Raw genomic sequence first — 56,423 nt, 5'->3', positions numbered from 1 at the left:
AAGCAGTGGATAAAGCCATGCGTATGCTTGGTACACACCAAGATCATTGTTATTTAAGAAGGATCAATACAGATATCAGTTGTAACAAAAATAAATGGGCTAAGTCTGTTGTAACCAAATTGTTCTGTAGTAAGTACTCGGGACAGCCTCGGGACAGAGTATTAACAACAAATACAGAGTAAAATTATAAAGCGATACATTGCATCAAATATATTATCCAGTCGGTTGAAGTGTGCTGTGTTTCTCTGTTATGGGGGTCAACTTCTACAGTAGCTCCACTGCTTCTTGCTGCAAGGTTGTGATGTTGTCTGAGTGAGTCTATAGAGCTGCTTCCATCTCTGATATATTAGAAGTGTGTTTTGTCCACTGGGCGATTTGTGAGACTGGAAAATATATATATTTCAAGTCCGAATTTGTAAATGATCTATGGTAATAAATGCATTTGAAGGTTATGTTTAAGATGAGAGAACTTGATGCTAGGGGGAAGCTAATTTAGTTGTTTGCTAAAACAATAAGTGATACAGGAAAATGTGCATATTATTATCCTGTGTATTGATTGAAAAGCTAAAAGCCACAGCATGGTTCCTTTGAATTTAAACTAAGGGGGATGTGGTGTTATCATATACCTTATATAAAGGGTGTAATGTGAACAGTCTGGCATTTGACCTATTGAGGATGTCCTAAAGCAAAGAGTTCCGGGGGACAGACATGACTAGTTAGCTGTAGGACTACTATGAGAGACGAGCAGGAGTTTTCAATGTCAATTAAAGAATGTACTAAGGAAAAGGAGGCAAACACTTCACATCTTACCACTACATGGCTCAACAGGAAGTCCCACATTTAACACATATTTAACATCCAGTTTGGATATATTTGAACTCAGATATATACATTAATGACAGTAATAAGCTAATTAATCAGATCAACAGGATCTTATGTATTAAAACGTATCTATTTAGTTTTATTTATTTTTGTGTGTCACTTGGGGGGATTTCTAGCTTTTTCTAGACATTATGTTTTAACTAACTCTTCCTAGAGAATGAATTGGATCAACTTCTAATTGTAAATGGTAAATGGTAAATGGATTTGTATTTATATAGCGCTTTTCTAGTCTTTATGACCACTCAAAGCGCTTTACATTACAGTTTCACATTCACCCATTCACACACACATTCATACATTGCATCTACTTGCAGCACTTTCGTTATTCTATGGGGGGCCATTCGGGGTTCAGCATCTTGCCCAAGGACACTACTGCATGCAGATGGTTCAGACTGGGGATCGAACAGCCGACCTTCAGGTTGGAGGACGACCACTCTACCCCTCAGCCACAATTTATGACTGAATTGTGTCAGTCATATCTAAAGACCTTTGTTAATAAAAGTTATGAGAAGCATGAGTTTTGATGAACAGCATGGGTACATCCTCCCTGGTTGCAGGTTTAATGTTGCATTGTATTGTCAGTGGTTGTGTTGTTTTGTAATCAAGTATTTACATTTTCAAAACTTCTCAAACCATTTATTTATTACTGTTCTTTTAATGTTAGATTTTATTGCAGCATGCAGTTCTTCTTCAACCAGCATACCACTCAGAGCAATGAACATACAGTAGATCCACAGGTTGGAGAAGATAAGATGATTATAGACAAGGAGATGGGTAAGAGGATTGTATTAATCTATGCTGTGATTGGCTAATACAAGTGAGGAACTGACCGTATCTGAATGGTGCTACTGTCCCCTCGTTGAAGCTGCTACACATCCTCTGAGCCAGAGTTTTATATATGATACACATTGGTCCTTTATAGAAATCACATAATTGACAAACAATATGAGTATTTGACCTTTAATGTTAAATCCTCAGGCTAAAAGGTATTTTTCTTTTTTAACTGCAAGTTCTGATTCTAGCTCTTCTTGGTCTCTCAGTGAATTTGTGAGATTTTACAAGTTGAAGTGTTATTTTATGATAAAGAGCCTCTAAATCTAGTATCTTGTTCATACATTCACCTCATGTTTGCTTCATATTTGCTTTATGTTTTTAATATACATACAGTTTAATTTGACATTTCTATACTCCCAAAAATAAATTCCTCTATCACTTTGGGAAATTAAGACCTGTGTGTGAAATAGCCCTTCACAATTGAGATTGTTTGTTACTGGGCTGCTCACTAAGAGTAGGTGCAGGTCCCTGTTTTGATCAAGGGTAATAGATTCTCACTTTTGGCTTCCGGAATCTCAGATTAGATACAGCTAACAGAATGCATTGAGATGATTGTGGTTGAGTTATTCTTAGCATATTGCAGTATTTGCAGATACTATATCTTGTAGTCACAAGTTTATGTCTTACATTTATGTGGAACATTGAAATAGTAAAATATGTATTTCAAGCCATGTTAGCAGCATTATCCTGGTAATGACAATAATGGCCAGTCAGTTAATTTATCTACACTCAAATTTTTCTATAATTCTATACAAATATCTCAGTTTTTAGATTGTTTGCCATAAAATTTTGTACAGAGAAAGAATCTTGCTGATTTGATTGATCATTGTCTCTAGAAGTACCAGACTTGCTGTGCAAGGAGGAGGAGAAGTTGACAGATGAGGGATCTACTAAAGAGGTGAAAAAGAGGAGAGCCCCATAACACATTACACAGTTTGTCACAGTTCATAAAGAACCCTCATCACACAACAGAAGCGTTAAACTGAGATGTTAAACTGAGCAAAGTTTACATGTGAACATAGAATACATATGGCCCATATCTCTTAGGGTTCAATCCTGCTGGTGGAAATAAATACTGTATAATATACAGATGGCATGCTGTGGATTCCAGTGTACACATCTACTACCATCTCTTCATATTTCTTCTATTTTGAAATAATATATCTAATTAAGCTTACCCATTCACACACATGTTCATACATTTTAGCCTAAGGATGCTTGGAGGATGGGGAGTAATAGGAATTAGCCACCGACACTGCTTGGGGGATGACCGCTCTACCCCCTCAGCCACAACCGCCCCAATTATTAATATCATGCAAACCACCTGGTGTTGCTGAATAGATCGAATATAGGACAATAATATTAACACAAAGAGCTCTTTCCAGACATTACACTTCCAATACTAATAATAAGAGGAAGAATAAGAGGAAGAAGATACCCTTAACGTTCAGTCCAAGCCACCAGTTAATCAATAGGCTAACCGTGTTTGTCAGCTGCCAAAGTGAAGGAACAGCTGCATCCTCGAGCACGCAGACTATTTCCTGCTGCGTGATGACTACAAAAGGTCTATGCAGAACCTTTCATCCTGACATGGAGTAACACGCTGTCGCCTATGTTCCACCAAAGAGCTGCAACGATCGACTCTGCTCAGAGTGTAGGCGCTGCTGCTTTGTTTCTAGTACACATGTAACGATCATTGTATGTGTGTATGTATGTGTGTATGTATGTGTGTGTGCGTGCGTGTCGTCTTTTTCTTACCCTCAGGTGTCGGCCGGCTCGGTCGCAGCGGACAGCTCCCCGGTGCTGAAATGTACCCTGCTACCGTTGTCCCCGTGGGGAGGCTCTCAACCACGGCGGTGATTGGTCTGTTAGCATAATCACCCTGACCAGCCATTGGCTGTCCCAGGGTTCCGTGACACCGTGTTTCCTCTTTTTGTCATACTATCTATAGAGATCGGTCTGATAGGGAGAGTTTGACGGATAAAATAATTACTCAATTTTTACACTGCTCTGTTACATTCAATCTTTTTTATCTGTAAACACTCTGAATTGTCTTGTTGAAATATGATGTACAAATAATCTTGCCTTGCGTCATAGATCAGAAAACCTAATTTTATATATTTAATTCTAAACAATATTTGTAGTAAAGTTGGTAGCCTTTTCTTTTTGCTTGGTGCCGAGTAAGTTATAAACATTTTATTGATAGGTCATATGTAGTAATGGAGACATTATTCTAGAAAACTAGAATTACAGCGTGGTTTATGCCTCACCCGACAACCATTACAGTTTCCAAGTACATATTTCTACATACTTTCACTCCCAGATTAATATAAGGTCAATGTGATGTGTTTGAGCCTATGTGACAACTGAAAAAAACTTGAAATATCACTTATTTTTTTTAGGCCACCGTGACATTGAGCACCAGAATATAATCAGTGCTTCCAAGTGAATTGTGTGAGATGTAATTAAATTCCATATAATAAATAACATTCACAGGAAAGTGAGGCTAATGTGACCTGGACCTTTCAACCTCACACACCAACATCTAATCCATCCATCTTGAGTCCAAGTGAACAGTTTTACTAAATTAGAAGACCTAGAGCTGGTCTTAAGATGTCTCCTCCAGGTGAATTTAATTGTCAAATGTAATTTTGTGTTCAAGACAACATAGCGTCTTGTGAACTTGATTTTCACCTTCACAACTAAAATTGAATCAGTTCATTGTAAGGCTAAGTGAATGTTTGTCCCAAATTTAAAGACAAATCCTCACGCTAATCTTTAAGAGATAGTTTACCAAAAAACACTTTTGGAGTCTGGGGTAAACAGTGTTGCAGCCAAATCCCATACAATGGAAGTATCTGGTGACTAACTCTTCAGATATACTGTAAACACGTAAATATTTAAGTGCGACTTTATTTTGCCAAATGAATAAAGAGGTTACCATGAGCAGTAAATTAAATTAGTTATTGTTCACTGCAAGTTTGCAGATTTTCTACAAGGACCTCAAATAAAGGCGAAGATCAAAACTCAGAAAGCCCCCGATACCGAGGGTTTATAATCCATTGTCGGTGCCACTTATCCTGAGGGGGTCATGTGGGATATCTGGAGCATAGCTAACATTGTGAGAGGTGGGTGACATCCTGGAACAGTCGCCAAATGTGTCAGACAACCTATTTAGACCACCTATAAGCCTGAGCTGCGAGAGTGGGCTGTGGAATGAAAACAGGTAAAACATTCAATAGTGTAAAGTGGAAAGCGCATAACCAAACCTACATCTCATTAACCAAACTCAAATGGTGGAATTAGGATTACCTGGGAAATATGTTACTGGTACTGTTTTTTTGAATTGTTACATTGGTTTACAGGTATAACAGGCTCAATTCTAAAACATCATTCATTTTCACTTAGTTATTATATCATGTGTTAAAGCCTGCATAACAGATCTACACTAGTTTAACAGGATGGAATAATATCCACACAGAATCCATTATAATCCTAAACCAGAGGTCCCCAATGGCCTTGATGGATTAAAAAGCAGCTTTTAAATATTCAAACCAGCAAATGACTGTCCACAACCATATATCAATATACAAAATTTTATTACAAAAGAAAAGAAAAATCATTCTACACGAAACTCTTCCATGTTCCACATTAAAATGGCTGCAAACACTTGTTCTAACTACAGATAAATCTGGAAAGTAAAATGACTGATGAAACCGCACCACTTAACAGAATATAAAGCAGTGTTTCCAGAAAGAACTTTAAAACTTGAGATTTGCTGCTGCCAACTGTCAGTGCATTATATTATCAAAGTCACCTGGTTCAGGTAGCAATGAAGATCCAATACATTACAAAGCCTTGTTCAGTGGAGGAGCATTGTGGGGCTACGTGACAATATAATAACTAAATCCCTGAATAAGAAAAAAAAAAAATATACAGGTCTGGTATCCTACCGAGGCCGACCAACAGGGACAGCAGGCTATAATCATATGCACAAAACATACTTATGCTGAAAAAACATATTGTAGACTTCACATGCATTAACAAATTGTTTAGTCCTCATCGTCATCGTCATCATCGTCCTCATCATCGTCCTCATCATCGTCATCGTCAGCTGGTGCCGTTTTCTTGGCAATGGGCCTACCTGGGCCACTCTTCTTACCAGCATCACTCTTTCCGGACCCACTTTTGGCTTTGTAGGCAGCAACATCCTAAACAAAATCACAAAAGAATGTTCAATCAACTGCATTGCAATAGAAATGTGGATATATAATGTGCTAATCCAGAACATATAATTAGGGAGTGCTTTTAATTTTCAAGTTATAGGCACCATGAAAAATACCATAGATACCTTCTCATATTTTTCCTTCAGTTTAGCAGCCTTTGCTTCATGTGGAACCTTGTCTTTGGAAGTCTGTGTACCCCACAACTCTCCAAGTTTCTTGGCAATGTCACCAATGGTGATACCAGGGTTCTCCTCCTTGATTCTGGCACGGTGATCAGCACAGAACACGAAGAAAGCAGAGCTGCAAAGAAAAATTTGATTTAATGTCAAAACACCAGAATACAGTCAGTTATATGAAACTGTGTGTAACTAAATGGTCAGGCAGTGTGAAGACTTACGGGGGCCTCTTTGGGGCATTGGGGTCCTTCTTCTTCTTGCCCTTTTTTGCACCCTTCGGTGGAACATATGTAGTCATCTCACGGTCATATCGGACCTTGTCATTCTTAGCCATGTCCTCGAACTTCACCTTCTCCTTGGCTGACACGGTCTTAAAAATATATATATTTTTATAAAATCAGTACCATGTCACAAACTACATTATGAACTCTTGACAATAAGGAGGTGCATGTGGCATGATGTTATGTACTGCAACCGGCCTTTCCACTTCAAATAGGCAGGGAAGCGGCAAATAAAAAAAACTTTATTATTTGCTTTATTTACCATTAAAATAATTACTAAATTGGAATAAACTTTCAAAATTGTTATCCAGCTTACCTTCCATCTCTCAGAGCATTTCTTTGAGAACTCTGCAAAGCCTACACCGACCCCTGGGTGTTTCCTCTTGTGCTCTTCACGGCAGGTCGCAACAAAGAAAGCATAGGAGGAGGTTTTTCCTCTGGGCTTATTTGGGTCCTTTGCCATGGCGGCGTTCAATCTACAAACAGAGAAATATGACATTGTCAAAAACTAGTAACCATCGGAGTAGATTAAGGCAAAATGTCAAACATACACGGCTTATTTTTCTTAAAATTAAAACGGCCGTGTCTTTATATTAATTAACTTTCCATATAAAGAACATCACCCGAGGTAAAGGTTCACAAGCGTCGTTGCACAAGCATTACGGCAGCAGAAATGGGGTAAACAGGCACTCAGGGGTATTTTAGTCTCTAATCGGATTTCAGTCTCTCTGCATAAATAGCACGAGACTCCATTTTGTATCTTCCCGCCCAAACCTAAATACACGAAAAACTTCCCCATTAAAGTATTAGGTAATTATAATGTGACATAACCAATATACTATTCAAGGCTACTGACAAACAGACCAACCAAAGCAGCCACAACCGATTCGAATTTTAAACGGGAGGCCCTTCCGTACGGTGCGGCGCTAAGCTAGCAAACATAATGGCGTCGTCACTGCACGCTGTATACTTATCGCAACATCATTAAACTAGACCGACTCAAGAGGCTTAACTTTGCCGACTATGGCTTGATATGACCCCATATACGCATCTTTCATCTCGGTGACATTTTCGGTCACTATGTTATATATAACATAAACGGCTTAGAAAGAAATATGTCCTCTTACACTAACTTAACATACGGTAATCATTCGGCGTATACATAACATATATTCACTGTAGAAACCCCGATTACTTTAAACGGTACCGTTTGCATATTAGAGATGTAAAATAGTGGACCTTACCTGTTTGCAGTAAGACAAATTGTTGACGAGTGGGTGACGAGGAAAGAGCAACTGTTTTTCACTGACTGTGAGGCTGAACTAACTTAAGCAGAACTACTTCCACAACTCCGCCCTGCCTTCAGCGGATTGGTTAGATCGGGATATTTAAATTTGAAACGTAGTACATAACTGAAATACGCTGCTGTGATTGGCTCTGTTACGTGACATGAAGACATCATGTTTGTATGTGTTATCTGTACCCTGATTGGCTGACCTGGGCTTTTAAACTTTCGGCGCGAAATTCCCTTTGTTCGGTCGGAGTCACTGGTGTTTGGAGGACAGAGGGAGAGGGAGAGGGAGGGGGAGAGGGAGAAGGAGAAGGAGAAGGAGCCTTCGGATAGTCTATAGTTCAGAAACATTCATAACTGACTGAAATGACCCGGAAATATTTCATTCTCCGCCATAATAAGAGTTGATCGAATTTTCAAAAGTATAGAGAAAGGAGCGTTAATGCTTTCTACCATATCTCCTTTAGCATAGGGAACATCGCACCACCCTTTGTGAAAGAAAAGGGAAAATGCCGCCCAACAATACATTTTAAGCTTCACAACCTTGTAGTTGCACCTGGAAACACACATGTAAATATTATAAACATAACAGCTATTGTGTTCTCATGACATGATTCAGAAGCGATGTAAATCAGCATTTGTCTGAACTCCAGATTTCTTCCCCGTCACATCTGTCCAGTCAACAATAACCATATTGAGCGAATATGTTCAGCTCAAAATATCATCGTAACTAAACCCGAAAACTAATGTCATTTACACCCCCCACATCGAATTTACACAAATACCACTTTCTCCACATAGTGAAGGTTTTCTATTCGAATATTCCTCAAATTATTACATTGTTTTAATTTTCAGTCCCGTTTTTTTCATTTTCATTCAACTGTTTGTTATATCCTGTGAGTAGGTAATGATTAAATGTTCCCTCTGTATATAATGAAAACATCTTCATGCGTCATTGAGTTTTAAACCGGAAATTACTACTGTGAGCGCACACCCAACACCTCAGCTCCGTGGTTCTCCTCAAAGGGAGACAGACAGAACATAAACGGTTGAATGCTTTTATTTTGAAACGGATAGGCTACAGGAAGTGTTGCAAATATTCATGTTTAAATAGTGGTGAACGTAAATGTACACTGTCCGTTCGTTCGTGTGTCGCAAGGGGAACGGTATTCAACTCTCAACGAATATTCCTGCTCAGTAGCTATGGTAATTTAAGCTTCAGCGCTTGCCTGCTCCGTACCAGGATCACGGTCAAGCTATTTTTAGCTGTGTCCCAAGGACTGTTAGACGGCTGGAAACAATTGTTCGAAAGACAGTTCCGCCCACAGTTTTTGGAGACACAATGTTGTTGTAGACTCTACGACAATATTACAATTACATAACAGATGCAGAAGATATTCATGACCGATGTGTAAGAAGGTCTTATTTTATTGCAAAACTGTATCTGATGATATTCATTCATTAATATGTTTTTTTAATCTACCAACTACAGTGTTGCATGAAGATGGTGCCATTATGACTATCTGCAGCTAAATAAATAGAGGAAGAAACATTTAACACCAAATAAAACATGTTTTACTGCATCTTTGAAATAGGTTTAACTTTACATTTTACTGCACTGAATCAATTCAGTAATGAAGTAAGTAGGCTTATTTTTACATTATCACAAACTTAATCAGCTACTCTTTAACCTGTTTGTCTTTCGTAGGAAGTCATTTCAATATCAAACACCAAAATACTGTCTATATGAAGCAACTACACAGAGAAACAGTGAACATATTTGAACGAACACAAATAAATGAGAAATAAAATGAAACCCCTGAAGGTTGCGTATATGCTAAACAGTAGGGGTGGATAGAAAAATCCTCTGTTTTAGCAGATTTGTTATAAATATATCTATATATCTATATTTCTAGTCATGTTGACCACTCAAAAGGCTTTACAGTACACTTTTTGCCACTCTCTATGAGAAGGGGCAATTTTTGGGGTTCAGTATCTTGCCCAAAGACACTTTGGCATGCAGAATGGGGAAGACTGGGATCTGCACAGGCCTTCTAGTTAGAGGGCGACTGCTCTATCCCCACAGCAGCCCCTCAAATCCATTTTTTAGAATGCAACCATGCATAAAGTAGATGGGCTCTTTTTCTCAGGTCAGGTAGCAAATGCATGTCAAAGAAAAACTAGAACAAAACATTCTTTTGTTTGGGCAAATGGCTTGTTGCAAATGTACTCCCTATCAAGTCAAGCAACTTATTCAATGCAACTAACTGGGCAGGTTTGGGCACCCTACTGAGTCAGTTCTTATTTACAACCCTCCCATTCAGCCAGTGGTTCTCAAACTTTTTCTCTCATGCCCCACTTTGGAGCTCGAATATTTTTCATGCCCCACCAGCTCCCCTGCCCCAACAAAATTATGACAAAATGGGCCAAGTTTAACATGTGTATTTACATAACATACACATGAACAATAAATCCACATTACTTTCTGGAATTTCTGATGTACATATAAAATCCCTTTTTCAAACAACTTTTTGTGACATTTGTCACTTTTTCAAAAAATAGTGACATAACTTTGCTTAAATTTAACTTAATTGAAGTACTTTAAGTGACATTTATCACGACATTCCTCCATCAGTCTGTACTTTTTCAATAATAGAGAAAAATTGAATTCAATAATAATCACTTTGTTACTAAGATGATAAAGCTCAACCAGAACGAACACACGCATGTGCCTGGGGTGTAATGTTTCTAAGTGTCTTCTTAATTTGTAGGGTCTCATAGAGTTTTCAGACATAAAATACACACTGGTCTCTCCTCGTGTTCTACCGCATTGACTGTGAACCCAAGAGCAAGAAAGGCTTCATTGTAGTTTCTTTTCAACTGGGTTTTTGAACACTGTCTCTTGTTTGTCCCTGACCGGCTGCCTCAAGCGAACGAGCCCTGATCTTCTGTGTGTGTCTCTGAGCGAGTTAGTGGGGGCGGGGCGGAGCCCAGGGGCCTGAGTGTATGCGCGACATGCACAACACTGTATAGGGAGCCAGTGCAGAGGGGCTGAAGCCGCAGGTTGACGACCCCTGTCTAAGGTGAAAGAGCGATTTGTTTACTGCTCTGCCGTTAAAGAGATGCGGACGTCCAAACATTAGTTCGGCTATAATATTAGTTCCGCCTCACATTGCCCCCTCCCGGTCGCGCGCCAAACCTGTTATGCCTCCACGCCACACAGTTTGAGAATCACTACATTAAGCCGTTAGATCTTGCAAATGTTGCAAATGCACGATGCTTCAATCAATCAATAAATCAAATTTTATTTGTATAGCCCATATCCACAAATCACAATTTGTCTCATGGGGCTTTACCATGGTGTGACATCTTCTGTCCTTAACCCTCAACAAGAGTAAGGAAAAACGATTTATAACTTTCTTTATAATTTCCCCCACATTTTCTCAATATGTCAATTTTTCATCCAACCATACTCCTAAAAATGTAAAGACCTTAAACAAAAAAAAAATCATTTAAACAGGGTAAAAAGAACGTAGAAAACTCAGAGAGTGCCACTATAGTCCACAGTCAATTTGTCCACTGCTGCCAATTAGGATCCATCATCAGCTGCCACCTCGGTCGTGGTCCACCACCATTATCAGCCTCCAACACGATAAAGGATCCACCATTACGATCAGCCAGCATGATCAGCCGGCTCTGGATCTGCGGACGATAAGGCAAAGGGACTCAAAGAAATCAAAGAAATCAAATACAATGATGAAATGACCTTGGATTTGGTAAAATAGTTCAGTCAAAGGCGCTTGTGAACAAAACAGCTTTTGCATCTCGATGTATAAACTTTAATGGTTGGGGCATTTCTACAACCAGGCATATGACCCCATATGCTGCATGACTACATACTGTTTCCACTTGCCCTGCAAACCCCTAGCAGACCACTCCCCTGAGATCTCACAGGTCTCACAGGTTTATTTTGTACCATCATGTCTGTTATGTATTCATGGTATATATAGAAATAAGCAATGGCCTAAAACTTTAAAATCATATACGTGGCTTACTGGCAGCCAGTGTAAAGATTAACTACATTTGGGCGGTCAGAAATCTTGCAGCTGAAATCTGATATAGGTTTAAGATCTATTGCGGTAGTAATTTTTAATAAAGATCGAAGCATGAATCAGTTTTTCCATGTTTTGTTTTGTCATGAGGCTAAATTGTATAGCATTGTAATATTATATGAAGCAAGTTCTGGTTTTTAAATAGACAGAAATTAAGTGCATGGTTGGAAGTTAATGTCAACTATTTTCTGCTTAAACAACAGTTAAACTATAGTGAGGCTGTACAAGTTTATGTACACACACAATTGTTTCATTCAATCCCCAAAAAATATGTGAAGGTTTGTGTTGAATGTTCTCTCTTTTCTCTCTTGCCACCACACTCCTCACCATGTAGGTCAACAAGACAAGGTCCTGTGAAGATACAACATCTTTGAAAAGACAGAAGTAAGAACCTAACTCTTGAGATCAGTTACTGAACAACAAAGAAGAAGAAGAAACTGAATTAAAAGGACATGTGCATGCCTGTGCAAGGGTGTGGTAGATCTGTAGGAGAGGGGTCATAGCTGGAATGTTGCAATTGTGGAGGGGAACACCGCTCAGCTTAATGTAAGTGCAAGGTTAGTAAGAAAGCAGCAGAGGTACAGCGAGTCAAGGTTGCCCAGGGAATCAGCTATGCAGATAGCCTGACGTTGTCATTCTCACAATTCTAGTCAGAATGTGAATCTGATACCGCTCCAATGGGCTGTGATTATGGGGCGTGTTTCAACTGAACTAGAAAAAAGAATGCCTCTTGTCTCAATTGGATAGACCTACAACCAATAAGAGCAACGTAGTATGTGACGTATGTTAAGCGACGCATTGTGAGTTATTTACTAACGCCGGGTTCACACCGGACGCTGAAGCGAAGCCAAAGCGACGCTTAATCGCAGTGCCAAGCCTTAAATAATAGCTGGCTCCCATCCACTCCCATGTTAAACCTTTGTGCGGGTCACACCGGAGGCTGAAGCCCCGCGTTGCGCCAAGGCTGCCTAGCGCCGTGCAGCGATCGTTTCGGCGTCGAGTCTATTTTTTGCTCTTGACGCGAGCGTATCGTGCCAGGAAACACACTGAAAAATGATTTTAAACGATATTGATGACATATTTTATATTATATAAATGATCAAATATGCATCCCATACTTTGAATTCCCCTTCTGTTGTCCTGGAGTTTTAATTTTACCAATGACTTTATTAAATGTTCCCCTCTGCCCATCCACTACAGCCACACAATCAGTGATAAAGATAAAAAGAGACAGGGGGGGCTACGTATTCTCCAAATAGGCTTGAGTGGAGAATAAGTAATTTACCCTCGACACCCGACATTTAACAGAGCAAACAGCGGAGAAGTTTCTTCAACATGGATGACATTAAATTAATGATTGAAGTGGAGAAGTACAGTGAGTTGTATGATCCTCGGAACATGTTGTATAAAGACAATACCAAAAAAGACAAATGTTGGGACGCTGTTGCTTAATGTTGGACTTGTCGCACTTTGATGACGTGGTTGATTACGTTACTGTTGATCATCTGTCCATCATCGGATAAAGCCCGCCCTGACAATCTGATTGGTCCAAACAGTTTCTGTTCTGGCATAATTTCTCCCCAACGGAGCGACTCCAGACCGAACTTCCCGACCTCAAATGTTGTGGGCGGGGCTAAATTCGTCTGGCATCCAGGCTACTATGCAGATGCAGTAAAGAAAGGTTTCAGGAGACACACAGGTATCGAGACAAACAGTTAGAACAGACAAAGAGACAGGAAAATGTAACAGATGCGATCAGTTGAAGGGGAAATCTGATAGCGAATAAGAATGATTGTTTGCTCTTTATGGCTGAGACATTGAAATGCTTAGCACAGACGAAAAAGCCACAGTATTGCTCATGTATCAGTATCCACCACAAAACTATTGGCAATGTGAACGTGATTGAACGTTACGTTCACTCACATTCACATCGTGAATCATCATCGTATTAGGCCATTATGAAATACCAGGAGGGAGCGAATGCGTGTTTGTGTTCGCTCCCAGACAGCGGACATACACACAGGACCCGGGGCTCCTTCCCTCCGCCCCCGCCCCTGCTCACTCGCTCAGAGAGACACACACACATAATGACATTAGAGCTTGTTCACGTGAAGCAGTAGCCGGTGAACAGGGTTACTTACCGACTACTTCTTAACAGTGGAAACAGTGAAAACACAGAATTTCTCTGGTCACAGCAGCCCAGTGGTCAGCGCTCGTCAACTAAAAAATGCGTCGAATCCTATTACCCGACGGTTGATTGCTGTGCGTGGCTGAGGGAAAAAACAGCGGAGATGACAGCACACGGAAACTGATTTAGTCATGATTGAATACAAACTGGCCTTTTTTTTTATGTGTACTCTTTTTAAGCTATAAACTGCAGCTATATGTTGTTGTTTTTTTCAGAGGGCTACTTCTTATTTTATACGTTTCCCACAAATAGGACTGCATAGTTCTGTGTTTCATTTATTTCAAAGTAGGCCTTTGCCAGTGTATTTTCTTCTTCTCTACAAAAGAGTTTGGTGTTTTGTGTTACAAAAATAGCAATAAATGTCAACTGTTTTGTTTATGTCGTTCTATAATTTCATAAATGCAACAAACTATAGTATATTTACAGTATAACTTATTTGGGGGGAAGGGGGCAAAATGGCTCTTTGATAGTAAAGGTACCCTACCCATGTTGGTCATGTAGGTGTGGAGGGAAATGAGCAGGTGGATATTCAGGCCATACAAACACTTAGAATTAAGCAAGTTGAACTACAAATTCAGTTAAGCAAAACTGGAGCAAAGACATTCATTATAGGACATATGCACAATCAACATATCAGGAGTACTGGGACATTAATGAAACAGGAAGGTGGGCTGGTGACGAAGGGAGGAAAGCATCATCACTTTTCATACAGGTCCCAACCAAACATTGCATGGAATTAATTGACAAGCCCCCCAACTGGTAGATGCCATGACAGAAACCTACTATCTACTATTTCATTTCATATCAGGAAATATGATACCAAGAGAAATCAAATTTTTTGGTCACTAAGGAAGGCAAAACTCCATGATTCAAAACAGAAAGCAACATTTACTGTGACATTATTAAGAGACACAGATTTTGCTAAGGATGCAGTTTATTTTCCTGCATAATTTCTTGTTCCAAACAGTCCAGTTGGTGGTGGTGGATAAGCCTTGTTTTTGGACTGAGGTACGCGAAGCGGAGATTGGACTTGAGAGCCGAGCGCCGAGGCTGCATGTGGAGTGTTTGGTTCAATTCAACAGTTTTTCAGAGCACAACAAAACAATTGCCTTGCATCGGCTTGCCAAGGCATTGTAGGAAGGGCTTGGTTAGATTCTAAATGCAAGGATTCTTGCAGATGGGAAACTACTTGTGTTTTGCAAGCCTGCTACTCAGTTGGCCAAGGCTGTTTCAAGAGGCGAGTGGAAGGATTTGTTCCAAGTAGTAAGGATGGTACGAAAGGTGTGATTTATGGGGTCTCACTTAAAATCTCCATGGACTAACTGGTCAGAGGCGTAGATTGTGCGAAGATCTCTGAAGCTACTCAGATAAAAGTTTTTTGTGACGGAGCTAAGCTTGACTCAACAGTAGTGTTGTTAACTTTTCGTGAAAAGTTCTCCCAGAACGAGTCTTTCCGGGATGTTTGTTCTTTAAAGTTCATCTACCGTATATAGGAAGCTGCCCCTGTGGTGTTTTAAATGCCAGATTTAAGGTCATGTTGCAGCTGCATGTCAAGGAATTAGAAAATGGGGTAAATGTGGGGTTAAACATGAGGTTTTTGATTGTAGGTGCTCAAGTCAGGGAGTTGTGGTGGAGGACATATTGCTGGGAGTCATGAGTGTGAGCAGTATAAGCATGCAATGAAAGTACAGCAGTACAGAGAGATGAAGAAAGGCACTACATATGCTGAGGCTCTTGAAAAAGTTACCAAATGTGGTGAGGCAGAGGAAATGAGGAAGAAGGAAGGGGAAGGCTCCCCTCGAGTAGCACGTGTAACAGAAGACTCAATGGTGGTAAACAAGTTAAATTTCCTAACCTTTATCTTTTAGGTCTTGTGTGACATAAAGCAGACAAAAAATAATGTTATGTTTAGAAGTGTGGTGAAAACTGTTGAGAGGGTCCTTGGAATTGAAGGGGTTGAGCCATCTATACTTTACAGACATGTATTTTCTAGAGAAGGAAAGGTAAAAACAAGTGGAGGCCGAACAGAGGAAGATGATGACACTAAATGATGACTCTTGCCAATGGGCAAGAGTTAAAACAAATTGTAGATCCCTTAAAAGAAAAACCAGGGTTAATATGTGTAAAAGAGACATGGCTGAAACCAACTCTTAAATTTGTATTACCAGGATATGTTTGTCCGGCAAAGATCGTAATACTTTAGGAGGAGTATGTGCAGTATTTGTAAGGGAGAGAATTCAATACAGGAGTGTGTTGTGATAGAAATATAGAGCTCAACAGGAAGATCTTTTAGTAATAAATCATTAGAACACTTGTCTCCAGAGCGATATGAAAAAATTTGATGAAATAGTGGCTCGAGTGCTGTCCCCAGTGGGGTTGTCAGGAGATTTTAATGCTCATTAATCCAATTTTAGAAGATTTTTCTAGATAACCATTTACCTGTCAAGCTGAATGATGTAAGACCGACGAGGATTCATGTTGTAAATGGTTTTGTATAAATAGATTCAACTTTAGCCTCAGCTGAATATACTCAATGGGGAGTGACCATTTCCCCATTTTAAGTAGTTTTGGGAGGGTTTTGAAGATGGCATAGGACAATTTCTTAAGGATTTTAACTTTCACAAAGCTAACTGGGACATGTTCAAAGAGCAACTCTTGGCAGATTTGAGAGATGTCATAAGTGAACGTAGTGTGGAAGAGCGGAGTAGGTCATTTTGTCATGTAATAAGAAGAGCGGCTGTAAATTATATTCAAATGAAAGAGTTAGGAAAGAGAAGGAGGTAGTTTCACGGTGGAATAAGGCCAGTAATGAGGCCGTGCAGGCTATATGGAGAACCCCTTGAAAGAATTAAGGTCTTTACGTTTTTAGGAGTATGGTTGGATGAAAAATTGACATATTGAGAAAATGTGGGGGAAATTATAAAAAAAGTTATAAATCGTTTTTCCTTAGTCTTGTTGAGGGTTAAGGACAGAGGATGTCTCACCATGATAAAGCCCTATGAGACAATTGTGATTTGTGAATATGGGCTATACAAGTAAAATTTGATTGATTGATTGATCCCCAGGTTCAAATCTGTCTGAGTAGAAGACTATCAGATGGGATTTCAATATTCACTGCAAAGTTAATTGCTTTATTGTGGGGGCTGTGCTGGGTGGAAGATGGAGAATGGGATCAAGTTGTACTGTGCACAGATTCCTTATCTGCCCTAGTCACATTGGTGGGGGGAGAGGGAAAAAGAGCTCGGCCAGATATAGTTGGGGAGCTTTTAATGTGGTCTCTTAATTGGAGAGGCTGGGAAGTAGCGTGTTTTTTTAATGGATGCCAGCACATGTTGGGGTCGAGGGCATTGAGGTGGCAGATAGGACAGCAAAAGCAAGTTTAGGCAGAAATACAATAAATATAGAAGGGCCACTTGGAAGGATGGAGTGTCGTAGCATCATCATTGAAACGCTGAATCAGATATGGTAACACGAGTGGGATGGAGGCATCAGAGGAAGAAAGCATTATAACATCCAAGCAACAGTTAAACCTGTCAATAAAGTATCAAAGCCACGAATAGACAAACTCAAATTGACAAGGTAAAGGAAATTGTGACTGTGGAGTCCTGGTGTCTGTCCAACATATTCTGATGTATTGTCCACTCTATGCCAAAGAAAGGAGGGAACTTTTTGTAGAAATAGGCAAACAGGGTACTGACATTTTTTCTATAAAACACTGCTTGGTGATGGGATATAATAAGGAGAAAAGCTGGGGAAGTCTTCCACTTCCTTAAAACTACAAATTGATATAGCAAGATATAAACTGAGGGCATTAACTGCAGTGATGTTTCCCTACCGCTGGGAGGCAGCAATTAGTCTGCCGGGAAGCTTCTTCCAGGCAGAAGAAGAAGAAGAAGAAGAAGAAGAAGACCGTGCCTTGTTAGACAACAGTTACAAGATGAGTGGTGCCAACATGGACACGCGCACACTCTGCCTCTTTGATGTTGACGGAACTCTTACAGCCGCAAGACAGGTAAAGACAGATACTCAACATTTGTAGTCATTGTAGTTCTGTGCCTTATCGGCAGTGAAACCTAGTTAGGCTGAATAACTTTAGCTGGTTTATAGTCGGGCAGTTATTAAACAGATTGCATTATTGTTTTATATTGATGAGGTTATTAGTCTGCTTTTGGATATATAAGTGCAGCTTTGCTAACCAGTCTCAGACCTGTAAAGGATGACTGAGCTTCTTGTGAAACATGACGGAACCAAAATCCTGGAGGGCCTCAGTGATTCCTGACTGGTCACAGCAGTTGCGGGAGGTAGCTTAGTAAAGCTGAATCACATGCGGACACGCAGTCACAAAACCAGGAACACAATAAACGCACAGGTGGTTCAAAGGACCCGGATGCTAGACGTGTTTCCGATGGAGTGTCAAACCTGTTCCACCAGTGTCGCAAGTTATTAAGGCCATAGCTCTAACAGTGCGAGGACCCTCTAAAGAGGTTGAGAAGGAGAACTTCCTGGCCTAAAATTAAGTCTGAGGTGCTTTTTGGAACAGGATACTTGCAGATACAAAAAATACTAAATACTCCAAGGCACTCTCTTTGTAATTGTCAAAAAACATTCATTGTCAAGGCATGGTTACGTGGACCTTAACAACAAGGATTAGGGTTAGATCACCTTGCAATGGTCCCATCAATAGTGTCATTCCGCCAATAGGAGACTGCCACACTACGGGGTTATGGCCTAAAGGGTGTGGGCACATTAAATACCCCTGCAGATGGGGATGTTTAGCTTAACGTGTTAATCAAAATTTAATCGAAGAACAAAATAATACTTGTAAACAATAACTTTGGTTACAAAAAATAAAACACTAATACAAGCCAAAAAATGGTTATAGAAAAACACTAAAATCTACATCCAGATTTATTTGTGTTATTTGCTTCAAAATAATTGGGATAAACTCATAAGGAAGAGTGAATTATTTCACTAGTTTATTCCATATACATTTTGAAATAAGCCCTTTTAACTAAGGCGTAGCGAGCCAGCACTGCAGCCCTGCAAGCTTTTTTGTGGCTTTGCTCCAGGTGGTAAGGGGGTGCCATGAGCCATAGGCTTTGCAGGAGACAACATGCCGAAATTCTGCACACACCATCAGGTGTTTTAGGAGCTTGCCGTCAGCTGTGTCCAAGCACATTCAATGACCCTTGAGCTGCCAAAATGTTATTTTTTTGAGCAGTGTATATTTATAATAAAAATGTCCAGCACTAAAGTTTAATATGCAAACCGGACTCATTGACTCTTTCTTCAATTTAGTGTGGACTTCCTCAGCATTCTTTTTTTTCTTTGAATTACTTTGATTAAGTGTTGTGGTTATTATTGGTCTTATTTTATTTGTGGTGTCTGTTTCAGCTTGTGACCCCTGACATGAAGAAGTTCCTTGACAACCTAAAGACTCGGGTTCGAGTTGGAGTGGTAGGAGGGTCAGACCTCAGCAAGATCAAGGAGCAGCTTGGAGATGATGGTGAGATACGTGGCTCTGATGTGTTCCAATTAATTTTTTTCTAAAACATGCTGTAAGTTTGACTGTCACTTTTCTGCTTGTCGGGTTGTATAGTGATCCAGAGAGTGGACTATGTGTTTGCTGAGAATGGCCTTGTGGCCTATGGAAATGGGCAGTTACTTTCTATCCAGGTAAGGTTGATTTTAATGTGTCCAAACCTCACCTTGTCATTCAGTATTTGCAGGATGATGCTTTTGAAGTCCACAGCTTTTTACCACAGGCCTAAATGACAGTCAGTCTAGTTAGGACCCTATGGAAATTGTAAGGATTGTTCTTATCATTATTATTTCCCTTTTTGGACTTTTTCAGGGCCTAGACATGCTGAAATTCCACCAAAAATTTGCAGGAAGTACGAAGCCCAAAAAAGTAATTGTATTCTCGAGTAATTTGAAATGGGCGTGGCAAAATGGCTCAACAGCGCCACCTATGGAAAGCCCCCTCACTTAGCTTTCACAAATGAAGGCAGTGGTGTATCATGAACAGATGCACAAAAAAGTCTCTCAGAGCATTATGAAAAACGCAACAGGAAGCCCGCCATTTTCTATTTAGTGGCCATATTCACCATTTTTACTTTGACATACTTGTCCTGGGCTTTCATCAGATTAACTTCAATTTGAGATCAGTGTTTCACAACAAGATGGAGATAAAAACTGATTTAGGGATAGATTTTTCGTCACACCGTGTGACGTCACGTGGCGTCAAAGTTTGATTAAACGCAATCAAAACACGAGGTTCTGTATCTCGGACATACATTGTCCAATCGAGTCCAAATTAGATGCGTAAGACAAGAATCCCAGCCTGATGACATCTACACAGAAATTATGACTTGAAATCACAGCGCCCCCTGGTGGCAACATGAAATCTCTTGTTTTTTGCATGTTTTACAATTGGGTGTATTCCTCCTCATCCACTGACCTCAACCATGTAAAACTGTATCAAATTGGTCTCAAGACAATGATAATGAAGGCATAAGATTACTGTGACTTTGCGTCAAACGCCATATTGATGGCTTGGCATTATAGTTCATCAACTCGCCGTGAAACACGAAATTGCTGTAACTTCAGTGTTCATGGCTCTATCTCACTCAAACTACATGTGTGTATCAACATCCTCCCCCTATGTTAAAGAGCCCCCCCCCCCCCCTAAGATATTCATATGGTTTAAAGGCGGTGTGACCGTGGCGTCAAAGTTTGATTAAACGCCATCAAAACACAAGGTTCTGTCTCTCGGACATACATTGTCCAATCGACTCCAAAGTAGACACGTAAAATAAGAGTTCCGGCCTGATGACATCTACACAGAAATTATGACTTGAAATCACAGCGCCCCCTGGTGGCAACAGGAAGTGACATGTTTTATACTTTGATGAACTGCTCCTGGCTGCTTTATGTTGTCGTAACTCCACTGTGCATTGTCCTATCAGTACCAAACTTCTGTCACATGTTTAGAGTCCAAGCTTGAACAGCTCTTTGTGTCAATATTTCCTCAATGTCACAGCGCAACCTACTGATTCGCCATGAAACAGGAAGTACTTTGTTAAACCACTCACTATTATCCAACCGGCTCCAAACTACTGACCTATGATCACAATCGTGACCTGAACAGCTCCATATATACATAATAGTTCAGGGTCATAGTGCCACCTACTGATCAGTGTGAAAATTACGTTGTGGTAACATTGTCCAATTGACACAAAATTGCTCACGCTACATCAGAGCGCCTACTTGAACAGATCTATATGTCTGTGCATAATAATAGTGATGCCGCCACCTACTGGCAACAGGAAGTAAGCTTTGTTTTACAACTAACATTCGATTTACATAAAATGTTCACAGTGTGACGGACGCAGGAAGTGAATCGTTGATCCTTGCCGCAGTGCGCAAAACGCATGCAACGCGGAGACGCGCGCTTCGTCATATGTCGCTCTCTCCACCGACCGCAACAGGCTTCAACGTGCGGGTGCTCGGGCCCGCAAGTGCTACAACGTAGCCCTAGTTGTTAGCTGTATTTTGTAGTTTGAAATAATTTATGATAATATTAATAAAAAAAAACGAAACATCTCATGTCTGATATAATGCTGTAAATAATCGAATAAAGAGAAGAGAATGTTTAAGGTCAAGATAAAGTAATCATGACGGTTAATATGATCTCAATATGATGATGAAATGATGGTAATCACATAACCTCCCTCATGTTCTTATAGGAAACTTTCAGGGTAACAATCTTATAGAAAACATTCTCTGTATATAAACCTACCAGCCTCTCACGATCCTCGTTCCAATGTCAATTGGCTCCTACAAATGTGCAAATCTACGAACTAGATTGTGTGCTTGGGGTGGTGCTTATACAGGTCAACACCAAGGTAACCCCAAACAAAAAAGCTCAGAGCAGGTTTGCGTTGCCATGTAGACATACATGGGGTTACATTTCACCACTTTTCATAGCACAGGATAACCATGAAGTTTCACTGATAAGCCAGTAACCTTGATTTGTAGGACAGGCCCCTGGTCATTTTGTTTGCTTGCTGTTTTCAGTCCATACAGGCCCACATGGGAGAAGAGCTACTGCAAGATTTTATCAACTTCTCTCTCAATTACATGGCCAAGATCAAACTGCCTAAGAAGAGGTACACACATCTTCCTCATATTATTAACATTTGGTTATGGATGTGTAATGGAAATCTGTAAAGTGGTAGCCTATAAAAGTAATGGTAAGTAATGATATGGTGTAGCCTGATGGGAACAAAATTGTAATGTTTTACAGGGGGACATTTATTGAATTTCGTAACGGCATGTTGAACGTCTCCCCGATTGGACGCAGCTGTACGCAGGAAGAGAGGAAAGAATTCTATGAGCTTGACCAGGTACAACACACATGAACTCTAACTGAACTCAGCAATATTTAGTTTTTAACAAAGGATCAAATAATTGAATTGTGAATGGTTGTGACTTTCAGTGATAACGGCATCTTTCAGCTCATTGCTGCTGTGGTTCAGAATCAGAATTCTTTTAATTGCTAAGTGTATTCACACATACAGGAAATTGACTTGGGGTGGTTGGTGCATTTGACATAAAACGACAATCGGACATAAAACAACAATATATACAGTCTCATGTTCAGTTGCCCTACAAGCTCCCCAGCTCGAAACAGTACAACAACAAAATAAACAGACTATGATGCAGCACCTGCAGGATTGTTAGTGTTTTTTCTCTCTTAACAGACAGAGAAAATCAGAGAGAAGTTTGTGTCCGTATTAAAAGAGGAGTTCAAAGGAAAAGGGCTCTCGTTTTCAATTGGTAAGTTAATCAACGTTTGTATTTGTCATTTATACTAGGACCCTGTTCAGAGCAGTGTTAATTTCGTTGACGAAAACTGTAACGAAAAATATTCGTTAACGACCCTTTTCCCATGACGAAGTCGAGACGAAGACGTAACGAAAACGGATCTTTGAAAATAAAAACTATGACTAAATCTATTTGAACTTTCGTTGATGAGACGAAAATGTTGGTGGTTGACTAAGTCACAATAATTTTAAAACATCATCGTATCAGGCCGTCATGAAGTATCAGTAGCGGGCGAGTGAGTCTGTGTGTCTGTGTCTGTGTGTGTGTGTGTGCCTGTGCGCTCCCAGATAGCGCACTGGTCCGTAGCTCCGCCCCGTGCACTCGCTCAGGGAGACACAGTGAAAGCAGAGCTCGTTCCCGTGGAGCAGCCGCTCAGTGACTGACTGATTCTTAACAGTGGAAACAGTGAAAACACAGAGTTTCTCTGGTCTCAGCTGCTCAGAGATCAGCGCCACAGCTTCTTGATAAGAGCAGAAGCTGCAGTTGGTTTGAACCGAGCTGCAGTTTTTGTGTTCGCCTCCAGTCTGACCTGCTCTCACTTTTTGTTTTCACATTTAAAAATAAATATATATTTTTAAGCTATTAGGCTGCAGCTATATGTTTTTATAGAAAAGGCGTTTAATGTGGCTATTAAATGTGATTAAAACTAGACTAAAATGTAATTCGTTTTCGTTTAGACTAAAACTAAGAAGGATAAAAATGACTGAATGTGACTAAAACTAATTTTCATTTTCGTCAAAAGACTAAGACTAAATCAAAAATAGCTGCCAAAATTAACACTGGTTCAGACCCCATGTCATCAATATCAATGTCCCCGCTTTTTCACCGGGAGTTGCGTTTTCTTTTTGTTTTTCTGTCTCGCGCGTTAGAAGCATGGTGAATCCAGAGGGGGATCCCCCACTCTGTTCTCACATCGGATTATCCTGACTTTCTACGGTCTTTAAACTAGGCACCAGGCGGAAACAGTTCCGCTGCCAACTGCGGAGGTGCTCACTTAACATTTGCGTTCACACATGTAACTCCTCCGGAGGAAATACAGGAGATATGCAGAGTTCAGTCAATGTCTGAAAGTAGCTAAAGATGTCAATAGAGATTTGGTGAAATATGTCTCACGCACACTTGACCATTTATAGCCATAAACCCTATGTGAAAACAGCTCTGGCAGTAGCAGCTCCATGGTGTGTCCCGGGCATCAGGAAACAAACGGTTAAGCCATTCACAGACGTCTCTCTCACTTACCTCTGTAAATTCTCCACATCATGTTTCTGCAGGGGGGCAGATCAGCTTTGATGTGTTTCCTGATGGCTGGGATAAGAGGTACTGTCTCGGGATTGTTGAGAAAGACAACTACTCAACCATTCACTTCTTTGGAGACAAGACCAAACCTGTGAGTATGTTAGTTACTGCGGAACAGCACAGTATGACTATGGCTCTCAGAACTGACACGTAAATTCTTTGAAATACAGTGGTGCAAGGCAGGATGTAAGGTATTAACGCCGGGTTCACACCGGACGCGGAAGCGACGCCGAAGCGTGGCGTAAACGCTAATCCCTGGTGCGCCGGTGCTTGGCTGGTCACACCGGACGCCGAAGCGCCGTGCATTACTAATAATATCACATACTTCTGCTGCTATCAGCCTGCAGTAAAAACGGCATTTAATCATTTTTTTCAAACATATACTTACTTGTTGCTCCAACATTTACTGCAACAGCGTCCCACATGTGTCTTTTTTGGTGTTGTCTTTATACAACATATGCTGAGAATCATACAACTCAAGTTACTTCTCCACTTCAATGATTAATTTAATGTCATCCATGTTGAAGAACTTCTCCGCTGTTTGCTCCGTTAAATGTCGGGTGTCGAGGGTAAATTACGTATTCTCCACTCAAGCCTATGTGGAGAATACGTAGCCCCCCCCCACCTCTCTTTTGTATCTTTATGACTGCTTGTGTGGCTGTAGTGGATGGGCAGAGGGGGACATTAAATAATGTGGTTGGTAAAAGTGGTAAAATTAAAACTCCAAGACAACAGAACGTGAATACAAAGTATGGGATGCATATTTGATCATTTATATCATATAAAATATGTCATCTATATCGTTTAAAATCATTTTTCAGTGTGTTTCCTGTCGCGATACGCTCGCGTCAAGCGAAAAAAATAGACTCGACGCCGAAACGATCGCTTCACGGCGCTAGGCCGCGGCGGCGTGGCGCAGCGATTAAGCGTCCGGTGTGACCGGCACAAAGGTTTAACCTGGGAGTGGATGGGAGCCAGAGGCTTGTCGCTGCGCTTACGCCACGCTTCGGCGTCGCTTCCGCCTCTGGTGTGAACCCGGCGTAAATTCTGCTGCGGCGATCACAGCACATCAATACCGACATCTGCCTTATCAACCAAACACTCTTGATATCTTTCTCTGTGTCTTCTACGTGCATGGCACCGCTTTGTCATGCTGAGATATTTGTATTCTTTTTGTATTTTCCATTTTCTTGTCTGTCGTGTTAGAAATGTCATCAGGGCACCCACTCGCTCACGTTGAATAATGCAAAGGATTTCCTGCTTTCACAGCAGCTCCTCCGGACTTTCTGTGTACTTAATACTAGGAAAGTCCGGAGGCTGGCACTTGAGATTTGTGTTCACACATACAACCTCTCCAGAGAATGTCTGTATGACATTCAGGTATGGTAGCATGGATAGAGATTATTTCTGATACGGAGCTAAAATGCTTGTTTGGCTGGAGAATGTGATGTTTTAAGCCACAGATTACACAGATGACTGGATTTAATTCTCAGTGTAGCTGAATTTAAATCTCTTTTTTTCGTATGTTACATCGCGACAGGGAGGAAATGACTACGAGATCTACGCTGACCCTCGGACCATTGGCCATGAAGTCTCGTGTCCAGAGGAAACACGACAGCTTTGTCAGAAGCTTTTCTTTATATGAGAGAGAAGTGATAGGACAGATTTTATGATATTTTTTCTGTTGGATAGAAATATTTTTAGTTTAATAGTCGATTGTAGCTTGGATTTGTCATCCTGTGTACTTCTTGCTAATATTATCTGACTCTGAATCTGATTTTATCCAAAACCCGACTCCCATGTGACCCACTGTGACCCACTGTGACTTATTGGGATTGTGTTGTAGTGGTTAACAGAACAGTAAACCTTTTCTTTATTGTTATGGAAATGACACCAGTTAGGGGTTGACTGACTGAGACTACACTTTAGAGAAGAAAAAAAAGGAATAAAAGCATCATTGGGCTGTTTTATCAGAGTAGACAGCAGTGGATGAATCCAACAACAGGATACACATTTTGCAAGACATATAAATAAGATTATGTATAATGTTCAGTAATTTATGGATAATATATTATGGCACCTTACTTAAGAATTCTGCAAATGTATCTGAAAAGCAATAATGTTTGCATCATATGTTATGACGTTTCCACCTGGTAAATAACTTGTAAAAAGATGATGCTGTAAAAGATGTGAACTTTATGAAAATGAAATAAAGACAGACTTACAATGTATGGGTCTCAACTGATGCTGATCAATCAGGCTCCAAGTGAACATTTGTACCATATTTGACGAAATTCCCTGAAGGTATTCTTGAGATATCAAGTCCCAGGCTTGGGACGGAAAATCAAAAAGTATTCCTCCCCTGTTGGCAGTGCTGAATCAGGAGTAATGATTACTTTTCCCTTCTCTGACTGACTGAAATTATTGAAATGTGAAAAGGACTGAAGTAGATGTTTTAAATTCAAACCGACTCTGTAGTTTTGTATTTTACACAAGAACATACACTTTATTTATTACTGAGGAATGAGTAAAGATAGTAATTCATTTACAGCAGCTACCTTAATATAATTTAGTAGTAATTGTTGGGTATTGAGGAAAACTCTTAGTTAATGCTGGTTGTAGAATACGGTCTCAACACATCACAGGTAATGGATAACAATTGACAGCAAGATTCTGATTGTGAGAAATCAGAAAATATTTAATATTTGTTGACACGCCAAAGACCCGGAATGTTGCAGTTCTTTCCCTTTTAACAGTGATTTTATTAATAGCTCTTTTACATCGGTAAATACAGAATACACATTCGCGCATAAATACACACCACAGGCTACAGTGAAATGTTCACGTTATGAGGGAGTGGAGCCACAGACACAGCTCATTAGATTCAGTAAGTGTTGTCACATACAGTAGCACTGACATTTGTCATCACATCACTGTTACACCACCGTGTCAGCTCCTGCAGGAGCCTAGGAAGATTTTGTGTTTTCCAATTCAGTTCAGCTGTAATCACCACACTGCTCCACAGCTCTGAATCCACAACAAATGTTTGTCCTCTGCTGAGTGTGTAGGTGATCTCCATGACTTTATTCTTAAAGGCGATAATTACAAATTGGACTTCATACCAATAAATGTGCTAAAAATAAATGAATCACCGTCTTTATTCAGTACCACAGGTGACACTCACTGCTCAACTGTAACATAAGCCTTACGATGAACTTCTCAGTAAGAGCCTGTTCAAAATAGAAAAAGTGCATTCTTCACCACCCAGTCACTGCCATTAAAGCATTACATAGAGCCACAATAGGTTTTCATTTTCAGGCATTTAATACAGTGACATGACAATGTGCTTGAATAGGTAAGCTCTAGCGCTCTGTTCACACCTGGCATAAACATGCATATGTTTGGTTGATGGCTCAGACTGCATCAGAGGTGGTCTGGGATGCAAGAAGCCACATTATTTTAACAGTGTGAATGTGGCCTGGGCCACACTGACGGACCTCCAATTCAGCTGACATCCTCTGTGTAAGATGTAGTGTGTTAATTTTCAAACAAATAAAGGTGATTAAATGGAGTGCCAAACATCTTGAGCAATATGGTCTTTGCCTGTAGCTGTGACCACACTTGCTGAAGACAGACACCCAACATGCTTGTTTATACCAGGTCTGATCAGGGTTCTCACATAACATCTGAAACTTCACTTCACATCTGACTGGTTAAACAGGAGCTCATGATTGACACATTCTCGTCTGAGGAATTCGGTGGATGTGAGGGTAGATTATTGTACAATGTTATACAGTACACTGAAAAAACAATAATGCCTTGACATAATGTATATTGCACACAAAAATAAAAAATACTGCAGTCCAGCCTTTGTTACCAACATGAATATTTTTGTTCACAATTTGTTCTGGTGAAGACCTGTCCCTAAGTTGTTCATACTGGTCAGACAAATGATTTGACATTTATTTGATCTTTAATTGATCTCCATCACAGCAAGGATTTGTATTATATAAAAGTGTCTATGGAGAGTCAGCATTATAGTTTAAGATCATCGCTCTACTTTGGTTTGAGCATGTTTTATTTTATTTTTCTTAAGCTACATGTCGACCCCTGAGTGGCAGAGGATTGTTTCATTGGGTGTTACAGTTTTAAGTAACAAGGGAAGAAATGTTTTAAGATAATTTTAGACAACAATTGACATTTTCCAAAGCAGTAACTGTCTAACTTGCTTTCTGTTCTTCCATTCAGCACAAAGGAGGGGGATTTCTGGCAGACCTGATGTAGGACTGATCAACATACACATTTGAAAAGTCTAACACTCTCTGGAGACATTACAGACAGAAAGTAACATTTTCCAGAGGAATAGTATGTATGCAAATCAAATTTCCCCCCCCATTTGGAATTTATAATGGATGTACACATTTATGTACACATTTATGTACACATTTTACACCAGTCAGTGCCCATGATCTTGAATTAGGGGTACAGAGCCTCAACTGTTCTACTACTTCTCTTGATCCCATCCCCAACTCCTTCTTTAAAAGCTTTTTTTAAAAGCTTATCTTCCCAAGATCACTCAAATCTATAATTGTTAAACCTTTCTTAAAGAAGACCACTATTGACCCATCTATTATTAGCAACTACAGACAAATCTCCAACCTCTGTTTCCTCAGCAAAATTATTCAAAAAGTTGTCCACAACCACTCAATGGCTCTTTTACACTCACACGCACACAGTATGAAAACTAAAGTCGGACTTGATGAAACATGCATTGTTAGAAAATATTAAAAATTATTAATGACTCAGCTCTGCAACTCTGCTGCTTAATGGTATCTCAACATAATTTGCTGTAAGTTGTCTCATATCTTTTTCAATTGAAGGTTCTTATGGAACAGTTTTGTCGCGCTAGCACAAATAACGCTGTTGGTTTTAATGTTAATGATAAAGTGGCTTCAATTCACCACCTCACATCTGCACCTTCATTTTCCCCTCTCCAAAATGTTCATACTTATGGGTCACAGTTACCGTACAAGTTGGCAAATTCTCCAATCAAGTTTGTTTTTATAGATCCCAATGTTTGCGTAAGAGGTGGCATAAGCATCTTTCAGACACCGTTTTGCTCAAACGAAAGGTTATAAATGAGGCCCCAGATCTCTCTTAAATTATCATTACTATCTCTGGAGTGTCACATGGGTCAGAAACAGTCCAGGTCATTCTGAGCACTGACCTCACTTTCCAGAGCCTCATCTACAGCATAATTTAAATTGGATTTCATCATTAAGAAATATTGCCAAAGTAAGGAGCTTTTTGTCCTAGGAAGACACTGAAAAAAATGTCCATGCTTTTATATCCAGTTGGGTAAATCAATTCAATACGCTGCTCACAGGGACCTTTAAAAGCATCTGGATCAGCTGCAGCTACTCCACAATGCAGCTGCTAGAGTTTAACAAGAACAAGGAAATATGACCATATGACACCAGTGCTGAAGTTGTTACACTGGCTTCCAGTAAACTTTATAATTGATTTGAAAGTTGTCAAGCTCGTTTTTTAGGACTCTACATCGTGTGCCACCTCAATATCTTACTCATATGTTAGCTCTGCAACACCTGAACCGTTTCGATCACCTGGAACAGGCCGCCTGGTTATTCCCCTGGTCTCAACAAACCCGGTGAAAGTGCCTTTAGCTTTTACACTCCAAGCCGCTGGAACATCCTACCATATCATTCACTCTACAGTCAAAGTAATGCTTGCTCATTCTGGTAGCTGTTGGGTTTTTCTTAAATGATTTGGTGCTATACAAATAAAATTGTATTGAATGATGGCACTATTACATTTGACAGGCCAATACCCTCACACAGTTTGTCTGATTGACTTGGAATTTCAGACACAAGTCCAGCTCAATGTGTTCTACAAAAAGCCTTTTGGACCATAACTGTCTGCCATGATGGATTTAGCTTATTTGCATATATTTAATAAAAAATTCAAGAAATAGCATTGTGAGACTGAGATACACATTCGTATTAAGAATTATCATGATTGTTAAAAAATCATGCACGTTATTAACCATAAACATTTGCCAATCATCATGAAACTAATTAAATGTTTATTGGATTGTAAAATATGGGTGCTGAATCAATTTACCAAAAACATTGAGCTGCTTCCTCTTATTGAGCTACTTCTTACTATTGAGCTGCTTCCTCTTATTCGGCTGCTTCCTCTTATTCAGATACTTCCCACTATTGAATCACTTCTTCCTATTGAGCTACTTCCTCCTATTCAGCTACTTCCCACTATTGAATCGCTTCTTCCTATTGAGCTACTTCCTCTAATATTAAGTGTGTGTGTGTATGTGTTTGTCCTACTCTGTGTTTTATCAGATTCTCCCATCACGGAGCCTGTGTGTCGTACAACATCCCAATCTAGTATCATGTATCATGTAACAATCATGTAACAATCTCACAAAGGTTATCACAAATGAGGGTACCTAAAACATAAAAACACCAACTAGTGTCTACCCATGCCTTCAAAACAAAGATAGACTGATAATCAGATAGTGAGGTGTCACCTAATTTCACTGAGACTCCTTTTGGTCCGAGAAGGAATGGGACAAGCTAGCATCTCTTCCTTCCCTATACCTCCCTCCTAATGTGTGAATTAATATATTTGTAAGACTTCCTCTTTTACCTTCAAGCCAGGCGGCTGGGCTCACTTAATTCCAGTCAGGCAGCAGTGCGGACATCCTCATTCCAGGACCTGCTCATTGCCGTAGTCCCGACCGCCAGACGAGCGGCTGCTGAGGTCAGCCATGCCCGACTCCAGGTCACTGCAGGTGGAGAGGTCGTCAGGGTCCTGACACTTAAGCTGTGAGCGTGGCTTTACCGGCAGGGCGAATGCAGGGTGCTGATTCTGAGGCTTTGTCCTGTGTACGGCTGGTGATTGGGTCTGTGTAAGTGGTTGGTCGGTCCGGGCCACAGTGTCTCTGCCGAAGGCGGCTCGTATCCCTCCGTGTAACCTCAATCTTCTCCCACGTGATTGGTTTCCCTTTCGGGGCTGCTATCCTCTGCAGGGAGGAAAGAACAAGACATTTCTTCACTTAGCTCAGACATCTGCCATATACTAGATACTAGACTTCATTACCGTGATTGAAAACAACCACTCTTTTCATGATTAATTTTCATTATAATTTATATTTAATCCTTCTCCATCACTCAATAATCAAGAATATATGAATATTCGTGATTGTTTGATTCAAAAGTTGAAAAGGGAAGTTTCCATTTTCAAATGATAGTTTGGAAGAGAGATGTGCAGGTTACTTAAAATCTTATATATTTTCTTTTTAACATTGGTTATATAAATATTTATCATGGTCTGACTTCTGAAATGAGCTGCTGGGACAAAGATAACTATGAGCATCATTTATGTGTCTCAGTCGGAAACTGGAGACTTCATAAAAACTGTGCTTCAGAAGATGAATCCACTAACAGGAAGGTCGGTAGAACAATCACTGTTGCCTCCATTCTCCGTCTTGAATTGAACTTGAGCAAGATTCTGAACCCCAAGTTGCCCCTATTTGTTGTGCAGACAGTGTATGATTGATGCATGATAAAGGAATTGCTGCACATAGATGCAATGCTTGAATGTGTGTGAATGGTTGAATGGCAAAACTGAACTGTAAAGGACTTTGAGTGGTCATCATGAAAAAAGGAAAGCCACTATATATATATATATATATATATATATATATATATATATATATATATACAGGCCATGATGACTCACTGAATGTAGTTGCACAAATGGGATCAGGGAGAGTTTCATTGTGCAAAGAAGGAAACTTATGATTTTGCTGAACACTGAAGTAGATGTCTTGGGGTCAGAATGTCAGAGAGAGTTTCTCAGATCCTCAGATGAAGAGACTGATGTCAGATTGGGATTATGGAGCTGACATAACAGTAGGTGTCTTTGTCTTTTGTATGCCTTGTCTGTAGCCCGGATGGTGGTGGAAAGTACCTTCTGGCGGTACCTCCTGGTGATAAGTCAGCTCCTCCTCCAGCTGCTGGGAGTCCTCCCTCATAGCAGACAGAAAGTCAGCAGGTGACTGGCGAGGAGGCATTGATTTCTCCATGTAGTTATAGAGACCTTTCCACATTCTTAAGACAGGAGAAAATAAGATTATAAACTTATAATAAGAAATATAATGTAATACTTTGTAATGTATTTATTTTACTATTATCCCTCTTATTTGTATACTATATCTACTGCACAGACAAACAGTGGCGCTTTCTCTTTTCATAAGAAGGATAAAGATGAATATTTAATGTTTTTTGTTAATTAAGTAATTTACGTAATATTTACAGTCTTACATAAATAAAATATACACAATAAATTGCTATACTATTACTATATTTTCGAATGAGAATACATAGGAAAGCAATATTTTTGGTGTTTTCAACCCTAACCCTAACCCTAAACCTAACCCTAACATATTTATCATCCTCTTCTGAACTAAGAATACCATTATAACTATGTGTAAATGTCAGTTATATCTGCTTCAATTCAATTTGTATAGCACTAAATAATAACGTACTTTATCTCAATGTACCATACATAGTAAGTCTAAACAATAAAAATGATAGAGAAACTTAATAGTTCCCAGAATGAGCAAGCACTCTAGCAAATAGAGAGAGGAAAAAAACTTGTTGGGGCAGTCATCCGCCTCTACCAGTTGGGGCAGGAGCAGAACAATGGAAGAGTATAGGTCAGTGGAGAATAGGGGAGAGAAGAGATAGAAACCAGGAAAAAATTTGTAAGCATTTGTATTGCTTGCGGTTGTCAGTTGTTAGCAGTGGGTAGTGATCAGCCTCAGCTCTGCCGCTACTCAAGTGGTTTTACACAGGGTTTATATTGAAAATGACCAAAAATGTGCGAGTGAGAGAGACTGACTACTACACATCACATGAAGTTCTTTATGTTAATGTAACTGGTGACCTATTCATAATAATAAAACAACAGAAATTGTTATAAAAAAACAGGAAAAAAAACAAAAAAAGCCTCCATACTGCTCCTGTGTTGTAATCCAAGTGTCCGCAAGCAACATTTAACTTGAAACAAGGTCATTCCACTGTTTTTAAGCAAAAAAGTCCACCAGAAGTGGCAAAGCCAGCGACATTGTTTCAATTGTATCGCATTCTGATGCAACAAAGTTTACCCCTGAGACTCCTAAAGTCTTTTCTCGAAGAGAAAGATCCCTGCATAATAATCAATTTAATTCAATGGAAAAAATAGGGTGGGGAGAAATGAGGGAAGAGAAGAGAGAGGGTTAGAGAGAGGAGGGAGACCAGAAAGAACCTGTTTACTGCTGTGACTAACTTGAAGCAGTAGGGGGCGGTGTTGGGTCTCAGGACGACCTGACCTTGGCTCAGCTCTGCCTTGTACAGGGGGTTGGTGTACTCGCCTCTGTCCTTCCACATTTGAGGCCACAAGGAGTGACTCCGCTCACGAAGCCTGCATTCAAACCACATTCACACATACTATCCATTAATACAATCATTCAATCTAACCAGCAGGTCAATGTTACGAAACTTGGCTCCTCCATGTTGAAGTCTTCTTGGGCAAGACACCGAACCCCAAGTTTACCCTGTACCTTGTGTGAGTGATTTTTGATAGAGAAAATGCTGCAAATAGATGCACTGTATGAAAATTCACGTACTGTAAATAGCTTTGAGTGGTCTATAGGAGAACAAAAATGCTATATGAATACAGACCTTTTACAGCTGTCAAAGGGGACCAACCTATATTTTCAGGGGATTGTTGGTTGAGAGCTGACAAAATCTAGATTTGATCCACTAGGTAAGCAGTCTATGTTCCTGAGGGCATCATCCAAGTAACTTCACTCAGCATTGCATTTCCCTTGGTTCAGAGACATACACCTGCCTTAACATAGCAGTTGACATCTGCCTCTCTTAAATTGTGAATTGTCTGAATGCTGCACCCTCATGGTGCAAAAGGCTTCAGTAAAAAATTTACCCACTTGGTTCCTCAGCAATCCACCCAGCAAGTTTGAACACAACCAGATGGGCAAAATAAATACCGACAGACAGACATATATACAACAAATGAAAAAGACCTAACCTTTAAAGAAGCTGGCAGACATCCACACCAATGTGCCACAGATTTACTGAGGACAGGGCAATTTTGATGGCGATGGCATCATTGTCCAGTGTCACCAATAAGATCACACTGTACTGTTTTGTTTGCCACCTTATTTAACTGCAATTGAATTGTATAATTTTTTCTATGAAATGCCTTGAAATTAGTTCAGAATATGGCTCCACGATATTAAGAAAAAATGTGATATGCGATATCATTGTTGAATATTTTGATGACGTTACAACATGATTAATAAACAAATGTTTAAGTATATATTTTTAACCCTTTGATACACCAGCTAAACAAACCCCTTCCATTACACATTTACGAGTATTTAGTTGCTATATCTTTTGAAATCAATTTATTTAATCATTTAATTATTACAATTTTTATTTTCTTACTTTATGAACAACATTTTTTGTTGTATAACTGTATTGAAGTTACACACATTAGAAGGGTAGTAATACAATTTTTTTTTTTATAAATAGTTTATTAAGGTACTCCTTGAATACTTAATGAGGAAAAAAACACTGGGTGGGTCACTTTTGACCCATGTTATATATTGCATTTCATTTAGCTGACACTTAATCAAAAGCGAATTTCAATAAGTGCATTCAACGATTCTATGCGGGTACAAACCCAGAACAACAAGAATCAAGAAAGTACAATTTCTTCAAGAAAGCCAAACTTCAAAGTGCTATAACTAAGTTCCATTTAAGTGCTACTAAATTGTTAGTTTAAACTTGTATTCAAGGTATTGTCGGAAGAGATGTGCTTTTAGTTTGCTGAGGAAGATGAATAGACTTTTTACTGTCCTGATGTCATTGAGGAGCTCATTCCACCATTTAGGAGCCAGGAGAGCAAACAGTCGTGAACAGTGTTTAGCTCGCAGTGAGTCAGCAACAAGCCGATTGGCAGATGAAGAGCGAACGGCTGGGGTTTAAAGTTTGACCATGTCCTGGATGTAGACTGGACCCGATCTGTTTGCAGCACGGTACGCTAGTACTAATGTTTTGAAACGGATGCATGTATATCAAAGGTTTTAAAGGGGACATATTGTGAAAAATCCACTTTTGTAGTGCTTCTACAGGTTAATTTGGGTATCTGGCATGTCTGCCGTCCCAAAAACTATGGAAAAACTATAAACTATACGCTAGAGCAGTGAATCTCAACCTTTTTTGAGCCGCGGCACATTTTTTACATTTACAAAATCCTGGGGCACACCACCAACCAAAATGACACTCTATGGACTAACACAGTACATATAATACATATAGTTAGTAATATAATTTCTAAATGTATTAAAAAGCACTATTTTAAATTATTTCAGCCCTTTCTTACTCTTACCTTTTAATGAGCACAAATTGAATCAGATTTATGCAACAATCTTTGATTTAACTAATCTTTATTTAACGGAGACATATTATACCCATTTTATCACATTTGATATGGTTCCTTGGGGTCTTATTGAAATGTCTGTAACATATTTTGGTCAAAATACCACAAGGATCATTTAAAACAGGACCTTTTAACCCTGTCTAAAACAGATTGACCTGTTTTGAGTGCCAATAGTTACTCCCGCCGTTTACCCGCGCTTCATTGAATTTCTTCACTTTGACATTCAAAGCACTGGGCAGAAATCACATCGCGTCAACACCCACCGTGGGCCTTCGCGATACTTTGTTTTAATTAAACAGTCGGATTCCCCTGGTCCGCACCAGTTCTGGCTGCTAGGCGCCAGCCGAGGCGCATCGCCGGAAGGGGCCCCCCGCGCGAACGGAGGGTTCCCCCAGCGGGCGCCGTAGCTGAGGTGATCCGCGAGAAGGGCCCGACTCTGGAAGGGTCCAGAGTCGCTGCCGCCGACCACCGTACCCGGTCCCCTCCAACGGCCCACCTTCCGCACCGGCGACGGACACCGCCCCACGGTCCAAGAGAAAGAAAGCCCCCGCACCACTGACGCCGTGAGGCACAGCGGAATAGGACCTCCCCCCCCAAAAAAACGTTGAGGCGTGCCGCACGCCGAGTCTCCGGCGTCGTGGAGAGGAGAGCGACTGCTCCCCCAGCCGCGGCACCGGCCCAGCGGTTTAACCACAAATACCAATGATATCGGTGAAAGTCAAGTTTATTACCGATGTGCAGATGTCGGTAAACGAGGCAAATATCTGCCGCTACCGATGTTCGGCCGATACTTCGGTGCAACACTAGATGTTAGATAATTTCCCACGGCACACCTGACGATCTCTCACGGCACACTAGTGTGCCGCGGCACACTGGTTGAAAATCACTGCGCTAGAGTGTGTCGAATGGGATTACGACCAGAATTGAAGTCACAGTCGGTCTACATGGCATAGCTGTTAGTTTGTGTTTAAAGTTGCAGCACTTTCTGGAATGGCTGCTTGTGAACGTTTTTACAGCAGTATTGCATGTGGAACCCCACCCTGTAAGGATTGGACTGGGAGGTGGGGGGAGAGATCCCATTTCGGGTCCGGAGTGGAGGAACAATGCTCTCGGAGTCGTAGCTTGTGTGTGTCGCCCCGGTAGAAGCACGGCTATAAATAGAAAACAATGCACTCGGAGGCTAACCCGAGTCGTAGCATCTGTGTGTGTCGCCCCGGTTGAAACAGCAGGTATAACTTAAAACAGCTGTTTGTGGAGCTTTGTAAGAAAATAGCACCGTAACGTGTTCCATGACCCCCCCCCGGTCTCCGGCTGCATTGTACCCGTCATTGGGCGCTCGCTCAGCGGACAGCCTCTCCTGTGATGCCCGGGCGGCGAAGCGGAGGAGGAGGAGGCGGAGAGAGAGCTGCGCCTTATAACTTTTGTGGCCCGTACAGATTTGCGGAAATATATAAATAAATATGAGTTGAAATTAGAATAAAACCATGCAATTCCTATGTCTTTGTTGACCCATGAGGTTATTACGACACGGATTAGCGGAATGAGCGAGAGTTACAAGGCCAAAAGAAAGTCCTTACTAAACAGTGCCGCTGTCTAACAGGACTATTGCCCGGCGCATCAACGAAATGGCCCAGGACATAAAGTGCCAGCTGGTAGACAGAGTTAAGAAAGGGAAAAATGCTTTACAGTTATATGAATCCACAGATATATTAAACTCTGCCCAGATGCTTGTTTTCATCAGATACAGTTTGGACGGAAAAAGTAATGCTGTTTTGCTCCGCGCTCCAGCCCTGTCCGTTTCTTTTTCACTCCTTTTTGCAGAGTGAAAAAGAAAGGACTGAAAGTGAATGTCTGACAAGTGGTGCCGCACGTAAATTCCACACACTGTATTATTCACAGAGAATCTCTTGCAAGCAAAACACTTGAACCAGAGCTTAAACATATTCTTGACATTGCAATAAAAATGGTCAACTACATAAAAACACATCCACTCAATATCAGAGGAAATGTGCTGAGCCGCCTGTATGAGCTGCGGGACGAGGTGCGCATATTTCTGATGGAGCATGGATCACAGGCTGGCGGACTTGTGCGAAAATACTTTCTCAGCCCTGATATACATAAAGAATAAATACAGATCGCAGCTTAACGTGGAGAATGATCTCCGAGTGGCCATCTCCAAAATAAAGCCGAGAATGGGCTTGCTCTACTCCATGCATATTGCCCAACTTTCTCCTTAGTGAGTTTAAGAAATAAAAGTAATATTTAGGCTCAAATAAATAGCCCTAAAGTTTTTGCACATGGCAGCAATAAGGTGTCTGCTGCTCGTTATGCACAGACATCACCTGCACACGTTTTTATACTTACAGTATATGCTCACTCAGCAATGCTGTTTATACAGGGAGTTTGCATGTATTCTGTTTATATTCCACTTCTTAAATTGCTATAAAATAATATCATGGCTGTAAGGCTGTTGTTCTTTTGTGTTGTATTAATGCCCGTGTTTGCATAGGCCTAATAGTGCGTGTGCGTGGCTGTGCGCAACATTATATAACACATCCAGGGACGGTGGGGGTCTCTGGCACCGTTATTTTGGGGGTCAAAAAAGTTTGGGAACCCCTGGGGTATAAGACCATCTCCAAGCAGCTTGATGTTCCTGTGACTACAGTTGCACATATTATTCAGAAATTGAAGGTCCACGGGAAGGTAGCCAGCCTCCCTGGACGTGGCCGCAAGAGGAAAATTTATGACAAAATGAAGAGACAGATAATATGAATGTTAACTAAAGAACTCAGAACAACTTCCAAAGAGATTAGAGGTGAACTCCAAGGTCAAGGTCCATCAGTGTCAGATCCCACCATCCGTCGCTGTTTGAGCCAAAGTGGACTTCTTGGAAGACAACCGAGGAGGACACCACTGTTGAAAGCTAATCATAAAAAAGCGAGACGGGAATTTGCCAAAATGCATATTGACGAGCCACAAAGCTTCTGGGAGAATGTCCTTTGGACAGATGAGACAAAACTGGAGCTTTTTGGAAAGTCACATCAGCGCTATGTTCACAGACGCAAAAATGAAGCCGACAAATAAAAGGGTTAGGGTTAGGGTTAGTTAACACTGTACCTACTGTGAAACATGGAGGAGGCTCAGTCATGTTCTGGGACTGCTTTGCTGTTGAATGAAAACTCAAGACTACCAAGTCATTCTGGAGCAAAATGTGCTGCCCAGAGTCAGAAATCTTGGTCTCAGTCCAACAGGATAATGACCAAAAACACCCCAAGAATGGCTAAGATCAAAACATTGGACTATTCTGAAGTGGCCTTCTATGAGCCCTGATCTAAATCCTATTGAACATCTGTGGAAGGATCTGAAACATGCAGTCTGAAGATGACACCCTTTAAACCTGAGACAGCTGGAGCAGTTTGCTCATGAGGAGTGGGCCAAAATACCTGTTGACAGGTGCAGAAGTCTCATTGAGAATTACAGAAATCTTCTGATTGCAGTGATTCCCTCAAAAAGTTGTGCAACAAAATATAAGGTTAATGGTACCATCATTTTTGTCAAGGCCATTTTCATGTGTTTTTAAATGATTCTGTTCAACCACAATTCAAAAGCAATGTCTGATTTTCATTAATTTATTTTCAGTACATTTTTATTTATTATGACTTTTGTAATTGTAATAATAAATTATTGGAGACAGTGCTATGCTTGGAGATGGTGGATTGTTGTTGCTTGAGGCCATCACTTTACCTTTTAAAGAGGTCCACAGTGTTCTCTTTCAAGTCGGGGTGTTTGGTGTTGAGGTGCCTTTTTAATTTGCTTGGCTTCATGTTGTCATTTGCCAGCACCTCGGCACACAAAACACACTGAGGACTTTGCTCAGTCGTGCCAGTGACGGTGAAACTAAACTGCAAATAGCTCTCGTCATATTTGCGAAGCTTTGGCTTCTTCGCAACTGGCGGATCAGTTACCTGACTTTTACGAATCAGATACATGTCCATAGTGGTTTTGTTTGCTGATACAGTGTGTGTGATGTTAATAAAGTTCTAATTGCAACGTAGTGGTCTTGTGAGTGTGTTTGTATGTGTGGCTGTGAGCGACTTGCACATGAATAATGAATAAGGCTGTGCTAGGCAATGGTTCCTAACAAAACGAACAGTACACAATGTAGACAGGGACAGCACAGAATAGTATTCAAGTGCTGGGGATTTATTTGTTGCAACACGGTGGATGATTGAAGATGTAAAGGTAGGTGTTAAGGAGAAAAGGGCTAGCTGCAGTTGGAAGAAGTTAGCTAGCTAGAAGGCTAGCTCTTGGGGCTATGAGCTTTCTAAAAAAGACTGGAGCAAATGACTCCTTAGATTAGGCTACGACTAGGCCTGCTGCAAGTGCAGGAGTGAGTCTTTAAAAATACTGTTTATAAAGCAATGAATATCTGAATTATAGAGGAAACAGGAGCAATCGCACAAACTCTGCAGGGTGTCGTCTCAGTGAGGGTGAGCGCTGACCATGCCTGCAGATACTTTTATACTCGGAAGCGTACGTGCAGCTCGCGTTCAAATGATAACACTCCTCTATTGATTGGTGGATCAGGAACGAAACAGTATTTGATTTGTGTGTGTCAGTCCAGCCCCTAGCATTTCGCCACTGAGGGAGCTTTCACTAACCAGTGACAGCTTTTTTTTTTGTTTTGTCTGTGACATTACGTGCCCCCCACTTTGAGAACCACTGCATTAAAGGAACCGCCCTAAACTGGTTTAAACCATATTTTTCAGATCGATTCCAATTCTTGCAAATTAATGATGAATCATCTGTACGCACCAAAGTTCGGGATGCAGACACCATCTGTACGTTTAAGAGTAGGCTTAAAACCTTCCTTTTTGATAAAGCTTATAGTTAGAGCTGGTACAGGCTTTGTCTTAGACCTGCTCTTAGTTATGCTGCTATATGTGTGTCCCAACTGCGGCCCGCCATCCACTTTTAATTGGCCAGCATAAAAAAATAAATAATAATAATAATAATTATTGCATAAAAGTGTAAGCTAAATTAAATGTAATGTAATGTTCTCACCCCTGACCTGCCAGCTGTCCCTCAGAACACCGCCACGCCCCCTGCCCTGAGCGACGCGATTAAGGCACACTGTCAACAGTCCACTCCAGGACAGGGTTTTTTTCTGTATGTGGCCCACAGAATAACATATTTGGACACCCCTGGTCTAGAAGGTCGGGGGACACATGACACACGGAGATTCTCTTTCGAGTTCTACTTCCTCTTCTCAATCATTATCACATCAAAGAAATTCATATCTCATCAATACATGTTACTGACTTGACTTCTTCCCCGCGGCCCCTTTGCCTTATCGTCCAGGAAGGGTGTTCAGCCCCCACTAAACGTTTAACGGTGTAACCAACTCTTGGGCTTTGATCAGGGGAGTCTCAATACAGCACATATGTGTATATGCAATTAATTACAATATGTAATTGTTTTTACCCGACTTAATATTTTGTACCGCTCGGGAAGATTTAAGCCATCTGGGAGTGGTGGGGCGGTGTGGCCTAGTGGTGGTTCTTCAACAAGAAGGTTGCCGGTTCAAATCCCACTCTTCCCCATCTGCATGCCGAAGTGTCCTTGGCAAGATACTGAACCCCTAAATGGCCCCTCATAAATGTTGAGTGTAATAATTGTAAGTCGCTTTGGACAAAAGCGTCAGCCAAATGACATATAATGTAATGTAATAATGGTCTATAACTCCCATAATGAAACACAGAACGATGAGTTACTTAACATAATCCCTGGTTCTTTGATAACAGAGAGAGGTGTTTCATATCACATGCCTCCTTGCAGTGATACGGAAAGAAAACAATTGATGATTGATTCAAAAGGAGCTGGCCGACTGTGATAATCTTTTAAGGACAGACGTGGTGTTATTGGAGCTTCGCTAGTTTGACACGTCGAGGCAATTTACCACAGTGAAGCACCTCACTCTGATATTAATGAACCAACATGTTATTCACTGTGTAAACACTTAACAGTGAGCTACACAGATTAGAAATGTCACCATTACACATTAGGATTGTGGGTAGTGTAATACTTCTTCTTGACATGAACAAAACATGTTTTTCTTAAAACTTAGGTATTTAAGGTATTTAATCTAGATGTCAAACAGGCTCTCTCATCGATTGTGGTAAATCTACTGTGGAAGGTTATAGCTGAAAATCTTAAATTAGTAAATAAATACGATTTTTAATCCATAACCACACTGTTCAGCTCTATTTTGAAATTTGAACAAGGTTCTTTAGTCTTTAGTATCTACATCAGTCCTACCTCATATCCCTGCGCTCCCTCTGGCAGTTGCCCAGGAAGGTCCCGTACTGACAGGAGTAGACATTTGAGTGTATGGAAATGAGGAAGTGTTCGTTGAACTCAAAGGCACAAGGGAACTGTTCTGAAAGCTGCCACACACACTCCAGGAACTGGTCAATGACAGGGGATGCCTCTTTGGGATCTCCGTCCAAGTGGGTGTACCTGCAGGACAGAGCACTCACTTTACTGCCCACCCCAACACGCTCTTCAAAACATCCTGTACGTTGAATTGTTATCTTTGATCTAAAGTATAACTTGTATATGTCTATAATAATAATAGTGATTTTCTAGCTTAACAGAAACTTTGACTTGCCTACAAGGGAAGCCATGTTTAATTTGTGATATAATTCATATTTATATTTAAATGTTCATTGTTCTTATTATTTGTAATTTTTGTTAGGATGTAATAACAAATAGATTTAAAGTCAGTAAAAAAAAAGATACATATGTTCAGCAGCCTTCACTTTGTGCACACTGTATTGCTATATTGTGTTGTAGATTTAAGTGCAATGAAACTATTACCCATCAAGCTACTCTCAATAAGACCCAATGACAAAGTGTAAATGTGTTCTTAGAAAGGTGAACCTATGCCTCAGTTTTCAGGAGGAAAGTTCTCTAGCAGGTTTTCTTCAAGGACCTGTGAGAGTCTCAGTCCTGACCCACCCAGTGTCCCTGCTACAGAGAAGATCAGCAGTTTCTTTAAAAAAAGCCTTGAGGCAATAACAAATCTATATTGCCTCCTAGTGGCTGGTTGTGATATAAACTATATACCACACCTCCTCCATGTTAGCAGATGGGACATGGACAATTAAAACAAAAAGGGTGACCCTGATAACAAGTGTAACAAAGCTGGAAGAAACTCAAAAGCAGAGAACACTCAGGAAGTCAAATGATAAGGCAAAATCAAGGTTTTTACTGAAATAGGCGAAGGTAATACACAAGCATTCAAATCCAAAGGGAGCAGGCAAAAATCCAATAACTGATTTGTGATGAGGTTCAGGTGTGCTAAGTGAAGAAAGTGAGAAGTAAGTGAGAAGATATAGTCCATTAACAGATTGAAAATTAAAGTAAAATGAAAGGAAGTGACAAACTAAAATGCAGGACAGTTAAAGGTCCAGTGTGTAAGATTGAGGTGAAAGTGATCTATTGGCAGAAATTGAATATAAAATAATCCTAGTTTATATTTGAATACTTTAAACATTGTTAAACTACTGGATAATAAGATGAAAGACGGTCTTTGACCGCATCATTGAGATTTTTTTACTTACCTAGATTTGTTGACTTAGAAATTAAAATCAACCTAAACCATCTTCTCTGTGTTTCTGAATTTCTCTCCCTGTCACACTCTGTCTATTAGTTTCCAAATAATAAACTCATCATAGCACTACTACTGGCTTCCTTTCTCTGCCATCGTTCTTTTCTTTCTGCTTTTCCAAACCATGGCGTCAGTCACAGACACTTACCAAAATAAAGTTAGATTTCCTGTTCATTAAATGACTAAAACATGTTTTATTGTTGTCCAACAGTAAACATGTGACTTAAACTAGTGTTACACGATTGAAAAATCAAAACGTTAAACCACAAACTCATATCTAATAAGATCTTCTCTAAACGCAGACTGCAGACAACTGCAAAGAAAGCTTTGCATATCAGCCTAGTGTTTGTCTTACAGGTACATCTGTAATCATAGCATGCATGAAAAATATGGAACTGCAGATTCCACTATTTGAGAATAGGTGACCCTTGTCTAAGAAAATTAAACACACAGTTATTATAATGACATTGCTCTACAGTAACTGACCTGTGGGAGAACTTATGTCCAAAGGAAACCCAGTCTCTCTCTATCAGCACCTAGAAGGGAGGCAAACAGAAATCGACCTACAAATTCCACAAACATCTATCTGTCTCTCTGTCTGTCTGTGGAACGCATATCTCTAATCCACTCCTCACTTGTCATGTTGGGGTTGTCCTTCGGGATGTTTACCCTCATCAAATGCTGCTAAAAACTTTAATCTTGATGATGTTTTCCTACACGTGGCATCTATTGCACTTCTGTCCGTCCTAGGAGAGGGATCCCTCACATGTGGCTCTCTCTGAGGTTTCTATGTATTTTTAACCTGTTAAAAGGGGTATTTAGTAGTTTTTCCTTACTCTTGCTGAGGTTTAAGGACAGAGGATGTCACACCCTGTTAAAGCCCTGAGACGAATTGTAACTTGTGAATATGGGCTATACAAACAAAATTTGATTGATTGATTGATTTAGTTCAATGTTTCATATCTCATAAACGAGGCTTCTTCAGTTCAGTTTGCCAGGTCTTGTTAGTAAGGAACAGATTCATATCTCGTGTCCCCTAGATATTTATCCCGTTCCAAAGATTTAATGAGTCGTGGCCATGCAACATAATTTTTTTCCAGGAATGTCGCCAGAGGGCCTCTGTGATTATGCATATACCCATTACAATTTCAGTTTTAAAAAAACTGAACGAATGTGAATTTAATACAAACCAGCCTTCTTAACTGTAATATGTTTCCCATTTTATCACCAGTAGAGGTGGAGTGGAATTGTTTTCCGGATGCAGGTCTCTCATTTGAGAAAATAATTATTTCGGGTGGATGATGGGTAGATTAGTCAAGCCTACAAACGTGGGTGTATTATGTAGATGTGTGTGTTACCATGAGCCCTTTGATGGTTCTGTAGTATGGGTCCAGCAGTATACTTGCTACAGAGCAGGCCTGGGCTGTCCTGTCCCAGCCATCTGAACAGTGGACCAACACACTGACTCCTTCATCAGCCACCGCCTAGAGAGGGAGACAGAGACAGAGAGAATATAGAGAGATACAGATAGAGATAGAGATAGAGATAAAGATAGAGATAAAGATAGATAGATAGATAGATAGATAGATAGATAGATAGATAGATAGAGACTGAGATTAATGATTAATGATGTTCCTGGCAAACTAAATGCTGAAATTCTAATATAAATAATGATAAATATAAATAAAATCCTTTAAAAAGTGCATTAACAGACTTTGAAGGAAGTAGTGAGGATGGGTGAGGCATGATGGCTAAATATGTGAGTCAATCCAGCCCTAACGTGGTCACAAATAGTTGTATTATTAAGTTTCTTAAAAAACACAATAATAATAATAATAATAATAATAATAATAATAATAATAATAATAATAATAAACGTTTGGTTTACAAAGTGCTTCACAAACAAAGAAACCCGAAAATGACATACAGAAAGGACATAAGAAATCTAGGTAAAAGCCATTTTATAAAACATTGGCTTTAAACAAGATTTGAAAGAGGACAGCTAGGTAGCTAGTCTGATTCCAAGTAGAAGGTTATTCCATAGTCGTGGAGCCCCATCCTGAAATCGCTCTACCTCCCTTAGTTTCACTCCTTACATTGGGGCCTGGAGCAACAGTTCATTTGCAGATCTGAGATCATGAGCAGGTATGGTAGTAGACGATCAGTGATATAAGAAGGGCCAATGCTGCTTAGATATTGAAAAACTAGCAATAAAGTAGTGAAATCAATTTTGAGTGTGACAGGTTCAATGAGGAGAGAATGGGGATGATGTGTTTATATTTTCCAGTTTTGTAAGAGCTCTGGCAGTGGTATTTGGAGGATTTGTATGTTAGAGATGGTTGATAGATTTATGGGGCAGTCCTGCAAATAATGAGTTAAAGTAATGTAGATGGCTGGAGACAGAAGCATGAATAACAGTTTGTGCATCACTGAATGTGAGAAATGATCTAATTTTGGAAATACTCCTAGTTTGACCAATAGCTGATTTGATGATATTGCTAAAATGTTTTGTGAAATCAGGTATGAATCAAAGACTAATGCGCTGTAGACCCTGGGACGCTAAGAACTCATTACAGCATCCCTGTGTGATTTTGATCCAACACCCCAACTTTGGTTTTATCAGTGTTCAGCATAAGGAAGATGTGTTTTGACCTTATGTCTGCAAGACAAGCTGTATGTGAAGCGGTTGAGGAGAGGTTTGGTGGATTGCAGGACGGATATATATGGGTATCGTCGGCATAATAACATGTACATTGAAAACACTAATCCGGGGGAATGCCAAATGTGATGTCTGGAAGCTGGAGAAAGCATTCCCAAGCGATACACAAAAGATCTGCCATTAAGGTAGGATTTTAATCAGTTAACAGCAGTCCCGGTCACGCCTACTCAGTTTTCAAGTCGATTAATTAGCACACCATAATCCACAGTATAAAATGCAGCAGAGAGGTCGAGTAGCACCAGTGCTTTGAAAAGGCTGGAATCTGAGTTCATCCTATATCATTAAGAACTTTCAAAAATGCATTTTCCGTACTGTGATGCATGCAAGAGCCAGATGAACATTTTAAATAAAGTAGGCTTTGCCAGGAGATGGCAATTTTGAAATGGTTATATAATTATATATAAGCAGGAGATTTAAACAAAGTAATAACTACACTAGCAGATAAAGAATAGTTAAATATTGTTAAAAGGTCAGGAGAAACAAAAAGTAGAAAATTCTTTTAAAACCTTGTTGGTAAAATATCTAAGGTGGAGGAAGAGGATTTCATGCTATTAATCATCCTCAGGAGACCAGACTGGGATGTTGGATTAAAAGAATGAAAAATCTGAAGCACATTACTCTCTTGTTGCATAAACAGGGAAGGCACAATTTGGGCTCTGATGCTGGAAACTTTATCAAAGAAAACGGTCATTCTTATAGTCTGGACATTTCCTGAGTTAAATCCATATGTAATAATTAGATCGAGAGTATAAAAATATTGATGAGTTGGGCCAGAGACATGCTGAATACAGTCAAAAATATGATAAGATCAAGAAAGTCAGAGGCAAATTGGTCAGTCTGGTTGTTGATGTGAATATTTATGTCCCCTAAAAGTACATCTTTATCATAATTGGTGATAGTGATGGAAAGTAAGTAAGCAAATTCAGTAACGAAGATACGTTCAGATTTGGGAGGGCAATATAGTAAGACGAAAAATATACTGTTATCAGCGCAGGCTGATGAGAGCCAGGTGTAAAGAGGCAGGAGCCTCCAAGGATTGTTTTTGACAGCTGAATAGATGCAGACTATTGCATCTATTCAGACGTAGCTTCTTTTTTTTTATTCGATTAATCCGAAAAGTTATCAACAGGTAAATCAATTATCAAAATAAGCGTTAGTTGCAGCTGTCCCCCGGATTACACTCCGAAAGGAGTGGGTATGGAACACATCCGTGCCTTGGTTATGGCTCCAAGCCTGGGCCAGGGGTCCTCCACAAGAGACGAGCTGTCCATCGGAAGCTCCGGCTTTGTAGATACAGAGGGACCAAGCCCGGGAAGCGTGGTGTGGTGTCAGGGATTCAGGAGGCCTCAGCGGCCATTGAGACCAAGATTTGCTCATTGTTCTGGATCTGGTATAGGTTGGAAATCCAACCTTCAAGTTCAGCGATTTTTTGACTCAGCCAAAGGCATCCAGTGCAGTCTGGAGGAGAGGTGAGTGGTGGCATTGATGTGTGTTGTAACTGAAACCTTTTGTGATGATTGAGCTGGCACTTGGTTGGGTTGAGCAGTTGTGGCACGGATCCTACAACTGGACCCGCTGTTAAGGCTGCCATCCTCTGGTAGTCTACCCATGTCCCTGGTTGCGGTTAACGTCAATTCCTTAGATCTTCACAAGTCAAGTTGATCAGTTGAGCAGTTTTCAGAAAAGTGGAAGGGCATTTATAGTTCAATAATCCCAATCAGACAGTTCCAGTTTTTTAAATGTGTTTGTGTGTTTGTGCTTGTGTGTGAGATTATGTCTGACTATGTACACACCCTGGCAATGAAGACTCCAGCATCCAGTATGGCTTTAATGTGCTTGAGCCAACCCGAGTTCTCCAAACCCCACAGGAAGTCAGTCATTGATGGAAATCGCATTTCGCCCACTGTATGAAAGAAAGAGAGAGAGAGGAGGTTAACAAACAAACAAACACTCGGGAACATGAACACAACATTATATTATTAAAGGAAGTCTTTGCATTTGCTCTTGTTAACTCTGTTGTTTCCCTGTCTCCATATTACACTGCAGCTTTATATTATTTCCTCAACACACACACACACACACACACAAACTTCTCCTTACCGTCAATGATTTTCTGCTGGCTACTCCTCATCACGTGAATGTTTTCAATGCCGACGAACTGCAGCTTGATGTTGGTGTAGTGATCCTCGTTCTCGTAGCCTTTACCTGCTGCTCTATTTGCCATGGCATTAAGCTGGACACATAAACAAAAATAAAATAATGAATATGTATGAATATGTAATATATATATATATATATATATTATTACGGTAGAGCAGGCCGTCCTCAACAAGAAGGTTATTGGTTCGATCCAAGTCCTCCCCTTTCGCATGCTGAATTGTCCTTGGGCGAGATACTGAACCTCGAATTACCCCTGGTTGCTGTGCTGTTCTCAAGGAACAAAGTATTGCACATAGATGCACCATGTGAAAGTGTGTGGGAATGGCAAAAACTGTACTGTAAAGCCCTTTGATTGGTCATCAAGTAGTCTAGTAAAGCGCTTTCTGGGTGTATGTGAGGGACTGAATAAATATTGGGAGGTGTTACCTTGGGCCTGGTATCCACAACATAGATGTAGTCACTACCAGGGTTGGACTTCATAACAGCCTGAAGCATCATCTCATCTTCCTGACAACGTCCACTGAAGCCTGACAGTGGTTGACTGCACCTGCACACTGCTGCCTTTAGGGCGACATATTATCCACATCATTGTTATCATCATTATGATTATAATCTCAATATTCCTTTTATGTGTATGTGTGCGTTCCTGTACTTTTATCTTTGTAAGGACCATTTTAGGCATTGACCCCACAGAGTGAGAACATTTTTGGTAAGTGAGGACATTTTGATAAATTCTCACTTTTTCAATGGGCTGTGTAAGGCATTTAGTTTGGATGTTTAAAGTTAGGGTAAGGGGTTAGGGAATGTATTATGTCGAGGGTTCTCACTAACGCCGGACGCGGAAGCGACGCCGAAGCGTAGCTTAAGCGCTAATCCCCGGCGCGCCGGCGCTTGGTTGTTCACACCGGACGCGGTAGCGACGCCGAAGCGACGCGCATTACTAATAATATCACATACTTCTGCTGTTATCAGCCTGCAGTAAAAAACGGCATTTAATCATTTTTTTCAAGCATATACTTACTTGTTGCTCCATCATTAACTGCAACAGCGTCCCAACATGTGTCTTTTTTGGTGTTGTCTTTATACAACATATGCTGAGAATCATACAACTCAAGTTACTTCTCCTTCATATAAAATATGTCATCTATATCGTTTAAAATCATTTTTCAGTGTGTTTCCTGTCGCGATACGCTCTTGTCAAGCGGAAAAAATAGACTCGATGCCGAAACGATTGGTTCACGGCGCTAGGCAGCCGCGGCGTGGCGCGGCGCTTCAGCGTCCGGTGTTACCGGCACAAAGGTTTAACATGGGAGTGGATGGGAGTGGATGGGAGCCAGAGGCTTGGCGCTGCGCTTACACCACGCTTCGGCGTCGCTTCCGCGTCCGGTGTGAACCCGGCGTAAGATAGAAGAACAAAAGTGTGTGTGTGTGTGTCACACTGACCAGTGTATCCTGGTGGAAGTAGGACAAAGAGGGAAATCTTCCTCTACTTCTGAACCTTGAACTTCCCACGATGATGGCGGGTGTTGCCGACTTTGGAACAAAGAGCTCTGAGGGATATGTATCACACACCTGGGGGTGAGGGGCAAACATTTTACCTTCAAGGAAATAATAATTTACTGATGATGAGACCTTTTATTGTGGACTAAGGTCCTGTCCACCTTGTATGAGGGGAGAATTTAGAAAATGAACACTACGGGATCTAGATTGGTTTGTTCCGTTTTTTATCACAATATTTATGCCTTACAAAGCTTGTTTGTGGAACTCAACAAGTTTCTACTGAAGAATATATATATATATATATATATATTATATATATATATATTCTTACAAATATATATATATAAATACAAATATAAAGGCAGTTGTGTAAAGAGGGTCAGATGGCTTCACTGAGGTGAAGAGAGAAGAGGAGGGAGAGGCAGGCAGGAAGGAGGCATGTTATATGAACAATAATTTAATTAAATACTGAATAGGAATAGTGTGTGACAATAATATTTTCACTTGTAAACCTGTTGTTGTTTTACATATTTGGAATTTATAAACATATCAGAGTACAACCCCTAATCACTGCAATTATTATAGAAAACATAATAGTGCTAATTATAAAGCCTGTGTTTTTCCTTTGTTTATGTTTTCAGACACTCATTCTTATCTATGACCTTGCGAATGCCCCAGGTACAAAGCATATCCACTGTACTTAGCAGAAGAAATACTGCCAGTAAACTAAAACAGACCATAGAGTCAAATAGAACAAGGGCTTTAGTAGAGGTAGAACTTTGGCCCCACTCTGTTTTCTATAAGGAGTATATTTAACCATTAATATAATCTCCCTGCATACACCTTATCTCTTTAAAAATATCACATCTAATTGACTGACTTATCCCAATTAGACTGACCCTATATTCACTGTTGGCTGCTGTGGTGACCCATAGATTATTCGGAACTCCCATCCGCTTGTAGTCGACAACAAGATCAACGAAAGTCCAGGACTCTTCTCTCTCCTCTTTGTTCAAATTGGGATTGAAGGACAGGCAGTACAGCTCATTGTACTTCTCTGAGAGAGGAGAGGAGAGTCATTTTAAAAACAACACCTTTGTTCAACTCACTCATTTACACAATAAACATTAACCCACTTACACAAACAAATACATACACACACCTGGTCGTGAGAACCTGACCAATGAGGCATGAACATCCAAACCGTCTCTCTCTTGTGGGATGAGGATCTGGAAGACCCGGAAGTCCTTGCAATGTAGGATCAGCTGACTTCCTGCAGGGGTAGTGGGCAGCCTCTCCACACTGCTCACCATGCTGTGCAACACCTGAAACACACCAGGGGACTGTGTAAACAGATATAGGTCCTCACCACATGAACAATACTACAATCAGTGGGTGCAAGAGTAAACAGAAACAGTACTCAAGTAAAGGTACTGTTACTTTATAATTATAGTGACTAAAGTCAAAGTAAAAGTACTCCTACAAATAAGTACTTGAGTAAAAGTAAAAATGTATCTCATAAAAAACTACTCAAGTAAATTTATTAGAGTGTATTGCGTTGGAACCATAGAATGTATATATAAAGGTTGGAACAGGATATTAATAGGTAATAACAATGTAAAGTGCACAAGGCAAATGCCAAGATATATGCTATTAAGCACTGTTTGCTTTCAAACATCAAGAACAAAACATGACTGACTTCTCATAGGAAAGGCTTCGATGCAGCCTGCATTGTGTGTGCACATGCATTCAGTTTCCAAACAAACTAAAATATAACTTTGAAATGTTGACCTAATTAACGCAAGATTTGAAGATGCAGACATTTTCTCCACGGTTCACAGCTGAATAGATGGTGAAAATGATCTTTCGCCAAAGTTGTAATGTTCACCTGATGAAACTGTCACAAACATAAATATTTGCAACACTTCCTGTACCATTTTAAAGTTAAAGTACTCAAGCGTTTCTGCACTTTTTCTGTTTTTTGTTTTAACAAGATCGGAAGATGCACAGTTTCATAGAGTAGTTTACTGGCAAGTAGCTGCGTATATAGATGTACTTTTATTCAAGGAAATACAGTGATCACACCTATACCCCAACATTGCAGATCCACTGCCTTTATGAATAACAGACAATCTGACACGCAGCAGATCCACATAGCAGCCAGTGTGGCCCGGGCGTCCCTGTAGGAAAATCATTGCACCAGCTCAGCTGAGTGTAAAAATGTAGATCATAGACATGGAAAATTTGTGAGAAGTTAGTGACCCAATGTAACAGAGTAGAAGTAACCTATTTTCATCACAAATGTAACTGAGTAGGAGTAAAAAATTATTCTGCAAAACTACTGTCAGAAGTACGATTTATTGAAAAAATACTGTACTCAAGTATATGTAGCTTAGTAAATGTTATACATTACTACCCACCTCTGACAACAATACACATGTTCTAATATTCTCAGATGAAAAACTTAACCTAACCTCAAGAGGTGCACATAAACAAAATATCACATATTTTGTAATCTGTCTTGTTATCTGAAATATTCAGGAAGAAGTGTTGAAATTAGTTTGTGGGGAAGCTCTTAGGCTTTTCTAATGGGCAGTAAAAGCCATGTGTTGAAAAAGTCAAAGAAAAAGTAGACGGTTACTTTAACTGCGATTTCTTTTTTTTAACATAAGCTGATTGAAATTTGTATTCTCTGTTTCTGCAAATCCAATATAGACAGTAGACGCCTGTTGGCTTAAATCTTACATCCTTCGATGCATTTCTTATCCAGTTTTTCGGCCAAATGGTTGGCAAAAACTGTGCAATTTTGTGCTGTCGCCAAAATAAAAGAAATATATTTGACTGCAGCTCATTCAACGTTCAAATATGGACAGCTTGGGAAGAAAGTCTAGAAGGGTCCGAAATTTAGAATGACCATCTCACCATGTGACTACGATAGAGATGATAGGTCTTGGATGCTTGCTTGAATTTTATTTGTTTATTTTATTCAAAAAACACAATTTCTCTCATTTGGCTTTACAAGGTGCCACATCCTCTGCCCTGAACCCCTTAACAAGAAATGAAAAGCTACCAACCCTTTTAACAGGGTACATCACTTAGAAACCTCAAGAGAAAGCCACATTTGAGTAATCCCTCTCCCTGGACGGACGGATAAATAACAGTATTTACAACATTTATTGGAAGAAACAGTTTGTAACACAATGAAATGTAAACAAATTGAGGATTTATTGCTATTATTATTAAAATATATATAATTATTATATTCTTTAAAGAACTGAATACAGATGGACACACAGAGAGATTGATCCCAAGAAAACTTAAATAAACAAGTGCACAGGGACCAAACTCAGAAAAAGTCACAAATAGGCATCACAAAGCTATAATAATAAAACAAAAACAGATGACTTTTTCTCAACAGTTAGTATTTGTTTACAACAAGACTGCTTGATATACAATATGCATTTTCACATATTCCAAGATTACTGCCAATATCTCCTCGATTTAAATTGTCACTGCTGCTTTCTTCATCTCTATCAGACATGTATAAATACTTTCAACACTGACACACTTTTCCTTTATGCTAGTAACTGTTTCTTCTAATCAATGTTGTAAATATTGTAATCTTGTTGATATGTTCAGCTATGGGGCATCTATTGCCCTTCTGTCCGTCCTGAGAGAGGGATCCCTCACATGTGGCTCTCTCTGAGGATTCTACGTTTTCTTTGGTAATTTTTCCTTACTCTTGCTGAGGGCTTAGAACAGAGGATGTCACACCTTGTTAAGCCCAATTGTAGGCAAATTGTAATTTGTGAATATGGGCTAAACAAATTGATTGATTGAATATCAACATCTAATGACCAACAATTTTTTTCCATACACATAATACCATTAGAAAGATGTGATTCTTCATTGGTTACTACTACACTGATGACATTTCATTCCTGAATAACGACTTGTTTCATGGCCTATGATTCAGTAGGTGTTTTTGTTATTTAGAGTACATACTTTAACCCTTTTGTTGTACTAATGCTTATTGGAACCATGTTGCACAGTTTAGTTTGCAATAAACATATGAAACGGCTGAAAACTCTGCAGAGGGCCTAAAAGGGTATTTATTTATGTCTGCACTAAATCAGTTTTACATTTACTACAGTTGCTGTGAGAGCCTTTGGAGACTGCACATTCAAAAAGTTATTTATTTCTGTTCCTTATAACATGATTCACCACTTTATCTCCAAATATGCAAGTCATTTTTCTTGGTGATTGCATGAATACAGGAATAATCAATTGCAGGTTACTGAATACAGTATGAAAATCTATCTAGAGTAAGACATTGTGGCATGGGGGAAGTATGGAATCTCACTCATTTGATATTTCAAAGGCAGGGACAGGAAAAAAAACATACACCTCTATCATATTATTACAGAAGTAAACAAAATGTTAAAGGTAGTTCTTGTGGTCCAGATGTGCAGTGCCTTGTTTCCAGCTTACCCACGTCTCCTTGCGTGTCTCAGGGTTGTTCTCTACAAAGATGGTGTGTGTGGAAGAAAGGTAAAGAGTCCCGATGCTGGCCTTTCTCTGGCCTGATGCTCGGTCTATGAGATGCACATTCTCCACCTAACAGAGACACACACATACACATGGGCTTAGTACCAGGGATGGAATGACACACACATTTAAAATGTATGGCATGTCTGAAACAGATTATTATATTGTAATAACAACTTCAAGTCTTTCCTGGTGTGACTCTCCTGGTTACAGGTTACTTAATTACAGTTTGTGTAAAATTCACACTTATACTTTTGTTTGGAGTGCCTGCTTGTATCTGCTGGTATGTAATGACAAACGTGACCCCATATGTTGTCATGAATGACCTATGGGATACTGTAATGTGAGTATCCTAATCAAGCTATATATATATATATATAGCTTGATTAGGATACTCAATCAAGGATCCTAATCAAGCTATATATATATATATATATAGCTTGATTAGGATACTCACATTACAGTATCCATTAGCTGATATATATATCAGCTAATGTATATCCTGTTCAAAGCCATACCAAGATGGTATGGTGAGGAGGAGGGTGAGGCCTTTGGTGGTAAGAAGGACAATGCAGCATCATGATTGGACAGATGTGTCATGGTAAAACATATCAACAATATTTATATTAATAAGAACAATAAAAAAATGTAAAATCCTGCGTCTAAGGCAGAAGGAATACATTAACTTAAAGCCACTGCACCAGGTGTGTTCACGGCTACGTGAGGGATAAAGTGGAAGAGATTTTTGTTTCCGTGAATACGGTGGATAACTATTAGCTAATCTGTTAAATGTGTCTGAAGAATGTATCGATACACAATGTGTTTTTATTATGATGTCATATGTCAGAGTGACCAAAGACCGTCTTCCTGCAGGTTTCACATGTACAGACAGACGTCAGTTTGGGGATGACTCCTCATAGACACTGATTAATATCGGAGGTATGTAACCGAGGCAGATGGAGGAGAACCCCAGCAGCAGTAGCGAAGATATTATACAAGCGATAGAAAGCCATTGGTGCTCAACTAAGTGTTGGTACCTTGGGCGTCCGGATGTGCTCCATCACTGACAACCAAAATGGTGGAGATGGAAAAGGAATTGTGCGATCGGAGTCAGTCGCGTCTTGCAGTTTTAATCGTCAGTGCTTACATTCCTCGTTTCTCGTCACCAGACGAGCTGTGTTCTCCGTCGCTAAGACATGAAATAATGTCCATGGTGTTCTTATTGGTTTGTTCGGTTAGTAGACTGGAATACATCGCCTCCTCACATATCTGATGGTGACCGGATTCCGCTGCCTCTGCCTCGGTACAGCTGTGTGGTGCACTACTGTCAGTTCAACCATAATAATACGCACAACCTCCGGTTTTACCTTTCAAAATAAAATTCAAGTTTCATTAGCAGAAGCCTATTCATAATTCGCTAGTAACCATATCAGTATCAGGCGTGCTATTCCTATCATTACATACGGCATGTTGTTTCAGTGTTTATCTTTCTGAAAACCGTGCTTTATTTTAAAATCATGACTGAGTGTCCAATGCAATGACACCCACCAGGACAGTGCTGCTTGGCCATTTCTAGCTTTTTGTACTGACCTGAATGTGGCAGAATTATGCTTGTCTTTTGTGTGAATGATGTTTATTACTATACTTAGTTTGGATACCATAAAAGACAGATTAACAAAATGCTTTGCACAGTCTACCATCTATAAGTTGTTTCAGGTCCCAGGTGAGAGTGACTGTAAAGACTGATGGATTAATGACATAACCTGCTCATGATTGAAGTTTAGTGAATGGAGCTGAGGTGTCACTGTTCCTAGAGCAGGCTCAGTCTGTATAAACAGGATAACATAGTTTGGAGAGTAGTGGTTGTAGTAGAAAATTAACTAAACATAGTTGAGAAACTATTTTGTATTTGGATAGTAAGTTTCTGCAGCCTTGTAAGAGACTTTTATGACTTGTATTTACATACACCAAATGTTTTATGGTCGGAACTGTTTATGACGTGAATAAGGTGAGACCTTTGTGACTTAATTACCCATCAAAGGAAGTAGTGTATGTCTTCTTATCACCTAAGGAAACACATGTGAATCAGCTGCTAATGTTTA

The 56,423-nt window shown here is 40.0% G+C and overlaps 2 protein-coding genes, 1 long non-coding RNA gene and 1 pseudogene across 3 annotated transcripts; 1 reads left to right on the top strand and 3 right to left on the bottom strand.

Moving 5' to 3' along the window:
* Window positions 1–5,296: 5,296 nt before the first annotated feature.
* On the bottom strand, window positions 5,297–7,783 carry LOC128437134 (high mobility group protein B2). Its single transcript, XM_053419170.1, has 5 exons — window positions 7,644–7,783; window positions 6,716–6,875; window positions 6,340–6,488; window positions 6,068–6,242; window positions 5,297–5,927 (listed from the first exon to the last, which is right to left on the bottom strand). Exons 2-5 carry the CDS (start codon window positions 6,860–6,862, stop codon window positions 5,769–5,771), a joined length of 630 nt encoding a protein of 209 aa, XP_053275145.1. The 5' UTR covers window positions 6,863–6,875; window positions 7,644–7,783; the 3' UTR covers window positions 5,297–5,768.
* A 3,192-nt stretch (window positions 7,784–10,975) lies between these two features.
* On the bottom strand, window positions 10,976–24,372 carry LOC128437139 (uncharacterized). The gene is made up of 3 exons (XR_008338169.1): window positions 24,119–24,372; window positions 13,944–14,072; window positions 10,976–11,392 (listed from the first exon to the last, which is right to left on the bottom strand). It is a non-coding gene; the product is annotated as an uncharacterized LOC128437139 (long non-coding RNA).
* pmm2 (phosphomannomutase 2) lies at window positions 15,679–26,404 on the top strand. The gene is made up of 9 exons (XM_053419168.1): window positions 15,679–15,822; window positions 17,835–18,002; window positions 19,385–19,496; window positions 19,590–19,666; window positions 22,070–22,161; window positions 22,299–22,398; window positions 22,756–22,831; window positions 24,151–24,266; window positions 25,716–26,404. Exons 1-9 carry the CDS (start codon window positions 15,694–15,696, stop codon window positions 25,818–25,820), a joined length of 975 nt encoding a protein of 324 aa, XP_053275143.1. The 5' UTR covers window positions 15,679–15,693; the 3' UTR covers window positions 25,821–26,404.
* Window positions 26,405–28,680: 2,276 nt separating this feature from the next.
* LOC128437138 (myotubularin-related protein 7-like) lies at window positions 28,681–55,638 on the bottom strand (annotated as a pseudogene).
* Window positions 55,639–56,423: the final 785 nt, after the last annotated feature.

This window comes from Pleuronectes platessa, chromosome 3, assembly GCF_947347685.1.
Source record: "Pleuronectes platessa chromosome 3, fPlePla1.1, whole genome shotgun sequence".
Lineage (NCBI taxonomy): Eukaryota > Metazoa > Chordata > Actinopteri > Pleuronectiformes > Pleuronectidae > Pleuronectes > Pleuronectes platessa.
The sequence above is the reverse complement of the archived record's forward strand: the minus strand, read 5'-3'. Positions and strand labels throughout refer to the sequence as shown.

What these genes read in the sequence shown, in the direction of transcription:
- pmm2 (XM_053419168.1), top strand. Translation starts at nt 15,694, where the DNA reads ATGAAGAAAGGCACTACATATGCTGAGGCTCTTGAAAAAGTTACCAAA. An exon ending in GGAGCAGCTTGGAGATGATG is followed by an intron (nt 19,497 to 19,589) that starts GTGAGATACGTG and finishes CGGGTTGTATAG; the next exon opens with TGATCCAGAGAGTGGACTAT. An exon ending in GGCAGTTACTTTCTATCCAG is followed by an intron (nt 19,667 to 22,069) that starts GTAAGGTTGATT and finishes TGCTGTTTTCAG; the next exon opens with TCCATACAGGCCCACATGGG.
- LOC128437134 (XM_053419170.1), bottom strand. Translation starts at nt 6,862, where the DNA reads ATGGCAAAGGACCCAAATAAGCCCAGAGGAAAAACCTCCTCCTATGCT. An exon ending in AATGCCCCAAAGAGGCCCCC is followed by an intron (nt 6,243 to 6,339) that starts GTAAGTCTTCAC and finishes TTTTCTTTGCAG; the next exon opens with CTCTGCTTTCTTCGTGTTCT. An exon ending in TGAAGGAAAAATATGAGAAG is followed by an intron (nt 5,928 to 6,067) that starts GTATCTATGGTA and finishes GATTTTGTTTAG; the next exon opens with GATGTTGCTGCCTACAAAGC.